At 39.4% G+C, this 71388-nt stretch overlaps 3 protein-coding genes across 7 annotated transcripts in view; 1 reads left to right on the top strand and 2 right to left on the bottom strand.

Moving 5' to 3' along the window:
- Window positions 1-7955: 7955 nt before the first annotated feature.
- Window positions 7956-50919, top strand: DCAF10 (DDB1 and CUL4 associated factor 10). Its single transcript, XM_080820820.1, has 7 exons — window positions 7956-8607; window positions 19892-20005; window positions 31898-32095; window positions 41220-41422; window positions 44663-44776; window positions 47681-47826; window positions 48809-50919. Exons 1-7 carry the CDS (start codon window positions 8057-8059, stop codon window positions 49175-49177), a joined length of 1695 nt encoding a protein of 564 aa, XP_080676946.1. The 5' UTR covers window positions 7956-8056; the 3' UTR covers window positions 49178-50919.
- On the bottom strand, window positions 47337-57830 carry LOC308353790 (uncharacterized protein). 2 transcript variants are annotated; one of them, XR_013967811.1, is made up of 5 exons: window positions 57480-57830; window positions 55682-55753; window positions 51794-51914; window positions 51101-51162; window positions 47337-49561 (listed from the first exon to the last, which is right to left on the bottom strand). XR_013967811.1 is itself a non-coding variant. In XM_080820821.1 (5 exons), exons 1-5 carry the CDS (start codon window positions 57728-57730, stop codon window positions 49464-49466), a joined length of 459 nt encoding a protein of 152 aa, XP_080676947.1. In that variant the 5' UTR covers window positions 57731-57830; the 3' UTR covers window positions 47337-49463. The 2 variants fall into 2 exon arrangements, 1 of the variants encoding a protein (XP_080676947.1); XM_080820821.1 differs by having other exon boundaries at window positions 57625-57830.
- Window positions 57831-68734: 10904 nt separating this feature from the next.
- The window catches only part of SLC25A51 (solute carrier family 25 member 51), an 18418-nt gene continuing 15764 nt past the window's right edge, over window positions 68735-71388 (bottom strand). For 2 of the 4 annotated variants that reach the window (XM_080819758.1, XM_080819757.1), the window contains exon 2: window positions 68735-71388. This exon is cut by the window's right edge and continues 1618 nt beyond it. The gene's annotated coding sequence lies outside the window, so the exon portion shown is untranslated. The other 2 variants (XR_013967749.1, XR_013967750.1) reach the window with 1 other exon arrangement.

The raw sequence follows: 71388 nt of genomic DNA on the forward strand, positions 1-71388 counted from the left end.
TGGGATCGAACCCAAGTCAGGCTCCCTGCTCAGCAGGGAGTCTGCTTCTCCTGCTCCCCCCCTCCCCCTGCTTGTGCTCTCGTGCTCTTTCTCTCTCTCTCAAATAAATAAAACCATATATATGTGTGTGTGTGTATATTTATATATATAATATATATATTTGATATATACATATTACATATATATATATAAAAAATAATACTCGGCATGTATACCAAGTATTATTTGAGTGTTTCTTTTTATTGTATTTTTTATTAAGTTTATATGGTAAGACCATTTCACTTCTGAATACATTGTTTTCTTTGAGTTACAGAAGGCTCCCTGACTGAAATGACACATTTACTTTCTTGGTTATTATCTCTGATTCTTCTTGTCAATGTTCTATCTCAGGTACTGGGAAACCAAGCAGTCATGCCATATGGAACTTCCTCCATACTTTTCAGCCTCCATACTTTTCAGGTAACTCACTTCTGATTTCTCAGTTCAACTCCCAAAGAGTATGAATCTATGTGGATAGAGCTTTTTGGCCTGGGAGTCTCATGGATCAGTGGCCCAATCCTAGTTAGGGGTAGGGGAAGCTGAAATTAAAAAGATACAAAGTTTGCAGCCTTTACCTTTCCTTTCAGTAGGATATAGAGGTGAGGTGTCAGATCTGAAGGTCAGACATGTGGGCTATGCAGTAGACAGGGCCCATCCAGGGTTCCTAGAGGGCGTGAGGGGGAGTTGTCCAAATCTTTTTTGTGGGTCCAGTATTGAATACGTAAGCAATGTCAATTGATAGATTTGTAGGTGTACCCCAAAATACTTTAATCACACCCTTATTTTAAATCTCTAACATCTCATTTAATATATAGTATATACTAAGGGCAGAGCTCTATTTTAAGAGCTTTATATGTATTAACTCATTAAATCTTCATAACAGCTCTGTGAATTTGATACTATTTATTATCCATACTTTATAGAGGAAGCTGAGGGACCTGCATCTTCTTACATACTTGCTAAGTCAGGGTTTGGATCCAGGGACCCAGGCTATCTGATTACACTATCTTTCATAAGTAACCTGACCACACTGACCTTTCAGAAAAGTACCCATCTTAGAGCTTTATGTGGCAAAAGACACAAAGGGGCTCCCCATTCAAATTTATGTGTTTGTTTCCTGTTCTTTAGAATATTGTTAGGTTTTGACATTTTTTAAGTTAGACTTTTTTTTCAAGAGACAGGACTACAAAGCAGGAAGAACATAGACTTTGAGTCAGTTCTGGACTTGAACCCAAGCTCAAACATTTATCTAACCTATGCAAATAATGTTACCTGGGCAACTATGCCCTCATATTGCTATCTATGTCTGACACTACTAACTGATTACAGGATTGTTTCTTATTGAGCCCAGAATCCTTTTCATGATTGGTCAAGTTAGGGGATTTATAATCAATGGGAGTTGTGAAACCTACTTGCCCTCTTTCCTTTAGGCCCAGGTATACAGACTAGCCATCCAAGCCAGTCCTTCAGTAGCCCACCAAACCTGTCTCTCTCTTCTAGTCTCATCTTCATCTTGTGACAGATAGCTTTACAGAAAAGTCGCCTGTGGTGATATTGAACTTGCGCCTTTATGAGAGCAGGAAGAGAAGTCCAAACCCATCAGCCGTTACCCCACTCCCTATAAAAAGGACCTGCCTTTTGGACATTGTAGAGCTCATAGAGGAGGTGGTAAAGAAGGTGAGATCCTCCCCTCCACAGAGAGTCGGCCCGTGCAGACTGTCAGCTGCTGTGGAAGCCCTGGAACTGGCTGCTCTGGTCTGCTCAAGTTTTCCTCTGGACAGAGAACCTTCCTTTGGACTCTAGTTGTATCCCAGTTAGGACATGGTTTATTTCCCTCTTAGGTATAGGCTTTTAGTTCTGGTACTCTTTTTTGTCACTCAGTCTTCTGCCCACTTGTGAGGTTTGTTTATAGTTTCCTTTAGCACTATAATGTGTGGAGATAGACCCACTGAGATACACACTAGCTGCTTAAACAAGTGTGAAAGGTACCTTTTTTCTTCCTATAATTACATGTTGAAAAAATAAAAATTAAGTGAGCAGGAAATTCAAAATTAATAAAAATTATCTGCTTCCACCCAGGTCAGCCACTGTTGGCATTTTGATGTGTTTTCTTCCTCATTTTCTTCGTGTGTATATATGTATGTAACTTTTTTTTTTAAGTTTATTTCCTTGTTTAAGTAATCTCTACATCCAGTGTGGGGTTTGAACTCACAATCCCAAAATCAAGAGTCACACACTCTGGTGACTGAGCCAGCCAGGCGCCCCATACATGTAACTTTTTTTAAATGAGATCATGTTAGCATAGACATGCTCCGGGTCAAAGCATCATTATAATTAATGGCTACATAATATAGTATTGTATAATAGAGCTATTTTAATTTATTTCAGCAATCTCTCAATCTTGGACATTTAGAACTTGTAACAGGTATTTATACATTTATATTTTTGAACATTCCTGAATTATTTCCTTAGGGTACTTTTTAAAGCTGGTGCTCTGTGTTGCCAAATTATAAGACCATTCTTTGAGCATAGACATTTGCTATAAGCTTCTGTTTTTCAAACTTGGTGGTAGAAACTTAGAGGATTTTTTCCCAAAGAAAATCTTGTATAGAAATCCATTACATAAAAAGGATAAAAACCCACCTGCTGTGGTGGGAAAGGTTTAGAGCCCTCAGCCTCTCCCTCAGTACCATTCTCACTTGTCCATACCTCTCCACTTCCTACCATTTCCCCAATTCCTTCCCCAGGCTGATAGATATGGTTCTTTATACTATGTCCTCTGGCCCAGTAATGAACTGTTAGCATCTGTTATCAGAGTGCTTTCAATTACCAGTAACAGAAAATCCAATCCAGTTCATGTAACAGTGTCTCACATAACAAGAGATCCAGAGACAGGGTGATTTCTGGGTTGTTTAATCCAGGGGCTAAGTGATATAACAGAATGAGGTTCTTAGCATTTTTTTGGTTCTGTCTTCCTTGGTGTGATGACTCTGGGCTCATACTTGTCCCTCCTGGTCACTAGATGGCTATAGCAGCAGGAAACATCACATCTTTCCACAACTCTGGAAGGGGTTAGGAGAGTGTACCTCTTCCTTATACTCTTTTTGGCGAGAAGAAAGCTCCCAGCTGATTTCCCCCTTGTTTCTTATTGGGCAGGATGGTGTCACGTGACCATTCCTAGATCAGTCACCGAGAATTGGAATAGAATAACCATAATTGGTTTAGACCAATCAGGATTCACCCACTAGGGCTAGAGAAGGACTTAACCTTCCCTGAAACTGGTGGCAGTTTGATATCTGAACAATATCCAGGTTCTGTTGTCAAGGGAGGAGGGAACAAATGGCTGTTGGGTAGCAGCCAGTAGTTGTCTGCCATAACATCTCATTAGGAAATACTGAAAACCCAAATCAAAATTCCAAGGCTGCCTCTTTTGGTATGGCCTTGGCCAAGTCACTCAACCTCTCTGGGCCTTAGTTTCCTTATTTGTAAACTGGAGATAGTGATATCTGCCTTACCTACCTTACAGAGTTGTGGAGAAGAATATATGAAAGAACTTAACAAAGTACTTTACTAATAGCAAGGCTTCTTAATTCTTAGAAATGAGCACCAGGCACCTGGGTGGCTTAGTTGGTTAAGTTTCTGACTCTTAGATTCTTAATCTCACCAAAAAAAACCTGAGGGTTACTGGGGTAAGGGGGTTAGGGAGAGGTGATTGGATTATGGACATTGGGAAGGGTGTATGCTATGGTGAGTGCTGTGAAGTGTGTAAACCTGGTGATTCACAGACCTGTACCCCTGGGGCTAATAATACATTATATGTTAATTAAAAAATTAAAAATAAAAAATAAATAAATAAACTTGGGGCGCCTGGGTGGCTCAGTCGGTTAAGCCTCTGCCTTCGGCTCAGGTCATGATCTCAGGGTCCTGGGATCGAGCCCCACGTCTGGCTCTCTGCTCAGTGGGGAGCCTGCTTCCACCCCCCACCCTGCCTCTGCCTGCCTCTCTGCCTACTGTGATCTCTGCCTGTCAAATAAATAAATAATCTTTAAAAAATAAATAAGTAAACTTCTTTAAAAAAACGTTTCTGATTCTTAATCTCAACTCAGTTCTTGATCTCAGGGTCATGAGTTCAAGCCCCACGTTGGGCTCCATGCTGGGTATGGAGCCTACTTTAAAAAAAAAAAAAAGAAGAAGAAGAAAGAAATGAGCATCACCAGGCCCTCTGTGTAAAGGTAGGAAATCAGTAAAACCTAAATTCTAAGAAATGTCTTTCAGTTTAGTTATTCTCTGAGCTTTGGTTTCTTTGCCAATAAAATGGGGACAATAATAAAAATAGTGCTTCCTAGGATTTTTATAAGAAGATAATGAATATGAAGCATTGAGCACATTCTTAGCAAATAGTAGTTGCTTAGTGTCAGCTATTAATTTTGCAAATATTGTGTCTTGTTTGGATTAATTGGGGACAAAGGGATAATTATCTGAGCTTCTCTTGACTCATAAGAAAAAGTATGGACTTGGGGTCCTTATGTACTTAAGAGTGTCTGAGTCTTGGGTCTGAGATTTTTGGTGCTGTAAGTATTTAGAGGAGCAAGACATGCTTGATATTGGAGTGAGCAAAGAAGACTTCTTGGCAGAGCTGGGCCTGAGCCAGAGTTTGAGGTTTGTATTCCACTGGAAAGTTTATTTTGTCCTGACTTTGCCCCTTTATTCTAACTTTGGGTTTTCTCATTTTGTTAGACCTTTTGTTTTATTGGCTATATTATGATGAACAGAAATTCTGCTTTTGCCTGTGTTCTCTTGCAGGTCTGTGTGAACGGGAGAAAGTCTGACCTCCCTGCTCGGGAAAAGGCAGTGCTGGAGTTGGCACTTGCTATTTCTCAAGCTGATGACATAACAGATGACCATTTCAAAAAGCTAGAGATGCATGGATTCAGTCAAGAAGATGCTTGGGATTATCATTGCCATTTCAGCTTTATTTGCCATGTCCAGCCGCCTTGCTCATTTTGTTGATCTTGTTCACAGCAAAGAATTGTGTTTGATGGGCAGAACCAACAATGTCAAAGATATCAAGAGTAAATCAGCTGCTGCTCCCAAAGTATAAAAGCCTAAACAGAAAGGTAATGTTTGTATTTCAGGCATACTACATTACTTGGGAAGTAATTGTTTAAAAACATCTAGTCGGGTGCCTGGGTGGCTCAGTGGGTTAAAGCCTCTGCCTTCAGCTCAGGTCATGATCCCAGGGTCCTGGGATCGAGCCCCAATTCGGGCTCTCTGCTCAGCGGGGAGCCTGCTTCCTCCTCTCTCTCTGCCTGCCTCTCTGCCTACTTGTGATCTCTGCCTGTCAAATAAAACAAACAAACAAAAAAACATCTAGGCAGTGGATAGGGAAGAAAGTAAATGAATTTGCTCCCTGCCTGCTCAGTGAGATAGATCCTGAAGTGTTGGGAGTATGCAGGGACATGTGATACCTGGGCCTACAGGAAATGTTTGCCAATTGTTTCTTTGTGTTGTGATCAAAAAGGAACATCAGGGCAAAGACATTTAGAGGATGCTTTCCTGATGAACTGGTATCTCTGAAGTTGAGCTGTTGAAGTTGAGAATTTTTTAATATTTGAAAATAGTGTTACATAGAAATTGGTCTATATGGACTATAATTTGCAGTCAGTTCCTTGTTAACACGACATAGTTGTATTTAAAGGCTCTCAAGGGGCGCCTGGGTGGCTCAGTGGATTAGGCCTCTGCCTTCGGCCCAGGTCATGATTTCAGGGTCCTGGGATCGAGCCCCACGTCAGGCTCTCCGCTCAGCGGGGAGCCTGCTTTCTCCTCTCTCTGCCTGTTGCTCTGCCTACTTGTGATCTCTCTCCCTGTCAAATAAATAAATAAAATCTTAAAAAAAATAAAGGCTCCCAAAGTCAGTGGGTAAATAGGAGCAGTCAGAGTTAATCCATCTTTAGTGCCTTCTCAGTTAACTTCCAGTAAATTTTTATTTTATTTGTTTATTTTGCTGATTGGTTGGGTTCTAAAGTCATGATCATCTCAATAGAATTTTAGTCCTTATGGTAATTTATTATTTTAGCTTTAACAAAAAATATTTGGTAAGTGAGGACTCACATTTTAAATAGAAGCATAAGGAAAAAAAAACCTTGGCATTACTGAATGTCTCATTCTGTGCTACAGCTGCGACTGTCTTTTTTGGTTATCTTCTTAAGAATCATTCTCATCTGATAGAGGTACATGCAAACCTACAAAATGTTTTCTTCCCATTTGGCTTCCAGATTCTCAATAAATTGTTAGTGAACATTTCTTAATCAGTTTTGGAACTATACTGTGTTAATTTCAAATTGCCTCAACTGTGAAGTCTGATTTTCTTGAGGCAGCACAAAATTTCATTGCAGAGCTTGTATTTTTCTGCTGGAATTATATCTTAAATACCTTGGAATATATAACCTTTAAAAATTTTTATTTTACCTATTAAAAATTAATAATATTGGTGAGTGGTCAGTGTTTTATAGAGCATAAAATTTTAGCCACTGGCCATAACTTCGGGGTCAAGCAGAGGACCTCTATTAAGTTTTTGTGGGGGCAACATGGAGAATATCTCCAGAGGAATGACTGCTATTCTGAACTCAAGATGCTTGCTTCTTGCCCTTTTTTCATTCAGCTCATGGACTAGAGAGATGAAGAACTACTAACTTTCCTGATGGGAAGACCTGCTGAATGTTCAGCCCTCTGAATCTCATTCCTTTACTGTAGAGATCCTTCAGATCTGTCCTCACAGGATAGCTCTTCCTTCAAAGATCCTCCAGCTTTATCCTCAGTCATCAGATTTGAGCTTTCTACAACATAGCTCTTGATCAAGGCCTAGAAGAATTGTCAGTTCTTGTACCTGCCTTTCCTTGTACCTCAAGCTTTCCTTTATTGAAGACTCCTTCCCTTCCCAAGAACCACCCCAGATCCTGTTAACTCTGTTTAAAACAAAACAAAACAAAACAAAAAAACACGCGTTCTATATACTGATCTTTACCAGCAGTGGTGAAAGGCCTTGCATCTGTCATGCCTCTGTGCCCTGCCTGGTATGTGTAAGCAGGATTTGACCTTGGGCTCTGTTGTTTGTAAGGTTGATTTGATTTAGGTCTCCAGCTCCACTCAGTGACTCCTCCTGCTGGATATATGCTCCTTCCTGAGGAGAGGATGACTTTGGGCTTATAAAATCTTGACCTACTGGCCAGTAGCTGGGAGTTGGACAGATATTCAGGGGGCACCAATAGACCCCATTTTCCAGGCCCTGTATAGACTTGGTGTTTATTTTTCCCTTTTTTTTTTTTAAGATTTTTTTATTTGAGAGAGAGCGAGCAAGGGGGAAAGGCAGAGAGAGAAACTAAAACCCACTCCCTGCTGAGCCCAGGGCCCAGGGAGGGGCTTGATCCCACCACCCTGAGACCATGACAGCTGAAATCGAGAGACCCACACCTAACTGAATCACCCAGGTGTCCCAGGCCTAGGCTTTTAGCACAGTAGTGAACCTGAGTCCTTAGACTCCCAGCCTGAGTAGGCAGTACACCCTGCCACTTACTATGTGGGCCCTGCACGTAGTATGGTAACTTCTAACCCCTTCTGACTTTAGCCTAAGTTGCGGATAACAACATAATCATAGTTCACCCCTTTAACTCTTCAGGCCCACTCGACCCCAGGCACACAGTTACGATGACTCACAACTACCGACTGTCCCAGGAGTGCCCTAATGGTGCTACCGCCCCGTGCAGCCCGAGCCCTGGGCATTCTCCGGGGCGCTCAAACACAGCTGGTCATTGCCGGTCAAGGTCCCTCCGGGATAAAGCATCAGTGGTGGGCGGTGTCCCCGCTTTCGCGGTCCCCAACGGATGGTAGCCAAGGGCGGCGCGTGTTTCCCAGCCGGCGGGGTTAGGCGGTCGCACGCCGGAAGTGGCGGCTGGAGCGGGAGAGCTGAGGTGTCGGCCGGCGGGGCTGTGGCCGGGAGCAGGGGGCGGGTGCGTTGGTCATGTTTACCTTCGGGCCCGGTAGTCCCGAAGAGGATGGGACGGCCGGAACGGGGGATGAGGAGCCGGCACCCCGTGCGGGGCAGGTGGCAGCCACCGGGCCGCTCCCCTCCCCGCCCGCGCCGCCGCAGCCCGGGACTGACGCAGCCCCTCCCCCGTCGCCCTCCCGGAGCCCTCGCCGCCCCGGCGCACCCTCGCTGCCCCTGCCCGCGCGCTCTGGGGAGCTCGGGCCGCCTGGAGCTCTAGACTCCTCAGCCGCTTCCGCCCAGGGAGAGCTGTCACCATCCTCCCCGCCTCGCCGGCGACCCGGGCCAGACTGCAGGGCCGGGAGCCGAGGCCGCCACGGCCTCGGCGCCGGCCTTGGTGGCCCCGGAGCCCGGCTGTTCGGGTGGCTGAGAGAGCGCAGCCTGGGCCGCGGGCTGTTCGTGGACCCGGCGCGGGACAATTTCCGCACCATGACTAACCTCTATGGTTCCATCCATCCCGCGGACTCGGTGTACCTCAGCACCCGCACCCACGGCGCGGTCTTCAACCTCGAGTACTCGCCCGACGGGTAAGCGCGGCCCCTCGGAGGGCAGGTACCCGCCTCCGCCTGCCTCTGCTGCCCGTGGGCGGCGGCCAGGGTTGGGGGCAGCCGGCCTGCAGGCACCCCAGCACTTTCTGAAGCGCTCTGTGGCTGTTGGAGGTCCCGGCCCGGCCCTTGGAGGTAGGCAGGCCCGAGACTCACTTGTGCGCCTCTGTGAAGCAGAAATGTCTAGGGCCTGCCACCCAGCAGGTCTGCCAGAGCCAGGCCAGAGCTAGGCTTCTTTGGTACACAGCACATGCCCAGCAAATGCATTCTGAGTAATTACTTATTCTTTCCCTGTCATCCCGGGATTGCGTTTTTCTCAGCGAGGCTGCTGGCAAGCGTAGGGAGCCTGCAGGTTCCATGTACTCTCTGCCTGACTTACCTTGAGGGTTGACAAGTGTGCGTTCCTCTGCCCCTGAAGGATACTGAGACGCGGCAGAGAGGTGTCTTATGATGTGGGGCATTTGTGAACACCCCAGGTTAGACTACATACTTCTGTTAGGGTGTCCAGCCTTTTTCCTGGCTGATGAAATAGTTATGTTTGGTCTCGGTTTACTTTGTGTTATGGGGAATTCCACAATAATGTGTATTTTTAAAACTTTGCTGAGTACACGAACAACAAAAACAAAGGAAAAAATTTATACACAGTGCTACCCTGAGAAGACAGTATAACTCTTACCTGATCAAGGATTTGGGATTGTAGTCATTTGCTTAGTTCATTTATTCATTCCCTCATTCAGCAAATATGTGTTGAGCACTTGCTGTGTTACAGATGTGGAGGTTGCAGTGGTGAGCAAAACCAATCAATGGCACCACTTTTATTAAGCTTGGGATTTATTGGTTCAACAAGATATTAATAACCATACTAAATATTTCATAATGTATATTTATAAACTGAGATAAAGGCTTGAAGGAACCGGTTGTACGCTAGGGTGTTTGAGGTTTCCCTGAAGAAATGGCATTTAACCAAGAACAGAAAAAATGAGTAGAAGATGAATTAACCAAGATAGGGTGGGGGAGGGGATAGAAGTATTTCAGATAGAGGAAATAATATGTCAAAGAACCTATGATTGAAGGGCCACTATGTCATGTTAGAGAAGCTGAAAAATGATGGCTTAACAAAGCAAAATATTTTGCTAAAGAAAAACCTGAAATATGCTGAGAAAGGAGAAAAGTAGCAGAATATGAAATCACGGTGAGAAGTTATATCATATTCCATCTCAGTGATGGATATGCATCTTCCTAATTACATTTGGTGCTGGGGTTTCTACTTACAGCAGTTGCGTGGAACCTGTAGCAATGAATGTGCATCTGAATACAGGTAAGGGAGGAGAAACTACTGCAGTTTATTCATGTAACATCCCCTCCCCAGTTCTCTCTCCAACAAAACCCTGTTCCTAAAGCTCCTCAAAGTACCAAGAATCTGATAAACATTTGGTTCCTTTCTTCTCCATACCCCAACTCCTCCTCCCACCCTACTACCTGTTCTGTCAGGCTTTCAGAAGTAGCTAGCTGTTTCTACCCTTTGAAAGTGAGATTTTAGGTACATGATGAGAGGGTTAGAATGAGTTCTAAAGAAAGGATTCCCATTGCCAGTGTTATTAGAACAAGGAATATATTACTGATAGTTCTGTTTGAATCTGGACAATTATTATCCCCTACAAACATTTTTGTAAAAAGTAGTTAGGTACTCTGGTACTTAAAATAGTTTAGTAATGTAAATAATAATAATAATTCAATATTGTTTAATTTGCAATTGATACATACTCTAGAAAACCTAGGCAATAAATGAGCAAAAAGAACCTAAACATCACTTATAATCCCAGAGATTTAATGGCTATCCAAGGAATTTTTTGTGTGTATATGTTTTTTCTTTATTTCTTTATATTTTAAAGGTTTTATTCATTTACTTAAGTAATCTCTACGCCCAGTGTAGGGCTCAAACTCATGACCCTGAGGTCCAGTAACATGCTCTTGCAATTGAGCCAGCCAGGCACCCCTGCGTGTGGTTTTTTTTTTTTTTTTTAAGATTTTATTTATTTATTTGACAGAGATCACAAGTAGGCAGAGAGGCGGGGGCTGGGGGGGGGAAGCAGGCTCCCCCACTGAGCAGAGAGCCCAATATGGGGCTGGATCCCAGGACCCTGGGATCACGACCTGAGCTGAAGGCAGAGGCTTTAACCCACTGAGCCACCGAGGCACCCTGTGTATGTTTATTTTAATGTATATGTGGAATCATATTATTTTGTTGCCTGCTTTTTTTATACAATATATTGTAAATTACCTACGTTAATGTATTTTTACATTATTTAACATTTTTCATTAGTTTAAATAAAACCTCTATAAACAAAATTTTTAGATTTATGTCCTCAATGATAAGTCTCTAGAATGAGTGAAAAGTTATGAAGATTTTGGATACCTATTATTAAATTGCCCTCTGTGAAGATTTTACTAGTTCTCATTCTTATCACACACATATGAAAGTGTCTGTTTCCCCATACTTTTGCCAACATTGCACATTGCCATTCTTTTCCATTTATGCCAAGGTGATACATGAAAATAGTTGTATTACAACTTTTTATTATTCTTACTACATCTACTGATATGCTCCAAATTCTTATGGGACTTAATTGTATGGAAAGAAAGACATCTGTGTTAAATGAGATAATTTCTTACATCCTTCAGTTATATAGGTTATATCTATCAGCTTACTGGGTACCATTATCACTGTGATTTATAAGGACTTCTCAGTACAGAGAAAGAGAAGTGACATAGAAGGTAAGAATTAAAATTATGAATTTAGTAGAGACCAGACTAGAAAAAATTTGGCACTAAAAAAGAAATGAAAGGATACATGAAGTAGAGGTAATTTCTAAGAATTCAAAAAATATTTTACAGAAACGGTTTTATCAAAATAAGTGTATCATCTCAAGATAACATTTTGAAAAATGAAATTCAGTGTTAATAGATTAGTTAATAATATATGGGACTTTTTCGAGGTATCCTTTATGAAAACACATTAGGCACTGCTGTAGAGGGAAGTAGTGTACTGGAAAATAGAAATGAAGAAATTACCTAGAATGGAGATAAGAAAGATACAGAGATTGAAAATATGAAGGAGGTTTAGTGACATGGAGCATAGAGAGAAAAGGCATACTATATGTTTGGTCAGCTCCTGAAGAAAATGAGATAGATAATGGGTAGAAAAAATTTTGAAGAGATAATAGCTGAGAACTTGACGAACTGAAGAAAGTCACCACACCATGATTTAAAAGGCCCAACAGATCTTAAGCAGGAATCCTTTCTAGACATACAGTGACTCCAGAACAACAAGTATTAAAATCTTAAAAGCTAGCCAAAAAAGACCTCAAAGGCATAATTATGAGAACAATAATCAGTTAGTCACCAATAATAGTGCAAATCAGAAGTGATTATTTTCAGTATGCTGGGAAGAGCACTGCCAATCTAGATGTCTATACCCATCAAAGATGGGTTCTTCATTTTTGTCAGAATTGAAGATGAAATAAATACATACACAAGCACAGCCCAGTGGGTTTGCCCCCAGACCTTCAATAATGGAATTCTACATTTAGAGGGAAGAGTTTTCAACTGGAAGGTCTGAGATGGTAGAAAGAATGAAGAACAAAGAAAGTGGGAAATAAGTATGTGAAACTAAATCTTATTTCAGTTTTGTCTTTTGCAATTAACAAAGCTAGAAAATAATTATGAAGGGATGTTCTAAATTTCTCGCTTTCTTCAGGGAGTATTTGACATATTAACTGTAGGTTTTATTTATTTATTTATTTTTAAAGATTTTATTTATTTATTTGACAGAGATCACAAGTAGGCAGAGAGAGGAGGACGCAGGCTCCATGCTGAGCAGAGAGCCCGATGCGGGGCTCGATCCCAGGATGCTAGGATCATGACCTGAGCCGAAGGCAGAGGCTTTAACCCACTGAGCCACCCAGGTGCCCCTAACTGTAGGTTTTAATGTTTGCATGCTAAAATTTGCAAGATTAAAAGATGAGAAAGAATATATTATCTCCAGCCTACTAGAGGAAAAAATAATGGAATGAGAAAAAAAAATTCCAAGAGCAAGCAAGAAAGGAAAGGAAAAAAGAAAAGGTATAATAAAAAAAAAAAGCACAAAGAATGGCTGAAAATAAGTCCAAATGTTACTAATTATAATAAATATAATAGTACTCAATGTTTAGTAGGATAGACAAAAATATATCAAATACATTCTAAACAAAAGCTGGTGAGCTATATTAACATACAAACTAGGCTTTAAGGCAAAAAATTTTACTAGAGGTAGGAGGTCACTGTATGCTGATAAAAGTTCAGTTCACATGGAAGATAAAACTGTTTTTAACTTGAATGAGTCTTTTAGATCTAAATATAGGTATCAAAAACTGGTAACTTCAAGGAGGAAACGAACAAACTTATCATAGAAGAAGATTTTGAGGTACAGTATAGTAGAACTCAGGCAGACACAAAACAAGATTAAGAACAGCATCACTTAAAATCTTGCTCTGAAGGGCAGTATACTGCATTCAGGCCTGATTCGCAGCTAGTACACATTGGTTCAGCTGTACCAGTTGTTAAAATATTGATATATGTCCATAGTGGATGAATAGTTACTGTCCGAAGCACATTGAGTGTCTTCCATGGAACCTCCCAGAGTAACCCATTACATAGCAGAGTTAAGAGCTGGCACTGCAAGTTGCCAAAAAAAATCTTACTTGAGGGCTACAGCATCAGTGCTAATTATTCCTTATCCCTCCCCACAACAAAAAACCAAAATCTATTGGCAAATGCCCAGTGACCATTTGGGTTCCCTCAGTGTGGGGCTGTCTGCCTTTCACAAGCACCCTCCTGGTCATTCTTACATAGTCATTTGTGAGAACTGCAGCCTCTGGGGAGATCCAGACAGATGAACAGGGCAGTCAGATGAAAGTAATACTACTACTGCTGGCACAAATTAACTCTCTTGGCATAATGTGCACTTCCATGACTGAAAAGAATCCACAGCAGATGAATGGGGCCTATAGGGATGATGTATGGATGTCATCACTACTGGGATAGAGATCCCTAATATTATTATTATTAATGAATTTCACCATTATTTAGTGGGATAAGTTTGCTAAAACCCACTAAATACCTGCCCATCATAGGTGTCAGTAACACTCATTTTATTTTTTTAAGGATTTTATTTGTCAGAGAAAGTACAAAGAGGGGGAGCAGCAGGCAGAGGGAGAGGCAGGCTCCCCACTGAGCAAGGAGACCAATGCAGGACTCGTTCCCAGAACCCTGGGATCATGACCTGAGCCAAAGGCAGACGCTTAACTGAGCCACCAGGGCGTCCTAACACTAGTTTTGTTAATGAAAATGACCGCCAACATAAATCTCAGTACCCAGCACATTTAGTTGAGGAAACAGAAGCAGAAAGGTCATTAAACATGAAGGATTTGTATCCTGGCTTGCTCTTAACTTTTATATTACATTACTTCTCATCTGAGCTGAAGGATTAGGTCTGATATAATAAAACATGATATATCAACAGATTATTTTTGTAGCTTAGTTATTAATATAATTGCATACATGTTTCATATACAAAATTAACCGCAAGCATTATAAATGCTAAAAAAAATTTTAATTCCGCTTGAGCAAAACCTAAAAAGAAGAGGATTTAGCTCCATGAACAATTCTGTTGATGCTGAATAATTTTTTTACTAATGAATACTCCAGGTTACTTACTGACTACCAATTAATGTGGACATTCTTGGAAGCGCTTTATGCAATTACCTATGTCTCTTCATGGTGCAGACATGGGCATCTGGGTCACAGAAAAGATTATGGCTACAGTTTCTAAAAATTAATAAATAATGGAAATTAAGTTGATGAGCAACTTAATTAGAACTATCACTTGGCATATATAATCTATAGGTTAGTTTACTTTGAAAATGTTTTAAAGTTTTTATTCATAATGTTAATTTTTATTACTATTGAATATTAAACTTTTTAAAATATCGTACTTCACTGTAACAGCTATCTCCTGCTTGCTTTTTTTTTTGCAAACAAAAAGGAAGATTTACAGATTTTCACTTAAAAGGCCACATTTCAAAATGTTATCATGGAAGTACAGTTTCTCAGTACAATGTGACCATTTGAAATGAATAACAAAAAGATAACTGGAAAAACCTCATGTGTTTTCAAGTTGAGAAACATTTATAAATAACATATGGGCCAAATAAGAAATGATAGCAGAGGTTAGAAATATTTAACATTAAATGATAATGAAAGTACCATCTGTCTCAAAACTTATAGGGTGTAAATAAAAAATACTTAACCAGGAAAATTATAGTCATTAATAAACTGGAAAAGGAAAACTTATGAGCTAAGTATCCATCTCAAGAAATAGAGAATAGTGTAGTTATCTATAATAGCAAAGTAAGTCTGAAGAAAGCAGAAGGAAGGAAATATAGTAACAAAGAGGAGAATTTCAATACAAATACTCAACAGAGAAAATTTTGTCTTTGAAAAGACAAAAATGAAAAACATACTGAGCAGGAGAATCTCCAGGGTACCTGGTTGGCTTAGTTGAGTGTCCCGACTCTTGATTTCCGTTTGGGTCGTGGTCTCCGGGTTGTGGGGAATCAAGTCCCACCTCTGGCTCTCTCAGTGCTGAATCTGCTTGTCCCTCCCCCTGTGCAGTGCTCCCCACTCACTTGTGCTATTTCTCTCAATACATAAAGTCTTAAAAAAAAAAAAATCCCCAAGTAAACAGTATTCAGAATTACTATTCTGAACAATATTCAGATAAATCCAACAATATTCAGATGCAAGAGGCAGAGATTGTAGCTTTCCAGAAGTCGTAAAGTAGATGGTTTGGACCAACCCTTCAACGGAGAATAATTAGAAAAGCTAGAAAAAATATAAAATATTTAATGTAAGATATAAAAAGCTTATGTTTGAAGGGATTGGAGAATTATGGCAGTTAGTAAATTGCTGGGCCAACATCTGCAAAAGAAGGCAAGCCAGAAATGTGAGCCCACGATTTTAGCCAACTGAATTAAGCAATTATGGTAGAAATGAAAAGTGTAGAATATAAAACAATGTAAGTAGCTACATTAACATATTGAAGGGAAAACATAGGGTAATCTCAATAAATGCTGGAAAACTGTTTTATGCAATTGAGAATACATTACTGAAAAAAACCAGCAAATTTGAAGTAGAACTTCCTTAATCCAATAATGGGAATCTCCCCCCACCCAAAAAAAGAAAAACAAACTGCACAGCAAACATTGTACTTAATGATGAAACGGTGAATGTATTCTTGAAAATCAGGCATGACAGGAGTGCCTGCTAATATTAACATTTCTATTTAACATTATACTGAAAGTTCTAACCCAGTGTAGTAACCAAAAAAGCATTAAAAAAGAAAAAAGCATTTGTTTGTAGATAATATGATCATCGACAGAGAAAACCTAAAATAGTGGTGCTTGGGTGACTCGGTTGTTGGACATCTACCTTCATGATTCTAGAGTCCTGGGGTTGAACCCCTCCTTAGGCTCCCTGCTCTTCGAGCCTGCTTCTCCCTCTCCTGCCAGCTGCTCCCCCTGCTGTGCTCGTGCTTTCTCTCTCTGTCAAATGAATGAATAAAATCTTAAAGACCTAAAATAACCTACTGATAAGGTATTAAAATAGCAAGATTGATGGATAAATAATTTTAAAACCAGTTTGCATTTTTGTACACCAACAGCAAAGAAAACAAAATTTTAAAAAGAACATTAATAAAAGCATTAAAGTGTCAGATACCCAGGAATAAATCTAAGAAGATAGGCATGACCCATATGGAGAAAATCTCCATGGTATATGGAAACACACCATGTACATAAACTGAAAGTCTTTTTATTGTAATGATCTCAATTCTATGCAAACTTTTTTTTTTTTTTTAAGATTTTTGTTTATTTGAGAGAGAGAGACCAAAGGAGCACAAGCAGGGGTATGGGCGGAGGGAAGAAGGAGAAGGACAGGGACAAACAGACTCCCCAGTGAGCAGGGAGCCTCAGTCGGGCTTGATCTCAGGGTCCTGGGATCACCACCTGAGCCAGAGTCAAGACACTTAACCCACCATGCCACCTAGGTGCTCTCTATGCAAACTCTTCTATAGATTTATCATAGTCTCAAAATCGTAGCTGGATTTGTATGTGAGTGTGTGTACATAACTTGATAAGTTGATTTGAAATGTATAAGGATGTTTAAAGGTCCAAGAATTGCTAAGATACTCATGCTATGAAATTCTCAAATATGTGGGAAGGTAGACATGTTACTGATGGGATGATTCAATATTAAATGATATAAATTCTACCAAATTTGTAAAGTCAGTGCATCCCAGTAAAAATAAGAACAAGATTTTTTTAAAAAGATTTTATTTATTTGTTTGAGAGAGAGAATGAGAGGGGAGAAGGTCAGAGGGAAAAGCAGACTCCCCATGGAGCTGGGAGCCCAATGTGGGACTCCATCCCGGGACTCCGGGAACATGACCTGAGCTGAAGGCAGTTGCTTAACCAACTGAGTCACTGAGGCAACCCCTGAACAAGATTTTTTGGTAGGATCTGACATGCCATATCTAAAATTCATTTAGAAGACAAAGCATACTATTAGCCCCCCACCCACCCCCAATGTTCAGAAAACATTAAGAAAGCATAATGTTAGCCATCCGACAAAATGTTCATAAAGCAATGTTCATCTTGCTTTACATATATAAAACCTTCTAGAAATTAAAATAGTATGGTGGTATTGCATAGAATAGGATATAGCATCCAAAAAAACAGCATATGTGATCAAGGTCACATTTCAAACCAATGAGAAAAGTACAGGATTGATATTGGGACAAATGATACTCATTTTAAAAAGTTACAAATCAGGCCATGTACAAAAATAGATTGTATTAAAACAAAGAAATGACTGTCAGTTTTATACATCTCTTACTTAACAAGACTCTCCCAGAATCACTAATTCATTTACTTTGTTTGTTTGTTTGATTGTTTTAGAAAGGGAGAGAGTGGAAGATGGTGAGGAGGAGGGAGAGAGAGAGAGAATCTTAAGCAGGCTCCATGCCCAGCACAGAGGACCCTGCTCCTCCTGCTGTGGGACTTAAATTTCACAACCCTGAGATTATGACCTGAGCCAAAAACAAGAGTTGGACACTTAACCGACTGAGCCAGCAGCACCCCTGATTCACTTTTATGCATAAAAAGGAGTAAAGTTCATTCCATAACTCTTGTGAGAAACAACAAGAGATGGCTGTTTATTATCTTCTAAAATTATGGATACTAATTTTTACTCATGCTGGTCCACTAGCACAAAAATCCTTCAGATACTCAACTTTTGAAGTCCAGATATTTCCAAAAAGGGCTTATGCAGAGCAGACACCTTTTAAGGGACAATTTCATGACTACTAAATATGGAAAATAATTTAGATTTTTCCCCTCTCACACTTTATCTAAAAAGTTTGTTCTGAATAGAAACTTCTGGCTTTTTAGAATTCTGTCTTGGGGGGGGTGGGGCGCCTGGGTGGCTCAGTCGTTAATGTCTGCCTTTGGCTCAGGTCATGATTCTAGGGTACTGGGATCGAGCCCCCCATCAGACTCCCTGCTCTATGGGGAACTTGCTTTTCCCTCTCCCACTCGCCCTGCTGTGTTTCCTGTCTCACTATCTCTCTTTGTCAAATAAATAAATAAATAACATCTTTTAAAAAAAGAAAAAAAAAATCTATCTTGGGGCACCTGGCTGGCTCAGTTGGTAGAGCATGTAGCCCTTGATCTTGGGGTTGTGAATTCGAGCCACACACTGGGTATAGAGGTTAGTTAAAAAAAAATTTTTTTTTAAAATCCTGTCTCACTATTTTCATCTTAAACATACAAATTCCGTTTGTTATTGGAACTATCAATTGGGAAGGCCTACAGTTTCAGGACTCAGGATTTCATTTGCTAGATATATGAATCCAAAAGAGCAGTGTCCACAAAAAACTAAGACTTAAAAGTAAATAAAAAACAGTTGATTTTCAGAAATCAAAATGCGGCTTATAAAAGGTTTATAATAATATAACTTTGTAATGGGAAAGTGCTGAAACAAGAGACAATACTAAAAAGCATAAAGGACAAGATAAATAAGTTTAATTGTATCTAACTGGTTTGATAGGATATATGCCAAACCCTTTTCAGTACATTTTAATAGATACTGATAAAGAAATATATAATTTGTCAAAAAATATATATATAATTTGTCATATATGACTTTTTCTCCTAAGTTGCCTCATCTGTGCATGTTTTTTACAACCAGCTTTCCTCATTTAAAAATATGTTTTGGGGGAGCCAGAGTGGCTCAGTTGGTTAGGCGTCTGACTCTTGCTTTTGCTTTCTTATGAGATCGAGCCCTGTATTGAGTTTCACGTTGAGCATGGAGCCTGCTTGGGACTCTCTCTCTCCCTCTTCCTCTGCTCCTCCCCACCCCCACTCCCCAGCTCTCTCTCATACACGCACTCTATTTCTCTCTCTCTGTCCAAAAAATAAAAAAAATTTAAAAATGTCTTGGAGTTCTTTCATATCCATATGAAACTATCCCTATCTTTTTAAACATTGCATGATATTGCAGAGTATTACATACCATGGCTTAAATGATCAATCATTCCTTCTTTCACGTACATTTAGGTCGCTTTCAATTTCTCATTATGGTGAGGTATATCTTTATATATGCTTCTTTGTATTTATAAATGATTATTTCTTTAGATTAAATTCCCCCCCAAAAATTGCTGAGTCAAAAGGTACACACATGATAGATACGGGTACTCTCCAAACCTGAGCTGTATCAGTTTATGCTCCACCATAATTTTAAGAGTCCATTTCCTATTGTTGTCAAGAACAGATAGCTTCGGGGCACCTGGGTGGCTCAGTCGGTTAAGTGACTGCCTTTGGCTCAGGTCATGATCCCAGGGTCCTGGGATGGAGTCCCGCATCAGGCTCCCTGCTCAGTGGAGAGCCTGCCTTTCCCTCTCTCTGTGTGCTGCTCTGCCTACTTGCGCTTTCTCTCTGTCAAATAAATAAATAAAATATTAAAGAAAAAAAAGAACAGATAGTTTCAATCTTACAAATATTTGCCTTTAACATGGGCGAAAAGAAGTTATGAGTTATAGTTTGTGTAATTATAAGTGTGCATATCAATAATAAGAGAATGCTAGAAAACTAAATGTGTCCTTTGCTTTCAGGTCGGTGCTGACTGTTGCTTGTGAACAGACTGAAGTTCTGCTTTTTGACCCTATATCTTCAAAGCACATAAAAACACTTTCTGAAGCTCATGAAGACTGTGTAAATAATATCAGGTTTGTATTTTAGTGAAATAGTGAAGTTTATTAGTGTGACACAAAATATTCTAATTTGGAAGTTAATGAAAATTTGTAATTTCTTGCCCAGCAGTGCTAGATATGGATTTATGATTTGTGAATTTTATCGCTTATGAATCTTATCCCTTTAATTACAAGACTTGCTATATTAACCATTTTGGATTAGGATCTTTCTGAAATGCATTTTTTTACTTACATATGATTTTACCTTTTCTCTTCATATATCAGGGTCATCATTATGAACTTCAGCCATGTATTATGATAGTCCTGCAATGTCTTTGGGCTAATGATCTGTGTAGAATTATGGCAGTCACATTGCTAAGCCTCTCTCACCTTCATCCCTCAAATCCAAACTGTTGAGGGGAAAGAACACATTTGCACAGAGAACTTTCTAAAAGCATGTTGGAAGCACCTTAAATTCTCAATAATGTGGGAAGTAAATAACAGTTGAACAGCTTGGTGGATTAATATGCAGTCATTAAAATGATGGTCACAGGGACTACATATCAACATGGACAAATGCTTGGGACAATATATGTTAAAATCATGATAAAAATTATTACAAATATGACATGCAGAAGATAAGGAAATATTTTTCAATGCTAACATGGGGTGGATTAGAATGAATGGATAATGAGTAATTTTGTTTTCTAAACATTATGTAGTAAGATTATATTCCTTTTATACTCATTACTTCTAATGTTAAAAAAAAAGATACTGGGAAATTACTTCTAGTTACAGCCAATAGACTGAATTTTGATGTAACCTCTATGCTCTAAACACATAGGACAATAAAACAAATAGCACAAAAGATATAGCCAGGCTTTGAAACAATGTATAAGTTTTTGTGGGCTAGAAATGGAACACAGACACAAGCTGTTACAGGGCTGAAACCAAAGGCCCACTGGGTTTTGAGTCTGGTACTGACGTGTAGTAATTTTAATTCCTGTCGAGAATACTAAAGTGCTTCAGTACTAAAGTGCTTCGTAAGAGGCAGGAATCAGAGTCAGAATTACTACACAGTGCACTGGCTAGAATGCCTGTCCCATTTGTGAAAGGCTGAAAAGAGGAAAAAGTTATTCACTACCTGAGGCCATGGGTTTTGGCTGATTAAGATACAACCTCATGGCCAGGAATTGAATGAAGCCATTACTGAGTCGTGATTGAATGCTTATGTCTGATAGCTCCAATATCATCATGAAACTGAAGGCCGTAAGGTCATTATAAGGCCTTACTATGGATTAGGGGTTCAGAAATCCAAGTTGGGGCAATGATAAAACCATTAAATAGGAAAGAGGAAAAAAATGATTAAAAACCTTTCTTAAAATAAGCACTATAACCAAAATTCTAAAACTCATGAAGACATCTAATATTCATATCATAACAAATTCAGCAACTAAAACAAGCATATTTTCTGGATGAAATTAATTTTATGGAGTAGTCCAACAAAGACTATTTTTAAAAATAAATTATTTATTTTTTTTTGACTAGGTAATACATGCACGTGGTACAAAATTCAAAGGTACAAAAGGGTAAACAGTGAAAAGTAAGTCTATCTCCCACCTCTGTCCCCTAGCCACCCAGTTCCCCTCCCCAGAGGCAACCACTATTACCAGTTTCTTGCTATCCTTTTTGAGATAGTCTATGCATGTACAAGCATACACACACACACACACACACACACACACACACACTTTTATATAAATGGTAGCATTCTCTACACACAATTATATACTTCGGCTTTTCTATTTAATAACATTTAGAGATCATTCCATATTAGTACCCATGGGATGATCTTATTCTTTTTAACGGCTGCATAGTATTCCATTGATTGGAAGAAACTTTAAAGCATTTTTAGGATGTTCAAAGAAATAAGTTAACTGATACTTTCCATTTAAAGAGAACTCAAAATTATGAAACAAAAGAGTTGAAACAAGAACAGATTACTGTGGAAAAGAACCAACTACAACTCTTAGAAATTAAAAACATACTAGTATATAAAAAACCTTAAAGATAGGATAAATTTTATCCTTTACTCCATTGATGAGAGAATTAATGGGTTCAAAAATAATAAGAGTACTTAAAATACATAGAGGACTAATTGAAGACTCCAGTGTGTATATAATAAGAATTACAAAAAAAGAAGATGCAAAGGTTGGTGGAGAACTAATTTTTGAAGACACAAAGGTAGAGAATTTTTAGCATTACTAGAAGGTCCTGAATCCTTGAACCAAAGTAAACTCTAGAATGTCAAGTAGGTTAAATAAAGATAAATCTACATTTTGACAGGTTGTAGTAAAACTTTAGAATATCAAAAGTAAAGAGAAAATCTTAAAAGCCCCCAAAGTTAGAAGTCAGATTACCTACAGAGGTATAATTCAACATTATAACAGAAGGTTTCTCATCAGCAACAGTTGATGCTAGGAATTCTGAAGTAGTATCTTAAATACTAATGGAAAATAATGTCCAATGCCATATCCTATCCAGGTAAACTATTATTTCATAATTAAGAATTTAATTAGTTGAAATGATAAATGTTATTGATTATTACTAGCAGAAAGATAATAATTTAGGTTTGGGGGAATACATTTAAAACAAAGTTAAAACTAAAGTCTTGATTTATTTTCTGGTAGTAACATTAAAAAGGAAAAAACATGAAATTAATTTTTAGTAATGTTTTATTTATCCCAATAGGACTAAAATGTTATCATTTCAACATGTCATCATTAAAAAAAATTATTGAGATATTTTAGTTTCATTTTCTGATGTTAAATTTTCAAAATCCAGTGTTTTACACTTAGAGCACAACCCAGTTCAGACTGGCCATATACCAAGGATTGGAAAGCCACATGTAGCTAATGGCTACCAAACTGGACAGTGTAGCTTTAGATAGTAACAACAAATAGGTTGTGTGTAATATGTTAGGATTCATGTCATGTTCAGGAAGAAGATAGAAATATGAAATAATTTCAGACTCTTTCAGAACAATATATAATTAAATATATACAATGAAAAAGTACTAAATTAAAGGTGACTAAAATAGTAGACATTCAGTGTATAGCTAGCTTCCAAAACAGTACGAGTGGGGGGAGAGGGAATATTGAAAACATGATCAGTTCAGTGGAAGATGGGACAGCTATAAATAAATAAAACAAAGGAAAGGAATGCTAAGTAGAAAACAAGAAGTAGAAATAGACCCAGTATATAAGTAGTTCACAGTAAGTATAAATGAATTGATACTCTTCACTAAAAGACATGGAGACAGCAATTTGAATAAAAAACAAAATCATTTATATATTCATTGTAGAGATACCAAAACTAAAACTGCCCAAAAATGGGAAAAGAAAACTAATGTAGATTATCATCATTGGACAGATGGAAGACTAAAGGCTTTAATAAAGATAAAGTGCAACAGTACATGTTAATGAAAGGAAAAATCAACTAAGAATATATAATAATGAAGAACTTTTGTATACATTTTGAAATTTGTATATTTAAAAAAACAACAACAGCAGCAACAAAAACGAGCACAAAACAGATACGGAATTACAAGCCTATAATTATAGTGAGAGATTTTAATACACTTCTGTCCCAAACTAGTAAATCAAGTAGATAAAAATTAAGCTACAGAAGATTTTAAACTATCTTGGACAATCTTTCACCTGAAAATAGAAATGCAGGATAAGATTTTTAAAATATTTTTAAAAATATACAGTTGAACTGATAAGAAAGAAAGGAATCCTAGGGCCAAAAATGAAGTAGATGCTAGAATGCAAAGAAGTAAGTAGGTATTCAGCTAGCTTTTACCCTGGAGGCATCTGCCAAGTGCAGGTGACCTTGAGCTTATGTTTTAGTATGCGTAAGGAGTTATAGTGGACAGGAGACTTAATTCTATGGCCAGTTGAAGATGAGGAGTCTAGTAGAAAACTCTCCATAAGGCTGGGACTCCAAAGAGCTATACTTATAGCATAAAGGTGATCTGGAAATATACCACCTTGTTCATGTAGACAATGACATTGGTAGAGGGGTGTCAGAAAATCTCCTCAGTGAGTGTCTAACCGCAAGTCAGTCTTCATGCATGTGTGGCGCCCAAATTCACACATTCGAAACCATGTAGCCAACAGTTTTAAAGTGGATCCAGGTTGATAGTACTGCCAGGTACCTGCAAAAACAAATGCAAATCTTCTCTGGGGGAGAAAACTTGGTATCATAAGTCAATTCTTTCTAAATTAGTCTATAAATTTAGTGCAGTTTTAATCAAAATACCAACAGGGTTTTTTTTTTTTAACTTGACTTAAAAATTAATATTTAATAGCAAAGTGCCAGGAATATCAGACAATTTTGAAGGAGACTAAGATGGTAGTCTTCAGATATCAAACACAGTCTTAGGACAGGAATAGATTAAGTGCCTAATGAAATGGAGTAGAACTTCCTGAAACAGACCCATGCATATATGGAAATTTGATCTATCTCTGCAGGGACATTATAGATCAGTGGTGGGGAAAATGGAAAAGAGAGAATTGGTTATATATATGAAATAACTGCGAGTTAGAGACCTAATTAGGAAAGCAAACCATTAAAGCTCTAGGAGAAATATAGAATATATTTATGTTCTAAGTATGAGAATGGATTTTTTAAGATATGAAAAGCACAGATCATTAAAGGATTGCTAAGTTGAACTGCATTAAAATTGAAAACTTCATTCTAACCACAGATATAACAGTGTGAGAAGATAAGCTATAGGTAGGTGGGAGAAGATGTTTTCAATGCACATAGCCAAAGAAAGATTAGTATGCAGAATATATAAAACATTTACCCTGGAGCAAAATAGGCAGAGAATTATATAAGAGAAGCTAAAATGAGCAATAAATATGGAAAATTTTTTAAGCTTTCTAGTTATGAAAATGCAAATAAAAATAAACAATGAAGAAATACTAAGAATTGGCAAAGATGTTGAGAAGTAGAAACTCTTGGACATTGATGGAGTATAATTGGTAAAATTATTTTGAAGAACATCTCAGCAATATCTGGTAAAATTGAAGATCAAACAGTTTTAAAGAAATTAAAGTACGTGTAAATAAGGAGATGTATAAAGAAGGTTTGTAATAGAATCATTATTAATTCAAGTTGGAAATAAATCTTCCGTCAAGAGGAAGATAAATTCCAGACTACTCATACAATGGAATACTATACATCAGTTAAAATAACTAGAAGCATCTGAGATACGTCTCAGAAATTCAAGGTTGAGCCAGAAAAGCAAATTGTAGAATGAGCTATACAGTGTGATACCATTTATATAAAGTCTGAAAATATGCAAACATAAGTTTAATAAGGGCATGTATTTGTCTATTTGTTCTCTGTTCTATTCCTAGCACCTAGAACTGTGCCTAGCACATAGCAGGTGCTAATTAAATATTTATGGAATAAATTGAATACAAAACAAAACCATACATTGTTATGGGTACATACTTAAGATCTCATGGTATTAAAAACTTGCGTGGGGAGTGACAAACAAATTTTGGATAGTGGTTCCCTCTGGAGAGGGAGGGAGGGGAATGGGATCGGGGAGGGATATTCAGGGTGCTTCAGTTGTATTTGTAATGTTCAAAAGAATATGAAAGATAACAAAGTGTTAAAATTTTTTAAAGCTGGGTGGTGGGTATCACAGGTTTTTGTTATATTCTTCATAGTTTTCTTTGTGTTTTTAATATTTTATGATCTAAAATTTTCTTACCTTAAAAAGAAGTGTTAAGTTGTTTGCCCCTTCTCAGAATGATCTCTGACTAATCTGCTGTTAGAATTTGTTCTTTATCAATGTTGGCTCTCATTTACTGTTAGCAGTGTATCTGCTTTAGTACCCCACACCTACAGATTTGAATTTGCTTATCTGTTGGCTAGAAAACCAGGTTTTGAAGCTTTTTAGAAGTACATATCACTTAAGAGTTTTGCATGAGGATCTGAGGGGTCCTCTGGCATGAGCTTAAGTGTGCATTACTTATTAATAATATTAGCTACCATTTTTTTGACTGCCTGCCATGTGCCAAACCTTTTGTGAAGCACTTTTCATACAATATTAATTCTCACAGTATCCTGATGTGAAACAGATATTGTACCCACTTAAGGAATAAAGAAATTGCAGCTCAGATAAAGAGATTTGCCCAGTATCTTTAATATGTATCAAGCGGTAGAGCTAGAATTCATGCTCAGTTCAATTAGACCACCTCACTTTCTTTTTCAGAGATGTGGGCATGCATTTTCTGGATAACGATTTTACACATACTTAGTAATGTCTTCTAGTTCATTTCTTAGTTTTTTAAGGTTTGCTTATCTTGTAAAATAAAAATATTGATAGTTGGGAAGAGTATTTTCTATTGTTTCATACTTTGGAAAAGTTAAGGGGAAAATACGATGTAATTTAAATTCTTAAACCCATTATACAGGTTTACTTCTCATTCATGAGGCTTCTGTATATGGATTTAAGAGCCCATTTAATAATCAAGGTCCCCCCAGGTTAGAGATTACAAGGACATTTGAGATTATCATAAGAATATTCACTTAGTGGCATGGCAGTTAAAAAATCAGTGACTATTTAAATATTCCAGGATCTACTTTTCCCTCCCACTGTCTTTGTTGGTCTTTTCCTGACTGATATACTTCGAACACTGTAATGTAAATGCAGTGCTTGCATCACGGGGAACATGAAATTTCTTACATTGCAAAGGATGCAGAATTTCACAAAACCCTGAGAGTGATAATAGAAAACTGGTCAATTACATATAAAATCATTGCCAAATAAGGATCTGATAGAGTTAGACTAGTTATCAGTTAAAGAAAAGGAAATGACAGAAACGGGGACATGATAGATAGTTCAGAGAATTATGTGAATATTTCATGGGACTAAGGAAAGGCCTTTGGGAAAATGAATAAAGCCCTTGAAGTTTATATAGAAATGACTCTCTTTCTAATTATAGTACAAAGCTCTAATATGAAGTAAGGGTGCTATATTTTGCTGTCATAATTTCAAGATTATGTAGGAAAACCTAAATACTTAATTTAGTCTTATTCTAAGAATTTGCATATAGTTATATAAATGTATATAAATGTAGTTATATAAATGTAAAATAAATGTTAAAAATTTTTATGACTTCTGGTTTTTAGATAAAGACAACACTTTCCCATGTACAATGAAATGTTGGTACCCATTTTAAGGAAATTCTATTTCAGTTGCTTTTATCTTTCACCAATTATCCTCTGATAATGAAGACTTCAATTTATCCAGGTGTCCACTTTCCAGAACTGTTAGAGTCATATGTTGGGATTTGATGGGAACATATGGAGCAGCTTTATAATTCATAAACTCATAGATTTCAGTGTGGATGGAGTGTCTCCGTTTATTAGAGACTATGGAGTTAAAAACATTTTACAATTATTAGCTTATTAGGCTAGACTGAGTTTTTTTATTTTAAATCTTTTTTTTTTTTTAAGATTTTATTTATTTATTTGTCAGAGAGAGTGAGCACAGGCAGACAGAGAGACAGGCAGAGGCAGAGGGAGAAGCAGGCTCCCTGCTGAGCAAGGAGCCCGATGTGGGACTCCATCCCAGGACGCTGGGATCATGACCTGAGCCAAAGGCAGCCGCTTAACCAACTGAGCCACTCAGGCGTCCCTAGACTGAGTTTTAATTTGAGAAGATTGAGCCAGATCTCAAAGGATTTGTCTAATACTTTACATTCTCTGCATCTGCTTGCTTTAGGATAACAGTTATGGGTACTTTAACTGATCTCCTAATCAACATTCTTAGTTTTCTATAATTTCCTATTCTCTTCACCAATGATTCTTCAATACCAAGATTTTTAACAGGTAAACTTTGAGGCAAAATGAGAAAACCAAATTCAAAGTGTTAAATTTTTCATTAAGGTAATTTATTCAATTCGAATTATTAGCTTTTATTCCAAGATTATATTCTTTGTACATTATTGACATTAAAATGGTAATTTTTCCATTTTCATGCAACAATGGTAATTTTTCAATGGCCTTATTGACAAAAATTTTAAAACTGATACCCCATTTCATTTTATTTTTTATGAAAATCCAGCAGTTTTAGAAACTAGCTACCTCAGAGATCTTTTTGAAACTCTTAGTCTAATCATATCATTCTCTTGCCTAAAGCCTTCAGGGTCAACCACTGTGGGTTAAGGTGGTATAATGCCACTGGGGTTTTGAATCCATATGTGCATTAAGTATTTTCTGTAAACTAAATAAAATATCTTATTTTTCCCTAAATTTTTTAAATGTAAGAAGATGCTGTATGATGATGATCAGTTTATTTTAAAAGTTTGACTTTCCAGTAGCCTTTGTCATTGTGTATTTTTTTTTTCAATCATTTAATTCCTGTCAGGAAGTCATTAAAATATGTTTACTTTAAAAACCTAATCAGTGGGAGCCCGGGTGGCTCAGTGGGTTAAGCCTCTGCCTTCAGCTCAGGTCATGATCTCAGAGTCCTGGGATCGAGCCCTGTGTCAGGCTCTCTGCTCAGCAGGGAGCCTGTTTCCTCCGCTCTCTCTCTCTCTCTCTGCCTGCCTCTCTGTCTGCTGGTGATCTCTCTGTCAAGTAAATAAATAGAATAAATAAAAAATAAAAATAAATAAAAACCTAATCAGTAAAGATAAAACCATAGGGGGGAAAATGGACTTGGCAATTTTGATTAGTAAAGATTTTGATATAGTAAGAAAATACATAAACCGCATAATATAAATAAAAGTGTGTATGGAAAATATATTCAACATACTGTCTTTGAAAAACTGAGGTATATTACCTTTAATATAAAGAGAATAACTGTAATAAAAATATAACAGAAGGAAAATCAGCAAGGAACATGAATAGCAATTCATAAGAGAAAATAATATGAAAAACTTTCAACTTGATTAAAAATAGAACTTTCAACTTAAGATTTTTTTTCTTCTGGGCACTTAGCAGAATTAAAAAATATCTGTGTGACAGGGCTTGGAGAAGTGGACACTCCTAACTGTTGGTGGTACTGCATATTGGTATGTTCTTTTGAGGATAGTTTGACTGTATATATCAAAAGCCTTAAAAATCCCTGTTTACTTAGCAATACATATTTCTGGGAATGTACTTAGAAAAGTAACAAGGGATGTGATTAATAGTTAGCTGTTAGGTTGTTCATCATAGTGTTTTTTAGTGTAAACTTTTTTACACTACATAAATTTTTACACTAAATAAAACCATTTTGTGGTTTTAGTATAAGCCATAAAAAATTGGAAGCAGGGGCGCCTGGGTGGCTCAGTGGGTTAAAGCCTCTGCCTTCGGCTCAGATCATGATCTCAGGGTCCTGGGATAGAGCCCCACATCGGGCTCTCTGCTCAGCAGGGAGCCTGCTTCCCTTCCTCTTTCTCTCGGCCTGCCTCTCTGCCTACTTGTGATCTCTGTCAAATAAATAAAATCTTTAAAAAAAAAAAATTGGAAGCAATATTAACTGCCAACAGTTGCTTATTAGTTTAAAACAGAAAAAAGATACAGTTCATTCATACAATGGCTAGCCATTAAGAATGATTTTAAGATAAATCTTTAATAACATGGCAAATTATTTATGACATGACATTATTGAAATATAAGAATTAGGCTAACTATCAATAACAGTGTTGGTTTTTTTTTTAAGATGTATTTATTTGACACAGCAAGAAAGGGAGCACAAGCAGGGGGAGTCGGAGAGGGAGAAGCAGGCTTCCCACTGAGCGGGGAGCCTGATGTGGGGCTTGATCCCAGGACCCTGGGATCATGACCTGAGTTGAAGGCAGACGCTTAATGACTGAGCTACCCAGGCGCCCAACAGTGGTTATTTTTTTTTTTTAAGATTTTATTTATTTATTTGAGAGAGAATGAGTGAGAGAGAGCATGAGAGAGGAGAAGGTCAGAGAGAGAAGCAGACTCCCCAAGGAGCTGGGAGCCCGATGCGGGACTCGATCCTGGAAGTCCGGGGTCATGACCTGAGCCGAAGGCAGTCGTTCAACCAACTGAGCCACCCAGGCGCCCCAACAGTGGTTATTTTTATGGTAGACTTCTTTCCGTTTGAAAAATATTTTCAGGATTGCCTGGGTCGCTCAGTTGTTTAAGTGGCTGCCTTCGGCTCAGTTCATGATCCCAGGGTTCTTGCATCAAGTCCCAAGTCAGGCTCTTTGCCAAGTAGGGAGTCTGCTTCACTCTCTCCCTGACTCTCGCCCAACTGTGCTCTTTCTCAAATAAAATCTTTTTTTTAAAATGCAAAGATGTTAAAAGAATTTTTAAAAGATATTGGGACTTAAAATAGAATAAATCCATGATATGTTCTTCTCTTATCTCTACTTTTCAGTACACAGTACTCCTAACTACTGTTGCCTCTCAGAGTATACCATCCCCTTACATGCCTCTGTACCTTTGCTTATCCCTTGGTCACTTAGGGAATGCCTGCCTCATCTTTTAAAATCAGTTCAAACGACCACCATAAAGTATTTCCTGACCACCCTTTTCTTTGCTAATTCCATGCAATTATTGTGTACAATTATGTATTTATAATTTCTTCTCCACTAGGCAGTGAACTCCTATCTCATTCACACATAGTAAATATTTGTGAGTATTTATTATATGCCTGGCACTGTGTATGTTGCGAACTACAGATCTAACAATGAACTATGCAGACGTTTCTCCTGTCTTAAGGAGTTTTTAGCCTTATGAAGTTATTCCTTACAGTGTACATTAAGTGTTATGACAGAAGTATAGAGTATAGAGTACCTTGGGAGATTGGTAAATCTACCCCAGGCTGGATAGGGAAGGAAGTCTTCCTGGAGCGGATGATAGCTGAATAATAATAAAAAGAAAGGAAGTGTGTCAGGTCAAGGGGTAGGGGGAAGGTGGTTTCAAGTAGTAGAAACCGCTTGTACAACAGCCTGGAATTTTAAAACTGTTAAGTTTAAAGAAGGTTGTTACGGTATTTATGGATACTGAGGTTGATTTCTGATAAAAAATAATTCAATATAATTTTATCTTGGAAGAAGTTCCAGAATTTCTTTTCTCTGCCAGAGATTAGGAAGTAATATATAACAGCATATGTTAGAGAAAGCATCCTAATGTTGAATTAGGCAGAAGTTCAAGTCTGGGAAAAGAAATAAAAGAAATTCAAGAGTGATTGGTAGGTCTGTTATCTTTTAATTATTTGTATAAAATGTATTCTCACTAAGGATTGAAAATTAGTGTAAAATAATTAAAAGTCTGAATTGTAGAGTATTTTATTGGTGTATTTTATAATCTTAACTGGTCCTAATAAAATATTGCTAAGTATGATTTTTTGAGGGAATGCCTTTGAATTAATAGATTAAAAATACAGCATTTTATTAGCAATTTTTATATGTAAATGTGTTCTAAATAGAAAGACATTACTTGTAGCAGAGTAACTAGTTCTCATAATTATGAACCCTTTATGCTTAACATATATCCCTCTGCAATTATGTCTTCAAAATCTCCTGTCTCTTATTAAATCGTTTCTTACCATTTATGTTTCCTATACAGATTCTAAAGTTCTTCTTTCTTTCTAGCACTATTCTTCAAACATCCACCCCATATCCAGTTCCAAATAAAAATCAGTAATACAAAGCGAATGGATAAAATTACATTGTGGTCCTCATTGAATCATACTGTCCTTCCCTGTGATTATGTGAATTAATGCTTACTTTTTATTGATATCCATATCACTGGGTTTATACAGGCAGTTTGTAGTCCTTTTTTGTTTGTTTTCTTGATTAGGTAATATAGAGATTGTTTCTTAAGTTTTTTTTAACAAGACATGAAATAAACCAATTTTTCTTTTCTGCTTTGTAGATTTCTTGATAACCGACTGTTTGCTACCTGCTCTGATGACACTACAATAGCACTATGGGATCTGAGAAAACTGAACACCAAAGTATGCACTTTACATGGTCACACTAGCTGGGTGAAGAACATCGAATATGATACTAATACAAGACTCTTAGTAACATCAGGATTTGATGGAAATGTCATTATTTGGGACACCAACAGGTTTGTGAATAGGAGACCATGTTAGGATTGTGAACAATAAAAAAAATTTTTTTAAGATTTCTTTATGTGACAGAGGGAGAGACAGCAAGCATGTGAGGGGTGGGGAGTGGCAGAGGGAGAGGGAGAGAGAGAATCTCAAGCAGATTCCCTGTTGAACCCAGAACCTGGTATGGGTCTCTGTCTCACAACCCTGAGATCATGACCTAAAAAATCAGGAGTTGGGCGCTTAACTGACTGAGCCACCCAGATGTCCCCCCAAAATATTTGTTAAAATGGTAAACAAATTCAGTGTTCTATCTTAGCTTTCATATCTCTTTAGGAGAAAAACCTGACTTTGGGAAAAATAAAAAATGATTCCATCTTTTGTTACTTCCTTTAGTCAACTAAAAAATTTGGAGAAAATTAAATGGAAAGGAAACAAAAGTTTATAGTTATAAACTTAGAGTTATATATATATATATATACTATATAGTTTATAGTTAATGATGAAAACTGGTTTATAAGATGAGTTTCCTAAACTTAAGGAATTTAAGGAAAGATTTTTTTATTTCCTCTGTGGAACAAGTGTTTTTCGTTCTTCAGTCCTTCAATTCTAAACCTATTTATTTTGTAATTTTTGTACTTTTTTTCATGCATTAAAATAGTTTCCCAGTGGGAATGTTTAGAAATAATGTGTGGTACAGTTTAGGTGTTACTATGGGAGGAGAAGAGAGGGTTTCTACTGGCATTTAGTCAATAGGGATCAGAGTTCCTAAACATCTTGCATGGAACATTTTGCACAGTAGACTAGTCCCATCTAAAGTGTCAGTGATTCCTCTGTTGTAAAACACTTCAGTGAAATGTCTCCTTATAGAGAAATTGATTATTTAAAGAGTTGGAGTTTGGGGCACCTGGATGGTTCAGTTGGTTAAGCATCTCTTGATCTCAGCTCAGGTCTTGATCTCAGGGTCGTTAGTTAAACCCTGCAGTAGGCTGCATGCTGGGTGTGGTGCCTACATTAAAAAAAAAAATAGTTAAGAAAAGGAGTTGAAATTCGAAAAATAATTAAAATATACCTGTTGCTAGCTATGGTGAAATAACAATACAGTGATACATCAGGACCATTTCTGAAATATTCTTTTCAGAGGTCATATATAAAAAGAGAAGAAGGGGATATGCTTAAAGATTTCTAACTATGCATATTGTTTGAGCAGAGGATGTACAGATTTCTTTAGATTAAGACAAGCGTATCTGTTAAAATTTAGGGTTTTTTTTAAATTTAGAAATAAAATTGGAATAGGAATATGAATGGTAAGTTCTAAATTAGTGGACAGAAGCTAGGAAAACATGATCAGTCCAATAGAGGCAGAGAAGGGGGAAAATCATTTTTTAAAAAGAGGCAAATTGGGAAGCAGAAAAATATGGTAGGTAGAAAAACCAAATATCAATAATTGCAATAAATATATATGGACTGAAGTAGCCAGTTAAAAAACGGATAAGGTTAGATTAAATTAAAAAGGAAAACCAAACTATGTTCTTTGTAAGGAACACACCCAAAACATGCAAGTGAGAAAGTCAAAGTAAAACCATGGGGAAGAAATAACAGGCAAATTGAAATCAGAGAAAAACTGTTATATCTACATTAATAGCAGAATTAGAATTTAGGCATAAAGCATTTTTAGTGGTAAAGAAAAAAGTACTAAAAGGTTTATTTCACTAGAACATAAAAGAAATCTTAAATGCATCTACACATTAAATGAAGCTAACACAGCTTCGAATCATAAAAAGCAAAACTGGACAGAATTATAAGAAAAAAGTAAGAATCCCCATCTCAGTGGAAAATATTAACACTATACTCTCATTTACTAGTAGATAAAATAGACTAAAAAGTTAGTAAGACCATAGGAGATCTTACTGTAATAAACCTGATTTATTAGGCATATTTTAGGATTCTCCCAAAAATTGTGAATACATCCTCTGAAGCAGACTTAGAATATGTACAAAAGTAGGGCATGTACTAGATTACAAAATAAGTTTCAACCGGTATCAAAGATTTGTTATCACACAAATGATTTTTCCTGACCTCAGTATGGTTTAATTAACACAGATAACTAAAAATTCCCCATGTTTGGAGATTTATAAGCTCACTTCCTAAGTAATTCATGGATTAAAGAAGAAGTCATAGGGAAATCAGTAGACTGAAAATTAGTGAACTAAGCATTTTACTCAGAAAAACTGGAAAAAGATAAAAAAGAGTAAACCCAATGAAAGATTATGGAAATAATAACAATAAAAGCAGAAATTAGTAAAATTGAAAATGAACGTGCAATAAAGTTTTTTTAAAAGCCTGCTTTTTGAAAAAGGCAATTGAATATGCAATTCTCTGATAAGATTCATCCAGAGAAATAAGACAAAAGACTAATCTTAACAATAAAGAGACAACAAAAAATATATAGTATGATACCACTTTTATGCGAGTATACTTGAAAACTTTGATGAAATAGTTTATTCAAAAAATACACCTTAGCAAAACTGATCAAGAGAGAAATAGAAAACCTAAAATACATCTGTTACATGGACTGATACTTAACCAATATGCAGTGATTTAGCTGAAATAGTTAAGATATTAAATTACTTCTGTAGTTAATACAGAAGTTAAATGTTGTAACTGTAGTTAAATGATAAATAGTCACTATCCTGAATCATCCCTGGGTGGTCATATCTTGGCACCCTCTGGTTACCCAGACCCTTCTTTTAGGGATACCTCCCTGAAGATCTTCCTATGATCTAGTAGCTAAAGTCCCCCATAAACTACCCTTCCACTCCCCCTTTTTTTTGGTTGTTCAACATCTCATTTAATTCTGAGAACAGCCTCATGAGTTAGATTACTATTATTATCCCATTTTAGAGCTAAAGAAACCAAGTTCAGAAAGGTTGGGTAATTTGCCCACATGACTGTGAATAAGATAGTAAGATACGAGCCAAGAGTCAAACCCTTGGTTTATAGACTCCTGAGGGGGCACCCTTTGCTGATAGGAGTTTTAAGATCTTCTAGTAGAGTAACTCCAGGACTCAGTTCCAACACCGCCAACTGCATCAATTTTGACTGGATCGTTTTCATGCATGCTGATTATTTAAATATTCTAAACATTGCTTCTGATATAGCCATTAAAGAAATGGAAAATATCAGTTAAAATTTATTTACTAGTAAAACAGCAGGCCTGTCAGTTTTACAGGTGACTTCTGTAAGATAGTGCAAGAAACAGAACTTCCAATTTTATTAAGTTCACATTCCAGAAAAAAGGGGAGTTCTCCTTACCTCATGTATGAAACTAGTATAACTTTAATATATAAACTCAATAAAGGTAATATTAGAAGAGAAAAATTGAAAGGTCAATCTGTAATGTGAATGTAGATACAAATATCCTAAAGAGAAGGAAACTGAAACTTGTAAGATATTAATTAAAATATCATAACCAAGTTGGGTTTGTTCAAGGAATGAAAAAATGATATATCTGGTGTGCCTGGCTGGCTCAGTCGGAAGAGCATGCAGCTGTTGGTCTCAGTGTTGTGAGTTCGAGCCCTATGTTGGGTGTAGAGGTCACTTAAAATCTTAAAATAGAAATTCTTTTTTTTTTTTTTTAATTTTATTTGACAGAAAGAGAGTGTGCACTAGCTAAGAGAGCAGCAGGCAGAGGGAAAGGGAGAAGCAGGCCCCTTTCTGAGTGGGGAGCCCAATGTGGGGCCCGATCCCAGGACCCTGGGATCATGACCTGAGCTGAAGGCAGACACTTAACCGACTGAGCCACCCAGGCACACCTGTCAGTAGAAATTATATTAATATAACTCATCACATTAACAGATTAAACAGAAAGTCCATATGATTGTTTTAATCAAGGAATAAAATTCAACATTCAATCATAATTAAAAGCAAAAGGGATAGTATCAGTCTTACAGAGATTAAAAGGATTATAGAGGGATACAATGAACAATTTTATCACAACAAATGAGACAACTTAGATAACAGATACCTGGAGAGTCACAAATTACTTAAACTGATTCCAGAACAAATAGAAAATCTATAGACCTACAGACCTAAAGGAAGTAAAAAAATCGAACTGGTAATTTAAAAATCTTTCCACAGTGAAAAACCCAGTTCCAAAAGTCTTCACTGGTGAATTTTTCCAAACATTTATAGAATAAGTAATACCAATCTTTTACAAACTCTTCCAAAAAATAGAGGAGGAGAGAACATTTCCAGACTCATTTTATGAGGCTGGTATTATTACTTTTGATACCAAAACAGACAAACATCATAAGAATAGAAAACTACAGGGGCACCTGAAGGCTCACTGCCTTCAGCTCAGGTCATCATCTTAAGGTCTTGGGATTGAGCCCCGCATCGGGCTCTCTGCTCAGCAGGGAGCCTGCTTCCCTCTCTCTCTCTGCCTGCCTCTCTGCCTGCCTCTTTGCCTACTTGTGATCTCTATCTGTCAAATAAATAAATAAAATCTTAAAAAAAAAACAAAAAACTACAGACCAGTATTTCTCAAAAACAAAAAGAAGAAGAAAAATAGATACAAAAATCCTCAACAAAATATTAACAAATCAAACCTAGCATCATGTATAAGGGATTATATGTCACAATAGAATTTACCGCAGGTGTAGAGGGTTGGTTTAATATCCAAAAATCAATTAATGTAATACATTGTATTAATAAAGATCAGAACCCATAAACAGGATCATTTCAAGAAAGCCAGAAAAGCACTTGACAGAAATCCAATGCCCATTTGTAATAAAACTGGGAATAATAGGGAACTTTTATTCCCTAGACATCTGATAAAGGACACCTATGAGAAATTTATGGTTAAGATCATTTTTGTAAATATTTTTTTTTATTAGAGCACACTAGCAAGGGTGGGTAGGGGCAGAGGAAGAGGAACAATTAGGCTTCCTGCTGAGCTGGGAGCCCAGAGACACAGGGCTTGATCCCAGGACCTTGAGATCATGACCTGAGCTGAAGATGGATGCTTAACCAATTGAGCCACCCAGGCGACCCTGGCTAAAATCGTGTCAATGCTGAAAGACTGAGTACATTCACCCTGAGACTGGGAACAAGGCAAGGATGTCTGCTCCCAACACTTTTATTCAATATTGTATTGGAGGTACAATTGCACTGGAAGTACAGTCAGACAAGAAAAAAATAGCAGGCATCCAGATTGAAAAGGAAGAAGTAATATTCTTGTCAAATATGATCTTATAGAAAATCTTAAGGATTCCACAAAAATACTAGAACTAATAAGTTCAGCAAGGTCACAAAATATTCAACATTAATATATACAAATAAACTGTATTTCTACTTACAAGCAATGAACAATCTAAAAATGAAGAAAATTCCATTCATAATAGCATCTAAAGAAATAAGACACTTAGGAATGTATTTAACAAAAGAAGTATAAGATTTGTAGACTGAAAACTATAAAAACATTTCTGAAAGAAATATAAGAAGATGTAAATGAATGGAGAGGCATTCCATCTTCATGGATTAAAAGACTTCAGCATCATTAAGATAGGTAACCTGGCTGGTTCAGGAGAGCATGTGACTCTTGATCTTGGGGCTATGAGTTCAAGCCCCACATTGGGTATAGAGCTTACTTAAAAAATTAATAAAATAAGATTACAGAGGATAAACAAATTTTTTTTTAAAGATGGCAACTGTCTACAAATTCATCTTAGGTTTGGTGCAATCCCAATCAAAATTCCAGCTGCCTTTTTTGGACCAATTGTCATGCTGATTCTAAAATTTATATGGAAATACAAAGGACCCAGAATAGCCAAAACAATCTTTGAAGAACAAAGTTGAAATTTTAGAACTTAGTACAGAGCCATAGTAATCAAGACAGTGTTTACTGGCATGGGATAGGCATATAAATCAAAGGAACAGAATTTTGAGAGTCCAGAAATAAACTGTTGCATGTGTGATCAGTTGATTTTCAACAGAGGTGCCAAGGTAGTTCACTGGTTCAGAAAAGGATAGTCTTTTCAATAAATGATATCTGAGCAACTGGGTATCCACATGCAAAAAGATTAATTTAGACCCTTATCTTATATCAAAAAAAGGAACTCAAAATGGATTTAAACCTGAAGGTAAGAGACAAAGTTACATAATTCATAGAAGAAAAAGTGGGATTAAATCTTCATGCAAACCAAGTACAAGTGATTCCAAAAAATAAATAAAATGGACTTCATTAAAATTAAAAACTTTTGTGTATCAGATGATACCATTACGAAAGTGAAAAGAAAAACTACAGCATGGGAGAAAATATTTGTAAATTATATCTGATAAAGGATTTGTGCCCAAAATATATAAAGAATTCTTGCAACTCACTTTGTATATACACAAATAACCCAATTTTTAAGTTTTTTAAAAAATGGGCAAAATAGGGACGCCTGGGTGGCTCAGTTGGTTAAGCGGCTGCCTTTGGCTCAGGTCATGATCCCAGCGCCCTGGGATCGAGTCCCACATCGGGCTCCTTGCTCGGCAGGGAGCCTGCTTCTCCCTCTGCCTCTGCCTACCACTCTGTCTGCCTGTGCTCGTTCGCTCTCTCTCTCTAACAAATAAATTTTTAAAAAAAAATTTTAAAAAAATGGGCAAAATATCTGCATAGACATTTCACCAAGGAGGATAATACAAATGATTAATAGGCATGTGAAAAGATGTTCAACGTCATTATTCATAAGGAAAAGGCAAGTCAAAACCAAATGAGGAACAATTTCATATCCACTGAGAAGGCTTTAATTTTAAAAAGACAGGTATTAGCAAGAATGTGGAGAAACTGCATCCTCATACATTGCTGGTAGGGATGTAAAATGCAGCCACTTTAGAAAAGTTTGGTAGTTTTTTAAAATGTTAAGCATAGAGTTGCCATCTGACCAGCCATTCTACTCCTAGGTATCTACCCAAGAGAAATGAACACCTATCACCACACAAAGATTTGTACATGAATGCTTATAACAGTATTCATAATATCCCCAAAAGGGAACCAGTACAAATACCTCTTCATTGGTCAATGAATAAACAAAATGTGGTATATCTATACAATAGAATAGTATTTGGTAATGAAAAGTAACAGAGTACTAATGTGCTACAGTATGGATGAAGCTCAAAAAACAGTATGCCAAAGTGAAAAAAGTCAAACCAAAAGACCACTTGCTGTATAATTTTTAAATGTCCACAATAAGCAGATCTATAGAAATAGAAATAGATTAGTGGCTGCCTGTGACTGGGAGTAGGAACAGAGAAAGATAGCTAGTGGGCAGGAGGGATCTTTTTAGGATGATGAAAATGTTCTAAAATTGAGTTGATGATTTCACAACTCCATAAATTTACTAAAAATCACTTGTTAACTTAAAATGAGTGAATTTATGATATGTAAATTATATCAGTAAAGCTATTAGACTAAATTAAAAATGGAAACTCATCAAAAGTATACACTGAAACCTATAGGATATTTTTAAATAGTGTAACTTTTAGAAGTTTCCTTTATAGGAGTACCTGGCTGGCTCAGCAGAACACGTGACTCTTGATCTCAAGGTTGTGAGTTGAAGCCCCACATTGAGTAAAGAGCTTACTCTAAAAAAAAAAAAAATTTTTTTTTCTATAAAATCAGGAAGGGAAGGGGCGCCTGAGTGGCTCACTGGGTTAAAGCCTCTGTCATCAGCTCAGGTCATGATCCCAGGGTCCTGGCATTGAGCCCTGCTTTGGGCTCTCTGCTCTCTGCCTGACTACTTGTGATATCTATCTATCTCTCTCTCTCTCTCTCTGTCAAATAATTAAATAAAATCCTAAAAAATCAGGAAGGGAGAGAACATGGCTGCTATTACTACTACTGTATACCACTATTTTGGGGTGGCAGAAGACAGGGTCCTAGTTGGTGCAGGAAAATAAGTATAAGGATTAGAAGGGGAAAAAATGAAAAAAATAGCATTCACAGATGATATGATTGTCTATATGAAGGGTTGGCAAATTTTCTGTAAAGGACTGTGTAATAAGTATTTTCAGCTTTGTGTGCTGTATAGTCTCTGAGCAGCCATTGACAATACATAAATGGATATTGCTGTGTTCCAACCAACCTTCTATATAAAAACAGGCAATAGGCCAGACTTGGCCCATAGACCCGTGTTCTGACTGATCTATGTGAAAAATCTTAGAAATTCTGCTGACAAATTATCAGAATTAATAAGAGTTAACCAAGATTGCTGACATAAGATCAAAATGTAAAAATCAGTAGTGTTCCTATTTATCACAAGAAACAATTTTAAAAAATTTAAGTACGTAGTTTTTAGTGATTAAAATTAAAAAAAAAAAACAAGGGTGGGTCAAGTAGCAGATTAGACACAACTTTAAAAAATAGATTGGAAGCTAGATATTAAAAATTATCCAGAGTATAACAAAAATGAGGAAATAGAATATAAGAAAGAGCGGCTATGAGGCAAGGAGAATAAAATGTGAATGTTTCAAACATCTATTTGGAGTTCCAAAAGAAGAGAGAAAATAAGTGACAGGCAATATTGGAATAATGATGGAGAATTTCCCAGAATATATGAATAATATGAATCTTATGATTTAGCAAGTTAAATGAATCCCAGTAAAATAGAAAGAAATCCAAATTTAAACATATATCAGAGTGAGACTGCAATACTCCAAAGACAAAGAGACCAAAGGAAAAAAAAAGATAAATTGTCCAAAGTAACAATTGCCTAATAGCAGACTTAAAAATAGCAACAATGGAAGCCAGGACTCAGTGGAATATTATCCCCAGTATTCAGAAAGACACAACTATTAACCTGAAGTTTACATGCTCAGCTTAATCTTTAATCAGAGTGGAATATTTTCAGAACAATATAAAGTGACAGTTTACCTCAACAAAATCTTACTTTAAAATGTATATTTCAGAAAGAAAGAATAAAATGGAAAGTTGGAGATGAAAGAAGGAATGGTGAGCCAAAAAAAAAAAAAAGTTTTATCATGTGTATAAGGCTAAGCATACACTGTAAATTCTAGTTTCAAGATTGAAAATATGACTGTTAACCAAATCCTTATATTTATGATAATTCTAGGTTTTGTTTTGATTTCTTCTGTTAGGTGTACAGAAGATGGGTGTCCACATAAGAAATTCTTTCACACACGTTTTCTTATGCGAATGAGATTAACACCAGATTGTTCCAAAATGTTGATCTCAACGTCCTCTGGATATCTCTTGATTTTGCATGATCTTGACTTAACCAAGTCTTTAGAAGTAGGCAGCTATCCCATTTTGAGAGCAAGAAGAACTACATCAAGTTCAGGTAAGCTTTTCCTTTTTGATTTCAGAAAGTTTTCCATAGAGTTTCACACAAATGGATGGTATATGTTTCCATTCTGAGAATGATACCAGGAAGGAGGGAAGGAAATTTGAAGACATTTTTGGAAAGCTCATTGAGAGCTTTTTTCCCAAGGAAGTATGACTATGAATTTCTCACATAGCATTAATTTGTGCTTCTGTATCACCAATGGTATAGGAAGGACTACTGACTATAAAAATATTTTCTTTTAGCTCTTTCTGCTATCCAGAAAATCTTTTATTTATTTTTTATTAACATATAATGTATTATTTGCCCCAGGGGTATAGGTCTGTGAATCATCAGGCTTACACATTTCACAGCACTCACCATAGCACATACCCTCCCCAGTGTCCATAACCCAGCCACCCTATCCCTACCCTTTCATTCCGCAGCAACCCTCAGTTTGTTTCCTGAGATTAAGAGTCTCATGGTTTGTTTCCCTCCTGATCCCATCTTGGTTTTTTTCCCTCCCTAGCCCCCAATATCCCCCGCCCTGCCTCTCAAATTCCTTGTATCAGAGAGATCATATGATAATTGCCTTTCTCTGATTGACTTATTTCGCTTAGCATAATACCTTCTAGTTCCATCTGCGTGATTGCAAATGGCAAGATTTCATTTCTTTTGATGGCTGCATAGTATTCCATTGTGTGTGTGTGTGTGTGTGTGTGTGTGTGTGTGTGTGTGTGTGTACCACATCTTTATCCATTCATCTGTTGATGGACATCTAGGTTCTTTCCATAGTTTCGCTATTGTGGACATTGCTGCTATAAACATTTTGGTGCATGTGCCCCTTCAGATCACTACATTTGTATCTTTAGGGTAAATACCCAGTAGTGTGATTTGCTGGGTCGTAGGGTAGCTCTATTTTCAACTTTTTGAGGAAACTCCAAGCTGTTTTCCAGAGTGGCTGCACCAGCTTGCATTCCTACCAATAGTGTAGGAGGGTTCCCCATTCTCTGCATCCTCTCCAACATCTGTCATTTCCTGACTTGTTAATTTTAGCCATTCTGACTGGTGTGAGGTGGTATCTCACTGTGGTTTTGATTTGTATTCCCCTGATGCCGAGTGATGTTGAGCATTTTTTCATGTATCTGTTGGCCATTTGGATATCTTCCAGGAAATCTTTTATCAGTATTTCTAAATCATCACTATCTCAAAAGTTAATGGTGGCCCAAGGTAGGATCTATCTTTTTAAGTGCTTCTGAAGCCCAACAGAGCTTTATTACTATTTTTATTTTATTTTATTTCATTTCATTTATATTTCACAACCCTGAGATCAAGACCTGAGCTGAGATCGAGAGCTAGACGCTGAACTCACTGAGCCACCCTGGCGCCCCACCTAGCAGAGCTTTTAAGATATATTCAGTATAGCATGGTTTCACTTATTTGTGGAGCATAACAAATAACATGGAGGACATGGGGAGATGGAGAGGAGAAGGGAGTTGAGGGAAATTGGAAGGGGAGGTGAACCATGAGAGACTATGGACTCTGAAAAACAACCTGAGGGTTTTGAAGGGGCGGGGGTGGGAGGTTGGGGGAACCAGGTGGTGGGTATTAGGGAGGGCACACATTGCATGGAGCACTGGGTGTGGTGCAAAAACAATGAATACTGTTACGCTGAAAATAAAAAAAATAAAATATATATTCAATATAGAGCTTTACTTTTAAGTCTGTATTACATCCCAGACTTCTAGATGTCTATACCCAGGTAGCTGGTGCCATCCTCTTTCACAACCCCTAAATATCCTCTTGCTAAAACTGTATTCTGGTTTGTTTGTTTGTTTTAGGATTTATTTATTTATTTTTCAGCGTGGCGGAGGTTGCAGAGGGAGAGAGAAGCCGACGCATACTCCCCACCAAGCAGGGAACACACTGGAGCGGGGAACCTCAATCCCAGGACCCCGAGATTATGACCCAAGTTGAAACCAAGAATCAGCTGCTTAACCAACTGAGCCACTTACATGCCCCTAAAGCTGTATTCCTTTTCCTGTTGCTGATTCCATTAGAATGCTTCAGTGAAATTGGGGGTCAGAAAAACTTATGTACTGTAATTTATCTACATTATTTGATAGAGTCTATACTTCATCACCTTTGGGGAAAATAGGGCTATTCCAGGAACATACCTATTTAAGAGTAGAAATTTAAGTTTTATCAACTTATTTGCAAAGCAAGGGATTTCCTAAGTATGTGAGTATAATCCTTTTACATTCAGAATTTATTTTTAGGTTAAACATTAATAATCAACTTTAGCTTAATAAGAGGTAGTGACTTAGAAGGTCTGGTTGGTATTTTTTTATTCAAAAACCAAGAACATTTTCTGTCTTCTAAGAGTAACTCTGATAATAACATCAAAAGGAATTAGATGAAGAAATCCTCATAAAAGTATGGGACCACCAGAAGAGTGAGATGAAACAGAGTAAACAGAGTTGCTGTTTGGAGTAATACATCAGATCCAACTATCTGATACTCAGTGTTTGTTTTTCAACAGATTTCAGTATGAAGTTTATATTGCATTTCAGAGATAGTATTCACATAATCCCATGAATGATAACAATTGTTTGGCATGCTTAAGAAGGCTCATTTATGGGATGCCTGGGTGGCTCAGTTGGTTAAGCGGCTGCCTTTGGCTCAGGTCATGATCCCAGCGTCCTGGAATTGAGTCCTGCATCGGGCTCCTTGCTCAGCAGGGAGCCTACTTCTCCCTCTGCCTCTGCCTGCCACTCTGTCTGCCTGTGCTCACTCTCTCTCTCTGACAAATAAATAAATAAATAAAATCTTTAAAAAAAAAAAAATAAGGCTCATTTACTGTTCTCAGTAATGAACCTGGTATTTGGACCCTATTCTAAGAGTAAATGGGCTGATGAACAGCTCAATTTTCATGTTTATTGAATTTTCTTGTTCGTCTTACTACAGAAGTGATGGGGAACCCAGAGATGCTCCTGTGTTTTTTTGGTTTGTCATTTTTATTTTACTTAAGCAAGTCTTGGTAGAAGAGATTTTAGAAAGGGCCCAGGCCTTAGATAGAACACTTCAAAGAGCTGCCTTACCTACCTTGGTCTTAGTTATAGGCCTGCTTTAAGTGGGCATGTACTTGCCATGTTTCAGATGGATTTTCACAGTATGCTTCAACTAGATGATTAAAAAGTTAAGAGATGCTATTAAAGTTCTGCTAAGTTTACTGTCAGAACTTTTTGTATTTTCAAGATCTGACTACTTCATCAAGTTCATCTGGTCCTCGAGTTTCTAGTTCACCTTGTCATCATAGTGATTCTAATTCATCTTCTGAGAAACACATGTCACGAGCCTCACAAAGAGAAGGTAGGTTAAAGGTGGAATTTTATAATCTTGTAACAACAGATTCTACCAAATAGCTTTCTTTGGTTTAGTTTTAATCCAGACAAAAGCCATTGACCCTCGGTCATTTTCAAAAGCTAACCAGTCTCTAGGGTTGGATATCTTGGGCTTACATCATTGTTGGAATTTGAGCTTTGGTTTTATTTACTGAATTTAGTTTGGTCTAGATTAGAGAAAAAGTAGTTTGGACATGTAGATTCCAATCGAGGTTGTTACGGAAATTAAATGAGATATGCATGTGAGGGTGCTGTATAAGGTAATGCGTTTGTCAGGTGCTTGTGAAAGTCGCCTAGTTCCAGCCTGGTAGGCATTTTGCTCTCCCATTTCTTTATCCAAGCAATGCCTGAAACCCTTAGAGGGATTATGGGATAAAGTGGGCTACGACCTGGCCCTACTGTGCTTTTGCCTGTTCCCCACCCCCCCAACCCACTGCTCTGGGAGAACTAGCTGTTTACCCTATTCTTTTCCACCCCCTAAATGAGATGCTTTTTACCTATGCAAATTTCAAACCAGTTCACATCTGAGCACTTTTTGTTTGTCCTCATCTTTGTGGACTGATGGCCAGATGTGGCTCTTTTTGTAATTCTGGGTCACCTTTTGGAGATGAGCATGGCTCCTACCTAGATCTTTAGGGGAGGGACTATCCATTAGACTTCTAATTTGTTTTTCCTAGGTGGCATCATCTGGTAAGTACTTGATAATTGCATACTTGATTATTTTGCATGACTATTTATGTTTGTAGAGTGGTTTGAGAGCCCTTCCTAAACCTACAGCCTATCTACTTTCCTTTGGGTATTCACGACTATGACATTTAAGGTTAAAACTTCCTCCTATTAAATTTAGAGATTTATGCCCAGATGTGTAACATTTTTTCTTTGATTTGTAGCAGAAACTTCTTTTCTAGATTCTACCTGTTCTACTTTGGCTACAGAACATAAGACAAGGCTCTCAATAATCATTGAGAAAAATCTTTATTGAGCTAAACCATCCATGAGGAAAAAAAACACACAAAACTTAAGAGTAGTTAGCTGCTTGTTACAGTGGTAAACCCAAAAACCAAACTGCACAGCAGTTTCATAATATGGAGAGTTGGGAATGGGAGAAGAGAGGATGTATGGAGAGCCTAGGCAGAGTATAGAGAAAAGTGGGACTCATACATAAGGTCGTTCTGAATGTTGGCACTTCTGGGTCTTCAGGATATCAGAATGTTAGCACCATACTTTGACAGGTATAGTAGCTGTATAGAGCTGAGGCTGTCAATCCCATTTCAGGATTAGAACTTTTTTTTTTTTAAGTGATCTCTACACCCAGTACAGGGCTCATACTCCAGACCCTGAGATCAAGAGTCAGATGCCCCTAAAACTATTTTTGACATGAAGTCTGCTGTGGATTGTAGCACAGATAAGTGCAAAAACTGGTTCAAGTGAAATTAGGGAGTTCCTTGACCAGTCTTCCCTATCCCATCGCCATGTGGTTCCCTCTCTGGAGGAACCTCCAAGAAGCACAGCTCAAAAGCCACTACTTACTTATTTAGATGGGTTTCTTTTCTGCTTTTGTTCAATTTTCAGAATTCTTGAAATAGTGGTTTTTCTCTAAAATTGTTATTAAATTTCAGTCACATGTGAAATCATGATTTAGGTATAGTTTGGTTATAACAATGTAATTTAGAGCTTCACAGGTTTCCATCAATGCTGTAGTATTCTAAAGGGAATCTTTTAAAGAAGATAACACATCTATTTGAGAAACAGTTCACAAAGGGTCTGACAGAGGGAGCTCATAATCTTCAAAGCAACTCCTTCTGCAGGTAGAGAAGTGTTGAAATATTTCTCTTGATATTAAAGTTCTAAACTGCTTCTTTATGATGTCTGTGAAAGTGGTTCTCCACATACCTGAGGGATAGGATGTAACTCCAGTAGTAACGGCTAGCTGTAGCAATTACTTCCGTCAGGCCTAGGAAGGAGGACAGGATGGGCCCTAACAGAGTACCAGGTGTATGTATGATTGGCAGTGTCTCAACCCCTCGTTTTGATATACTGGTATGTGAACTATCCTCCCTTGCCTCCAAAATTGTAGATGCTTATCATTTATAGTACTGTCCTTGGGGGGCCATAAGTCCTGTTCCTTGCACACATAATAGCCTTTTATTGATAATAAAGGCAGTCTCCATGGCTTCCAAGTATTTCCTTCTCTGGACTAGAGAGCACCAGGTCCTCTGAGATGAGAATTATCTTTTACTTCTTTTCCAGATTCCTTTCATGTCCTAGAATTTGATTTTTAGAGTTTTCTGAGATGTAAATCCTAATCAAAAGGATCCCTAGTCTACTTTAATGCCTTAGACTTAGGTTATGGATTCCTGCTGCAGGAACTTGGATTCTTTAGTTCTGGTCATAACCTTTCCCCATATTCCCACGCCAAAGACACGTACACCATACATTAAGGGGCACCATAGGTTTTTTTGTATATATGGTTTTTGGTGTTTAGTTGTTTTTTTGTTTGTGGGAGTTTTTTTGTTTTTGGTTTTTTTGGAGGGGGGAGATTTATTTTAGAGAGAGTGAGCATGAGTGGGAGGTGCAGGGGAAGAGAGAGAATCTGAAGCGGACTCCATGCTGAGCTTGGAGCCCGCTGCAGGGCTTGATCTCACAACCCTGAGATCATGACCTGAGCCAAAACCAAGAGTTGGCTGCTTAACTGATGGTGCCCCCCCAGTTGTGCCCAGTTTTTCTTTTTACATGTGGTAGCATGTAAAAAAGGGAGGGGCCGACAAAGGAATGAAGGTTAGGGGTGGGGGTGACTGCCAGAAATCAAAGCTTTGATGAGCTGCCTTAATCCTTTGATAATACAAATCTCACGTCCTAATTTTCGTATCAGGAGTTTCACCACGAAATAGTCTTGAAGTCTTAACCCCTGAAGTTCCTGGTGAGAGAGACCGTGGAAACTGCATCACGTCCTTACAGCTGCACCCAAAGGGCTGGGCCACTCTCCTTCGGTGCTCAAGCAACACTGATGATCAGGAGGTAGGAGCAGCAGCATTCCATTCTCAGCGGGGCTGACGGAATAGCCGCTGCTGTGCGTGCTCCTGGTCCCTTTATCCCTTGAACCCCTCCTTCCTCTCCAGCCTCCTCTCCGGGTTTAAATACTTTAAACCAGTATCAGCTCAGATTGTGTCCAGCTTCTTCATTCTTGCCCCCTTCATCTGCCACATGCCCTGTACATAGTGAACTTCAGATGGGAGATGCTGCAGCCAAGCTGGCTAAATGTAAGGTTTTGCTAAGCCAATTGAGTTTTAGAATTTGCTTTTTTTAAAAACCAAGGGAGGAGTTTCTGGTGTCTGGTCGGTTAAGTGTCCGCCTTCAGCTCAGGTCATGATTCCAGGATCCTGGGGTCGAGTCCCAATCAAGCTCCTTTCTCAGCAGGGAGTCTGCTTTTCCCTCTCCCTCTGCTCCTCCCCACTGCTCATGCTGACTCTCAAATAAATAAAATTAATTAATTAGTAAAACCACCAGCAGAACCTGGAGAAAGACTAAACTGATGACTAGGGGAAAGGGCCTTATATCACCTCATGCATGACTCATCACTCTGGAAAGCAGGAGTCTTTTGAGGATCTCACTGGCTCTAGAAGTCACAACTGAAAAGAGACAAGGACCTTTGAAGTGTGTAGGAGGAGAGCTATTTTAGGCTTAGATGTCTAAACTTCAGAATATTTTAAGTATCAAAATTGTTACTTTCACAAAAGGGAATTATTACCACAGACGTCACAGCAGCCTGAGGGAATAAAAGGCATTAGTCATAGTATGTCATAGCACACAGAATAACCTTGGCTTCTGAAGATAAGGTGTGGGGCCTACACATTTTAGTAGATGGGAGAGGGGTAGCAGTCATCTGATTTCTTGCAACAATTCTGTGGCTTTGGCAGTCTGTTGAGTTTTTTACAAAAGGAAATATTTAGCATTATTTGGGGCTCTGTAACTTTGGTTTCTCTCTCTTCTCTCCCCTTAGTGGACTTGTGTCTATGAATTCCAAGAAGGAGCTCCCGTGCGACCTGTCTCACCTCGCTGTTCTCTACGACTAACTCATTATATTGAAGAAGCCAATGTAGGCAGGGGTTATATCAAAGAACTTTGCTTCAGCCCTGATGGGCGAATGGTCTCTTCCCCACATGGCTACGGGATTCGCTTGTTGGGATTTGACAAACAGTGCAGTGAACTTATAGACTGTTTGCCCAAAGAAGCCAGTCCCCTGCGGGTGATCCGTTCTCTGTACTCTCATAATGACGTGGTACTGACGACGAAGTTCTCTCCAACACATTGTCAGATTGCCTCAGGGTGCCTTAGCGGACGGGTTTCTTTGTATCAGCCAAAGTTTTAGGCACAACTTACATCAAATAAGGAACTCTTCTGGTGTTTGACTCATAAATTACTTCAATTTAGGTGAAGTATTTCCTTTTTAGAAGATCTTAAAAGTTTGGGTCAAGATCCCGATTATTATGGGTCCACGAACACACCTGTGACCTGAGGACTTGGCTGTCCGGTATCGTAGGGGCCTCGCCAAGTTAGACTCTACGCAGCAGCAGCTTTTGCCGCATTCCTCTGCTCCTGCTCGTCTGTGCCACCTAAACTTCGGTTCTTCTGGTTATTTTGCATGGTAGCTCTTGTCAAATTTCTTCATTTCTTTCCTTGTTTTTTTGATTTCGGTGTGAATTTTGCGGGCATCTGGCAGGAGTTATGGCGGGGTTAGGAGAAACCCGTGACACTATATTGAATAAACCCAGAAGTCCCATGTCAGCATACTGGTCATTGAAAAAGAAATTCCATCTTAATCAGTATACTTGGCCTTTTAAAGTTGCTGTTATGTTTCTCTATAATGAGCACAGATAATGGCATTATTCTTGTAACTGTTAGTCTTACAACAAAAATGTCTTCTGAGTTTCCTGTTAAAATTATACATATTTTTTCCACCGTGAAGGGAATTTTATTGTAAAACTCTAGAAAAAATAACTGCCACCTCTCTTTGTAATTTCCTTATATGAATTTAAAAATCTCTAGCATGTGTCCTTATTTGGTATTTTGTTCCTCTCAACAGCATTTAGAAAGGAAAACAGGAGAAGGAGTGGGCTTTGGTCATTTCTGTTGTATACAGGAGGATTCACTGAGTTAGTATACTATCTGGTCAGAGTGATGAGAACCATGTGGCTTAGAATTTGTTTTCTCTGCCAGACTATTTGACTCACACAGGGTGACTTGTTATGGTATTAGGGTGGAGGGGAGATTGAGAGGAAAGAGGTGGTATTTTCTTCATCTTTACTCCTTGAGCCAGGGGCACAAGCTTGACCCTTAGCATTAGGGAGGGGTGAGCTGCAGTCCTCTGCAAGCCGCAACCTAACTACAGTAGTCAGCAACTTGGATGTCAAGACAAAGAGCTGACGTGAAGACCTCTTATATTCTGTTACGGAACACAGCAAGCTGGGTCAGTCATAGGGCTGACTGGCCTGCTGAAGTAAGCAGCTTTCTTCTAGTCTCCACTTGGAATGATATTATATTTAGAAAGGATCCACCAGAGGCTGGAGTAATTTAAGCCACATGCTAGCTCGTTCCCTCTCAGATCACATTCTCTTAGGCCGTGGTTCTCAGATAATAGGGTGTGTTACAGTTGTTCAGGAGCTTGTGGAAAACAGAAACCTGGCCCTCACCTTAGGTTCTGATTCAGTCAGGGAGATGACAGAATCTGGGGGTTTTTTGGGGTTTGGTTTTTTTTTGGAATCTGTTTTTAATAGGAACCTCTAGTAACCTTTATTCAGGTGGTTCCTAGATCAGAGTTTGAAAAACACTACCTTAAACATCAGTAAGTACTTCCGTACCTTTCAGGTGGTTAACTCCCAGAAGGTGTTTTAATTATTTAAAAAAAAAGTAAGCAAATGAAATCCATTAGAGGTAGAAAATGTAATCAATCTCATCATCAAATGAATGAGAAAAGTTAAGTGACTTGCCTAAAGTCATCTTACAAAATTAGTGGCAGAGCCAGAACTTGAATTCAAGTCTCCTAATTCCTTGCTCAGGGCAATTTCTACTGTATTATGCTGGCTGTTAAAACAATGATTTATGAACACTTTATCTTGTCTTTAAGTTGTATTATTGTGACTACCCTTAAACTGGCTGATAGATTGAAAAACGCAAGGGAGTAGATGCTAAGAATTCCGGCCCTAAGAAGAAAAGAATCCCAAATCTTATAGAAATATTTAAGCAACCCAAACATATGAATAAAAATGACATTTTTTTTTTTGGTAGAACCTACCAGACAGCCATTCACACACGTGTGCAGAGGTTGCATACATCTCCCTTGGAACAATCTTGGCTCTAGGACAAATTTTAACAATTAGATCATTTTACCATGGATGTTAAAAAGAATTTGAAATTTTTAGCCATCAAGAAAATTACTACAAAGTATAATGTAAACATTGGTTTGCCATAAATTTTTTTAAATGCCCACATATGTAAAGGAAAATAAAGTTTTGGAGGCAAAAGTACCCAATCTTAATACTCAAAACAAGCTACTGAGTACAGTGATTCTGTTGATGAAACAAAGATTCCGTATATTGCATCCCCTCTGGAGAGAGTTGCATGTCGGATGCTGGCCCCACGTGTCGCCCAACTCAGTTTCAGTCCATGATTCTTCAGCCATTATAGTTTCTATGGTGTCAGTCTACACACTTTACTACTAACCCTCACTCACAAATTACCTTGCAAGGTAGGTGACATGAGCACCAAATTACTTTGGAAGAAATGGAGGGTCTGAAAGGTTGAGTCAGAGCTGGCACTGGGCGGCAGGGGGCGGAGAGCAACACTGGGATTTAAACCCAGCTGCTTCAGTCCAGAGCCTGGGTGCTTATTACTCCACCACTTTGCCCTTTTGTTTATAAAGATGGGAAAATGGCCTGTTAATTTGTTTAGCATCCTCTGTAAATTCTTTATTACAGAGCTGACTTACCTTCTGCACCATGCAAGAGAACATTTATAAGAATGAAAATTTCCATTAGAATTAGTACCATAAACTGCAGGGCATACATAGAGTCCACTCCTAACTGAAAGACTTCGAGCAGGATATGCAGCTGTAAAGTAAAGAAAAATGTGGGATAAATAGCTTTGTTTAAAAATAGAGCCACACAGATGAGAATTAAAAATTAGCAAACTCGACAAAACCACCGTTGTCCTCTTCTTGAGGTCGGCTGTGATCAAAACATCATGAGGGGGATATTAATCCAGGAATCATAGGGCATTAGGAATGCTAGACTCTTGGAGGAACCTGCATCTTAAAATTTCAAGGTCTCATTTCACTTAAGAGCATAAAGTCTAATCTGGGGTTTTTTTACTCTAAATTTTATTTAGTCATTTTTATTCATGATAACTGGTAAATATATTATAAATGGTAATGTGGTATAGTTGTTGGTAAATGTAGTATAAATTATACTTGTTTTAAAAACCTTTCTACAGGGGCGCCTGGCTGGCTCAGTAGAGCACGCAACTCTTGACCTTGGGGTCATGAGTTTGAGCCCCTTCTTGAGGGGCAGACTCTACCTAAAAAAAATATCTCGAAAATAAGCTCTCTACAGAAATGCTATGTTAACTAAGTTTAGGAACATCAAATATTTAGTAGTTCCTTATCTTTAATTGTGAAAATGAAGTGGCTAAAGCAGACAAGACCTCTCTCAATCTGTTGAAAATGTATCTGATTTTTTTTCTCAGAAGCCCAAGGTACATGTATATTTTGTTATTTCTCCTTATTACATCCAAGATAAGGCTTTACCAAAAATTTTAGGAAAACAAGCAAGGATAAGGTTCCCAACTCCTATCTAGAACCAAGATCACATTATGTCATGGTTAAAGTTTTGTTTTCCAGGAAGTGCAATATAGGAAAAACACTGAGAATCTGTTAGAAGCCTGGTGTTTCCCATATCAGTCCGAATGTGGTACTGGCATCCACAAGCATCTGTTAAAGCTTCTGTTTAGCAGGAGAAAGAGTCCGGTAACACTGATGACAATCATCCCCATTTAAAATGACCAGCAACCACAGGCAGCTGTGAAAATTCACTCAGTAATAGCCAGTGCTGGTCATGAAAGAAAGCATATATATGAATTTTTGGATAACTAATGTATATATCTTAAGTGCCAAAATTTAAAACTTGTAAATTATTTTTGATGCAAGTCTTTCAGCTATGTTAGTATACCTCCCTGCCTTCTTGAACAGCATGCTCGGTATAATTCACTTTTTCATAACGAAAAGTAAAAGTTATATTCATGTGTTATTATAAATACCCAATGAGTTCTGATGTATGTAAAACACTTCATAAAATGTAAAGGGCTATAACAAGTATGAGTTTATATCAGTTATTATAAAGTGATTCCCTCGGCCCTGAGGTATATATAATCATTTGCTTCAGGTTGCTTGGATTTGGGGATTTTTTTTATTTAAAAATTTTTCTGTGTGCTAAGTGGCTTGTTCTGTCTCCTACCACAGTTTCCACATGCCTGCCTCTAACAGGCTGGCATATGTGCTGTGTTCTTCTGCTCCGAGCTGGGACAAGAGGTCACCAGGCCTGCTTAGCGTTTAAAGAGCTGCACAAGCCCTGCGTGCACAGTCTCTGGGACCACCAGCTCTCTGACAGGTTCACCATAACGGGGGGAAAGCCTAGGCTAGTGATCGTTTCAGCTGCCGCCAAGGAAAATACTATGGACAAAGGATGCTGCTAGATGAAGGAATGAACGGCAATGCACCAAAGTACAGCCAAGTAACAACAAAGGCTCTGTATTTGCACAAGGATCCTTCATATTTGTTTTTTAAAAAAGAAGAATGGGGGGGAGGGGAAACAGTGAAAATAAATCCAGATAGACTTGAGTATTTTTGATGCCATTAAACTTGGTCAATAACCATTAAAATACATGTTTAAATTACCACACACTGTTACAAAGGCAATTTTCATCTCATTACAGAATAAGATCATACCAAATTTATACCCCAAGAATTTCTCCTGTTCAAATGACAACAGAAATAATCAAAAGGAAAGTCTCAAATTTACCTGTATGCTGCTTTAGTTTTAAATGAATTAATAATGGAAATACCAGTTTTATCAAAAGCTCCAAGGAACACATCTCACATATGCACAACTTGTATATGTACGTGTATATAAATGTTAACTATAAATGAAATGTCATCCAGAGACAATAAAATAATTTTAAAATTTAAATCTTGTTCATAGTATTTAAAATCTAATTTTTTCAGCTTTCCTAAGTTTCTTCCTTATGTCAATTTCATGTTTTCTACATTAAACGTTGGCTATTCGATTTTCACTGCATCTTCCGTTTCTAAAACGTGCTTTCTGGTAAAGTCTAGATTCATATTTTTAGGAAAGTTGGCAATGTTCCAGATAATACCCTAGACACCAGGAAGTTTTCTCACTAGGTTCTGAGGTACTGTTAAGTTCTTCCGTTAGACTGTAAGCTCCTTGCGGGCAGGGACTGACTTTTCTTGCATCCCCAGTGCCCAGTACAGGAGCCAACATAGTAGTGCAATAAATTTCTTGTTGCAGGAATCAAATGAACCTTAGCCATATGTGGCCTTGAATTTCCGTGAAGCCAGAATGTGATGTGCAAATAGAGAAATCTTCATCAGAGTAAGATTTTGTTCTGACCACAGGTCAGAAAAACTAAGCATTTCTCATTGATTTGGAAAACTGCAAAACTCAATTTTTCATTCACCAAACATTGAATCCCTACTATATGCCTTGTCCAGTCTAACGAGGGACTCAAGGGACAAGGATAACAAAGACTGTAGCACGGGCTTCATGGTTTGTGACCAGTACAGGCATACAAGGCCCTGCAGTGAGAAAAGCCTCACGCTTGGTGTAAGGTTCTGTTCGATCCATCTTAAAATTCTTAATTTTTTGAGCAAGGGGCCCACATTTCTATTTTGCACTGGGCTTCCAAATTAGATAGCTGATCCTGCTCTGATATTACCATGCTGACATGGTGGGAACAATAAGAATTATAGTATCTTTTATCTCCTGTCCAGTAAAGATACTCACATTCATTGAAAACTAGCCATAAAGTGAATGATTTTGTAAAATAACTTCTAAATTCTAAAATTAAAACTCCCTCCCTCCCACAAATTTTTTCCACAGATCTTCATTTCACAATTAGGAAAGTTTTATAAACTGTACTAGGCTTTTACTGTTTCAGTTGAATTCTCTTGAGGTTTTCATGTGGATGAATGTAGAGTTGTAGGTGATTTTAGCTACATACATACATACCTAATGCAACTTTAAGGTTTCAGTAAAACTTTTATTAATATATGCACTGAATGTCTTGGTGTAAGTCTACCTCATAATATGCTTTTTAAAAAAATAAATGCTACTTTGAAACATTTGACACATTTTTTTCTGTAGTTAACCTGTTTGAAAGGTTGATGGCAAGTTTGCACTTAGCAGTAGTTTGAAATTTTTATTTAAATTGCCTAGGTGTTTATTTTTAGACCAGAATCAAACATAACGTTGTGACAGAGACAGTGACTTGGTAATTCTTGTTGAGGTCATTCTAAACTTTTAAATCCTAGAACCCCTATCTGAAAAAACTGAAGAGCATGTGCTTCAGATTTTCATGTCATCTATTTATTTATATATATATACACATACATATATATGTATGTACATAGTTATACATAAAAAATGTCATCTATTTATTTATATATATATATACACATACATATATATGTATGTACATAGTTATACATTGTATTGCTCTACTATGTAAATTATAAAACACGTACAGAGAGGAAGTACATTTTAAAAGGTTAGGAGCTGTAACAATCAAAGTTCTACATTACCTCCTGCACTTCCAGGGATCACCTTATGTTCCCACGGGTATATGCACATTTTGTTTTGTGAAGGCCACCGCTCTAAAACACAGAATTGGCATTTTACACTAAAAACACATTTACTAAGATCCGATTCATTCACATCTATTCACTAATGTTCTGGATATCTACATGAATAATGTTTATATTAGAGAATTTCATAAATTCTTTATTAAGTGAAATTATATTCATATCAATAAGTATAGTGGATAAATTTTTGTCAGGCTGCACACAGATTTGTTTTCATACAGGTACACTTAGAACATGCTATTTTTCACAGTGTTCCCCTGAATGACATTTACTTGTTATATTATTTAACAGTGTGATGGTTCATTTTACTGTTTTAATTCACTAGAAAAATGACAATCATATTTGGGACACATACTTTTTAAAATAAGTCACTGATGAGAAAAACAGAGTGACTCCTTTTCAATTCAGATCATTTTGTAAATTATTTAGATAAATTGATTTAGCTAACCATAGCATTAATTACCACTATTTCAGTTACTCCTCTGACAGACTTATTTTGGGCTATTTAAAAAGTGGGTTTTTTAAGGAAACAATTATTTGGCATGGTTTAATGCTAATAAATTACTGATTTATATTAGTTTCCTATTACTGATGTAACAAATTACCTACCACAAGTTCAGTGGTTAAAAGACATATTTGGGGCACCTGGGTGGCTCAGTCAGTTAAGCCTCTGCCTTCGGCTCAGGTCATGATCTCAGGGTCCTAGAATCGGGCCCTGCATGGGGTTCTCTGCTCAGCAGGGAGCCTGCTTCCCACCCCCCCCCTCTGCCTGCCTCTTTGCCTACTTGTGATCTCTGTCAAATAAATAAATAAAATCTTAAAAAAAAAAAAACCTGTAAATTTACAACAAAACAACACAAATTTGGGCTCTGTGGCTTAGTTCGTACAGCATGGGACTCTCCATCTCTGGGTCATAAGTCTCAAACCCCATGTTGGGCAGAGAGTTTACTTAAAAAATAACACATACACCCACAAACACAAATTCGTATCCACTGAGTTTCCCTCCAGGCCCTCCCCTTCTGGCACAATGCATGAAAAGTGGTGCTCTGACTCCAGCGCATGCCAGAGACCTTGTTAAAATACAGATTGCTGGTTCTATACTGAGTTTCTGATTTCAAAGGTCTGGAGTGGGAGGCCCCCATTTTGCACTTCTAACCAGTTCCTAGTTGATGCTGGATGTCTGGACACCACGATTTGAGACCTACGAATATAGAAATTGTAGTTAGGGGGGCACCTGGGTGGCTCAGTCGGTTGAGCAGCTGACTCTTGGTTTCTGCTCAGGTCAGTATCTCATGGTGGTGGGATGGAGCCTGGCTTGGCCTCCTGCACTGAATGTGGAACCCACTTGAGATTCTCTTTCTGCCCCTGCCTCTTCCCTGCCCCTGCCTCTTCCCTGCCCCCACATGTGTGTGCACACATTCTCTCACTTCAAAAAAAAAAAAAAAAAGAAAGAAAGAAAGAAAGAAAGAAAGAAAAGAAAACGCAGTTAGGGTTTAATTCTTCATGGAAGACAGATCCTAGGATCTCTGTGTAGATAAAGGAAGCCAATTTAGAGAACATTTCTTTTTTAAAGAGAACAGCTTAATTCTGGAGGCTACCAAAGACGGACAACGGTCTGTCCGTCGGTACACCATTCTCAGTACACTGTCGGGGGCACTCCATCGGTGAGAGCTGAGACTCCCCCAGTGTAATGCGATGCGTAGGTCAGCGGGCAGTAGGTTAAGTAAGACCACCGTACCTTCTCGGGGACAGACCTGGTGCTGCGTGGCTTCTCTTCTAACTCCGAGAGAGGAGCGCTGCCACAGAACACACGCGCTGCTGTGCTGTCGAGAGCTGTAACCGTTGCTCACAACAAATCCAGAAAACGAACACCTGAAACTTACCAGGGCGCGCACACCTTAGAACAGCTTTTAAAACCTTTTCTGGGGACACAGTGGTCTCCACTGAAAGCACCTGAACCACGGATACGCTGGACTGCTGCGCTGACATGAATTCACAAAAGCCCTTCACTATAATAAAAGTGTAAGGGCTTACTTAAGCAGAGGGACCCATATTGTTGCAGTGAACTTAGATTGACCCTGCCCCTCCCAAAGGAATTTCCTTGCAAAGCCTAGATACAAGGGCGGGTCAGGCCAGGTGAAGACATCCAATCAGAGGGGCATGCGTATATCCACTAGGGTGAATTGAAATTCAATTGGCTGCCCGTGTGTAACCTAGCAGTTTTTTTTATGTGTGGCAGATCTAGCATGACTGTGCAGTTTTCTCTGTGTATTGCAATCTCATTGGCTACCTGTGTATAGCCCGGCTGAAAGTGCCTCTATAAAAGCTGGTTTGCGAGGCTAACAGCTGGCAGTCTCGCCGGAGCAGTAAGAGCTGTCAGCAGGAAGAGTCGTCGGAGAGCGGCCACGTCCAGAGGAACCTCATCCAGAGCAGCGTCCTCGGGGGAGTGGCCTTGCCAGAGCAGCCTCCCTCCGGGGAATAAGAGCTGTCCCCTGCAGGAGTAGGAGCTGTGAGCCTCGTCGGGAGCGGTCTCACTGGAGAAGCAAGAGCTGTGAGAGCTGTCAGCTGTAGGAGTCATCGAGAGCAGTAAGAGCTGTCCGTAAGAGCTTTAGGAGTCGACGGGAGTGGCCTTGCCAGAGCAGCCTCCCTCTCGGAGGAGTGGCCTTGCCAGAGCAGCCTCCCTCCGGGGAGTGGCCTCATCTGGGAAGCAGCCTCGTCGGCAGCAGCCTCGTCTGGAGCAGTCTCGTCCAGAGCGGCCTCGCCGGGAGCAGCGTCATGGGGAGCAGAGTCTGCGTCATCGGGGCTGTCGTCCTCGTAGTCATCATTGCCTCTTCATCGTCGGGAGCAGCCTCGTCCAGGGAGCGGCCTCGTCTGGAGTGGCCTTGTCTGGAGAGCGGCCTCGTCCAGAGTGGCCTTGTCTGGGGAGCAGCCTCATCAGGGAAGCGGCCTCGTCAGGGAGCAGCCTCATCCAGAGCAGCTTTGTCTGGAGCGGCCCTGTCGCGGTCATCGTCGTCATCTCTTCGTAAGAGACAGCCCTTACCAGTCGGTTCGATTTTCGATGCTTGGCGCGAAATAAAGCTTTGCTTGACTTTCGCTTTGCATCAGTCTCGTTCCTTTGATCACGGACCCTAACAAAAAGATCAGTTTTCAGGTAAAATGAAGACTTTTCATTGTGATAGGATTTTTTTTTAAAAGTTAAACTATCTGATCTGAAAACGCTGTATTTACTCTGAAGCACTTGTTACCTAGTCTTCCGTGTGTGCACACACGTGTGCAAGCACTCAGTGTGTGTAATGAAAAGAAGGATTTCCTGCCATTTATTGAAATGTGTAGTTCACTGGCAGGAACATCAGAATCAGAATCGCTGCCCTTGTCCTGCAAGGGGCAGGGAGCCAGACCCCTCGCCTCTGGGGCAGTCTTAAGCAGAAAGCTGGTCAGCCTGTGGCAGTCTCCGGGTGGAGGAGGGCGCTGCCGTACTTGCTCATCGGCGGGAAACGCTGCGGGCTGGCATCCCCTTCCAGCGTGGATTGCAATAGCATCCATGATTGTGTTTAGTCTAAGAAGAACACACTAAAAGAATTAAACTGGGGGCACCTGGGTGGCTCAGTCAGTTAAGTATCTGCTTTTGGTTCAGGGTCATGATCCTGGGGTCCTCGGATGGAGCCCCACGTCAGGCTCCCTGCTCAGTGGGGAGTCTGCTTGTTCCTCTCCCTCTGCCGGCAGCTCCCCCTGCTTTTGCTGTCAAATACATAAAATCTTTTAAAAAAATTAAAAATAAAAGAATTAAACTGAATCGATACAATGCAGACAACAGATAATGTGATAAAGTCCCTAATGAGTTCTCTCAGCATTTTATTATGAAAATGTTCAACATACAGCAAAGTTGAAAGGATTTTATGGTGAACACCTATTGCCCAGGATTCTACCATTATCGTTTTCCTGTTTTATCACGTATCTAATACTCTATCCATCCATCAATCCACCTTAATTTTTGATATATTTTGAATAAGTTGCAGATAGCTATAGCCATCCTCCTAAAAATTCTCAGCAATACAAATCATTAAAGCTCAGTATCTTTTTGTTTTAAAATTTCCACATGATGAAGTATACCAGTATTAATGGTACATTTGCTAAATTAAGACAAATGTCTGCACCTGTGTTACCCAAACCCCTATTGAGATGTAAATTATACCATCACCCAGAAGTTCTTTCGTAGCTCTCCCAGAGGCAACCGTTTTTTCCCCCCAGCATAGATTTGCCTCTTCTGGAAACTCACATAAATGGAATCCCACAGTATGTATTCACCATGAAGATTTTTAAAAGACACTCCTAAGAAATTCAAAGTGTCTCTGAAACAGGGAGAGCAATAGTGATAAAGACAGCATCTGAGATCAGATTATGATTCCCTCACTGATGATATTCCTTAGGAGAACCTCTGGTCTAAGGAGTCAAGGGTTAGAGTCCGTCCTCCAGTGAGTTCACGTCCTCCTGAAGGCTCCAGCACGAACATCACGGAGCACGCGCGAGGGCTGAAACAGCCATCATATGCCACAGAAGCGGGCCTCATCCAGCCTGGGAGCCAGCAGGGAATCGAGGGAGGTTTACATTTTCACTTTGGCATTTGTCTCAGGCAGCCAATGCTCTGTATTTTCTACGAACCTAGAATCTTCTAATTTAAAACTACTGTCCTTAAATGGGCAGCCTTCCAGTACTGAGCAGCGGGATGTATGGCAAATTCACCGAACAAAATAAACCAGGAAAAAACTATAAAAGTCATGAGCTGAAATAAATTATTAGCCATTCTGTTTTTCTCTGGCCGGAATTCAGACAAACTCAGATGCACGCAGTACTGCCCTGAAACACATGGACATGTGTTTGTGTGGCCCACAAGCAGCAGCTTTGAAGCGCTCCCCACACAGCCAGCAAACCTCTGACCTTGGGCTTCCCCTCTGCTTTCTCAAGGCCCAGCAAACCGAGGCCCCCTGCCAGCTTTTTACCCTTCACCCTCATCATTTACACACAAACTACAAATGAAAATTACTTGGTTCTGTAAGGGCCTGGTTGGCCAGAGGGAGTCATTTTGTGTATATGTAGTGAACTTAGATTGACCCCGCCCCTCCCAGAGGAACTTACTTGCAAAGCCTAGATACAAGGGCGGGTCAGGCCAGGTGAAGACATCCAATCAGTGGGGTGTGAATATATCTACTAGGGTAAATTGAAATTCAATTGGCCACCCGTGTGTAACCTAGCAGTTTTCTCTATGTGTTGCAGACCTAGCATGACTGTGCAGTTTTCTCTGTGTATTGCAATCTCATTGGCCACCTGTGTATAGCCCGGCTAAACTACCTCTATAAAAGTTAGTCTGTGAGGCTGGGAGGGGTTGCCTCTTTGCAAGAGACGGCCCTGACCGGTCAGTTTGATTCTCGATGCTTGGCGCGAAATAAAGCTTTGCTTGACCTTCACTTTCTATCAGTCTCGATCCTTTGATTACGGACCCTAGCACTGGGGGCTCGTCCGGGATCAAACGACGAGAACTGAGCCTGCTTCAGAATTTCTGGGAAAAGTCTCCAGAGATAAGATCACGGGATCCTGTCTGTCTGGTTGTGGAGCTCCAGGGTATGGCCCACCGGGGAGAAGCTGGATGCATCCATGCTCCCCAGGGCTGGAGTGGATGCAGGGGATGCCCCATCCCTCTTCTGGGACCTGCCAGGGGGTTCGAGTCCCCCTAGCAGGTCAGGGGACCTGCCAGGGGGTTTGAGTCCCCCTAGGTGGTCAAGGGGCCGAGAAAACCCCCACCACCGGGTGGTTGCAGGAGACTGAGAAAATCTCCACTGGCCACTGGGTCTGGTTGTCTTTGTCTTGTCTTTTGTTGCCTGCTGTGTTGCTCATCCCTAGGGGACCGAGAAAATCCCCACGGGCGAGCGTCTCTAGGGGGGCGGAGAAAACCCCCACCAGCAGCAGGCTCTGGGTGAGGGCTGCTGGGTCTGCGGTGGTTTTGTTTTGTCTTTTTGTTGTCTGTTGCGTTGTTTGTTGTGTTTGAAGGAATGGGGAAAGCAAAGAGTAAGGAGACTCTGACTTTTGTCTCTCTGTTCCTCATAATAGATGTGGGGCTTCTCCCTCACTCATTTCGTGTGTTAAGGGCTATGATTGGAGTCAGCTGGCATTAGTCTAACTCGAGACAGAGACTTTAAGGAATATTCCCAAGCAGCTGCGGAAACTCCCTATGTTTGGGGGAATTCCTTGCCTTCTCTGGCCCAACGTGGATTGCCTAGCCCCTCTCCCTTGCTGGCGGGAGAGCATGGCATCTGAAGTGGAGATGGTTATTTGTCTGTCTCAAGGTTTTTTTTTTTTTTTTTTAATATTTTATTTATTTGACAGAGCGAGATCACAAGTAGGCAGAGAGGCAGGCAGAGAGAGAGAGGAGGAAGCAGGCTCCCTGCCAAACAGAGAGCCCGATGCAGGGCTCAATCCCAAGACCCTGAGATCATGACCTGAGCCGAAGGCACAGGCTTTAACCCACTGAGCCACCCAGGCGCCCCTGTCTCAAGGTTTTAATGGGTAATTGTTAAAGTGGCTTTCGAAGTCTTTGGTAACCTGAAACTATGAAGGGTTGCTTGAATGACAAATGGAATTAAATTTGTTGGACATCTAGGTCTTAACCAAATGGGATAAAATGCTAGAGTGTTGGTTGCTGAAACTGGGTTTGTGCTTTTGAAATCTGCTGGTGAACATGCTTTATGCTTAACTGATTCATAAATTTGCCTTCTAAGAATTCACTTGTAAAATGACTTCCACCTTAAAGGAAATTCATATGGAAAGATTTTCAGGACAAATACAGGTCTTTGATATGTTAAAATCCTGGAACTGTAGTGGGTAAGAATTTACAGAAGTAAATTCGGACTAAGCCAGAATTAGTAACATGGGACTAGGTTAACTGAAAGATTGTAATGTTGTATCTCTTGATGTTTTGTCTTATTTTAAACATTAATGGTTCTGTAATGATTGCTCTTCCAGACTAGGGAAACTTTTTCTTAAGTTATCTGTAACTTACAGAGATGTAAAAGTAGTCATTTGTAAACAAATCAAGTTATTCAACTCTTTCTATCTGAACCCTCTGAAATCAAAAGGTCTCAGCAAGTATTCTTTATTCCATGGCAATCAGTCATTTGCATAAGTTCAATAAGAATCTGTTCTCCTTGTAACAGGACACCATTGGAAACACTGGTTATTTTACCAAGGCTTTGGCTGGAATGTCATATTTGAAAAGACTCAGATATGACTAGACAGCTTAAAGGAACTAAGGTTGACTTTATAAAACCTGGAACCGTAAAGCCCTTTGGAACTGTTGGCCTGATCCCAGCAGCCTCACCAGGTGAGTAAAGGATGTTACTTCCTGGCAGGTTCAGGAACCTCAGGATACTTTGGCGACCTCAGGAAGAGGAATTCGCCCAAATCGACAGGTATTGCAGGCATGTCTGATGGCAAGTACGTAGCTTGGCTTCTAGCCTGGAGAGGCTACTATAAGTTCAACCTAGAGATTCCTTATGAGAAGTTCCAGCAAAGCAGATTCTAAAAGATTTATATGATCACTCACTGTTCTTGCTGAGCTTATGTAAATAATTAGGCCAAATTTGTTAAAACTGGACTTGTTTTTCAAATGAATTAGTCCTGATTTGGCTATCTCTGGAAATGAGGGTTATTTTAGAGAGAAAAATTATGTTTTAATAACACACCTTTATGGATGTTAAATTCTAGATTTGATTGTCTTTAAATGTTTGTTTACCTAAGCTAGACAACTTGAGGTAAACTTCAGGGAAGTTACATGATAGCTCATTTAGATGATCTTGCTTTGCCGGTGAGTCAGCCCCAGATATAGGAAACTTCAGAAAATTGAAGGATTTGAAGGGAAGAATCTGACTGAGTTAGTGGGAACAGCAGAAAAGGTGTTTAACAACAGGGATGCACAGGAGAAAGATTTTGGCATTACATGAGGCAGGTAGCGGATGGTAAAAGGAAGGAAAAGCCTAAGCACAGAAAAGGCAGGTGGGAAGACTTAGATTCAGATCAGTGTGCTTACTGTAAGGTAAAAGGACACTGGGCCAGGGAGTGCCCTGAAAGGAAGATGGCCATGCTGGCCTCCAGAGACTGAAGGGGCCGTGGTTCAGAGCCCCTCCCCAAACCTCAGGTAAAAATTGAAGTGGAGGGGAAATCAATTGAAACTTATGGGAAAACTATCTGGAGAGGAAGTCTGGGTACAAGGGGCGAATGGCATAGAAAGACATAAATGGACAACTGTGCAGATGTTTGTGGCAGCAGTAGACGAATACCTTCTTTACAAGCCAGTGTCAGAACCAGAGGAGACAAGAGAAGGGAGCCTTCTCCAAACCCTACAGGTCAAGTTTCCCGAAGTCTGGGCAGAAGGGAAGCCCCCTGGCTTGGCCAAGGGACAGCCTCCAGTGGTGGTACAATTAAAAGCAATGGCTACGGCTGTTCACGTCCGGCAGTACTCCCTCCCTCGGGAAGCAAAGGAAGGGATCGGAAAACACATTAACCTCCTCCAAGGAGACGGGATCCTAGTTCCTTGCAAATCTCCATGGAACACACCTTTGCTGCCCGTCAAAAAGGCCAAGACTGGGGAGTACCGACCCGTTCAGGAGTTGCGGGAAGTTAATAAATGGGTTAAAGATATCCACCCTCCTGGGCCCCAGAAGAACTGTATATACCATCTTAGATCTCAAGGATGCATTTTTCTGCATATCTTTAGCAAGGGAGTCTCAGCCCCTTTTTGCTTTTGAGTGGTCCGACCCACAGGAAGGATTCTAAGGCCAGCTCACCTGGACAAGACTTCCCCACGGATTCAAGAATTCACCCACTATCCTCGATGAGGCCCTACACGAGGATTTGCATAAGTACAGAACCTCCAACCCAGGAGTCACTCTGTTACAGTATGTTGATGACTTGCTAATATCCGCTGAGGACTATGAGTCATGTTTGTGGGGACGAGAGCTCTCTTACAAGCTCTGCAGGAAAAAGGGTATTGGGTGTCAGCAAAGAAAGCACAGCTCTGTCAGAGCCATGCCACTTATCTAGGCTTTGATCTCCACGAGGGAGTGCATTCACTGTCTGTGTCCAGGAAACAGGTGATCACCTGATACCCCCACCCCACCACGTCCCGACAAGTGAGGGAGTTTCTTGGGACAGTGGGCTACTATAGGCTGTGGACCCCGCGGTTTACGGAGATTGCCCGACCTCTCTACGAACTCGCAAAAGGGGGGCTTACAATGATAGAGTGGACAGAGGCAGAAGGAGCATTTTGGGAATTACGAACAGCCTTACTGAGTGCCCCAGCATTGGCCATCCCAGATGTTACCAAGCCCTTCCACTTGTATGTGGATGAAAAAGTAGGGGTGGCCAAAGGAGTTTTGACTCAGACTCTGGGGCCTTGGCAAAGGCCAGTAGCCTATCTTAGCAAGAAACTAGATCCAGTAGCAGCTGGCTTCCCCCGTGCCTCTGCATAATTGCTGCCACGGCCCTCCTGGTCAAGGATGCAAGTAAATTGACTTTGGGTCAAAATATCATCTTGACCACCACCCACGCTATCGAGGGCCTTCTCTGGACTCCACCCGACCGATGGATGATGAACGCCTGAGTGACAGGGTATCAGGCCCTCCTCCTTAACGAACCAAGAGTGACCTTCCAGCCCCCAGTGGTGCTAAATCCAGTCACGCTGCTGCCAGAGGAGCTGGAGGACCATCTACACAATTGCAGGGAGGTCCTAACCCAAGTCACAGGAGTAAGGCCGGACCTCAGAGACATTCCCCTTCCGGATGCGGAGATGACTCTGTTCACAGATGGGAGTAGCTACATGGTCGATGGAAAGAGGTATGCAGGGGCTGCGGTGGTTTCCCCTGAGCAGGAACTCTGAGCGGCAGCCCTGCCACACAGAACATCGGTGCAAAAAGCGGAGCAATTGCACTCACCAAGGCACTCCAGATGGCCAAAGGTAAAACCACCAACATCTGATCTGATTTCAAAAGGAAACCAATTAGCTAAGACTCAAAAGACTATGAGTTTATTGTTGCTCCTATTGTTACCTGTTTATGTAAAATATAGGTAGGAAATTAGATAAACGAAATTAGGAAAAATGGAAAAGGTTATACAAAGCGGCAAATGGCTAACTCATCAGCCGACTGTGCACTAGTGTCATTTGTACAAAAGAAAACTAAAGCGATTAAAATGTTAGACTTACATGCTCAATATAACCCCTTACAACCGGAGAACATAGAACTGGCTGAAAGTCAAGGATTTGACTAATCTCCAAAGAAAAAGGGGGAATGTAAGGGCCTGGTTGGCCAGAGGGAGTCATTTTGTGTTTATGTAGTGAACTTAGATTGACCCCGCCCCTCCCAGAGGAACTTACTTGCAAAGCCTAGATACAAGGGCGGGTCAGGCCAGGTGAAGACATCCAATCAGTGGGGTGTGAATATATCTACTAGGGTAAATTGAAATTCAATTGGCCACCCGTGTGTAACCTAGCAGTTTTCTCTATGTGTTGCAGACCTAGCATGACTGTGCAGTTTTCTCTGTGTATTGCAATCTCATTGGCCACCTGTGTATAGCCCGGCTAAACTACCTCTATAAAAGTTAGTCTGTGAGGCTGGGAGGGGTCGCCTCTTTGCAAGAGACGGCCCTGACTGGTCAGTTTGATTCTCGATGCTTGGCGCGAAATAAAGCTTTGCCTGACCTTCGCTTTGTTATCAGTCTCGCTCCTTTGATTACGGACCCTAACAGGTTCCCTTACATTTTCCTACTCTCTGCCCTTCTCAAAACTTCATGGCTATTTTTTTAGCAGGGAGTAAGGAACCCAAGGAAACCTGGAAATTTCCTGTTCAATTCCTCTTTTCCCAGAAGAGGATGAGAGGAGTAAGAAAGCTCCAAAGCAGCTCTTCGCCCACAGAAAGGGAGGAAGCTGTCAGGAGCCACGTTGCACCCGAAGATACGACGGCCCTCGGAAGAGAAGTTGGCTTCATTTTTCTAGTGTCATAGGAGACAAGAAGCCTCTCCACAGAACTAAATGCATTCCCCATTTTCTGGTGTGCTTCGAGATCAGGAGGTCACTGCCTTACCCACAAGGAACTGCTAATAACGACCGGGTCCCCAAACATTCCTGTCGGCGATGAAGGATGGAGCGACAGATGCAGTCTGCTCTTAACAACTAAAACTAGTCCTTGCTTTCATGACACTTCCACAGTTTACAAAGCAGCGGTCAATGACACTAACTATTTAAGGAAATAACCGTTAGGCTCTTTGATCATTTAGGCTCGTGCATGTTATGGACTGAATGTTTGTGTCCCCTCCAAAATGTATACGTTGAAGGCCTAACCCCCAATGTGAGGGGATGTGGAGGTGGGGCTTTTGGGAGGGGATGAGGTTTCGATGAGGTCCCCACTGCCGTGTGGGGACACGGTGTGAAGTCTGCACACCAAAAAGAGGCCTCTCACCAGGAACCAGATCTGCCGGCACCCTGATCTTGGTCTTCCTAGCTTCCAAAACTGTGTGAGAAATACAGGTTTGTCAGTTAAGTCACTTAGTCTTGGGTATCTCACTCTGACAGCCCAAGCAGTGTTAATGGCTTCTTCCTTACACAACCTCGATGGGGAATGGAGGTCTGACAGGATATTCCAGAATGCTACGATCCTGACTAGCCACGTGTCCTTTCACCCTCCCAACTCCTCACCAGGCCCCCATGGGGTATCAGGCACGGGGCCAGGCACTCGAAGGAGGGGAGGGCCCGGCAGAGTCCCTGCCTTACGGAGCTGGCATTCAAAAGAGGCAGGAAACACTGAATACTCACAGTTCGGCACAAACAGGGAAGTGCTCTGAAGAACAGGAATGTGGCGGCACAAGAATGTCCAAGGGTGGGGGGACCTGACTTAGTCCTGAAAGTGTGAGCTGGCTTCCCTGAGGTGACGCTCAAGACCTCCACAGAGGTGACTAAGTGAATGCAGGGCAGTGCTGTGCTTGGGCAGGGGACTAGGCAGGGGCAGGGTGGGAGGCCACGAGAGCAGAGGTTCCTGTGGCTTAGGGTGGAGACCGAGTAGGGCCCCGAGCGGGGGCTACAGAGAACTCTCACATCATTCCCACAATGGATCCAAGGGACAGAATTTAGAGAAATTCTATTTTATCCTCAATTTCGACTTCAAAATCAGCTCTGCTCACTGGAAAAATATTCCCCTTGGAAACTTCCGAAACTAAATGAGGCTGGGCGCCTGCCTCAGAGAGGCTCCCCTCCCACCCCGACAGCTCCGCAGGGCTCCCCCCCTGGAGAAACATCACCCACTCTTCCCGCACCCTGCCCCACCCTTTGGCGCTCCAGCGGTGGGCTACAATGACGCCGCAACAGAGGACACATACAACACAACACTTTCAACTAAAGTTCAGGATATTCACTTTTATGACTAATCCCAACCCCAAACTGTTGTTTTACAAGCCTGAAGTCAATCGCTCCCTTATCTGCTGGTCCTCATCAGACAGCCTCAACAGTCCCTTGAGTCCGGGAGCACCTTAAAATTTAACGTGTAAACAGCAGGCTGACCTAATGTCAGCCTTCTAACAGAAAGGAATAGTTATTAAGTTAAAAGTAGAAAAAAAAAAACTCAAAAAGCACAACATCCAGATCATTTAGCTTGGGGGTAAACGTGACCTGAAGGTACACTATACCACGGAAGTTATTCATAAACTGAATATACTAAGTTTATAGTCAGGAGAGAAAAGTTTATTTCATTTGAGAAAAATGAAAACATTCATTTGAGAAAAATCTGGAACTCCTCCTGACCAAGTAAGATGGATCAATGAGGGACTATTCTACCTGCAAAGTTACCAGGGGAAGGTGCTGAAGAGTCAGAAGTAGTATGCTAAATGTTTTCTCAACAAGACAAACCACAAAAAAGTGCTAGTAACCCTAACCCAACCACAAGAGAAGACCAAATAGAATGGACTGAAAATAAAAACAACTTTATTCCAAACAGAATTACCAAAAGAATGTTAACTGACACATTTAACAGGTTTCATTTAAAGTCAGTCACAAAACTCAAAAAATATTAAACATAAACAACTTTGTGTGCTTAACCACTTTTCATAATGAAACTTAAAAAAAATCCCCCCAAAACAAAGTGGAGACTCCCCCACAATCTGGGAGCCATTTAGGCAAGCAAATACTATCAAGCAAAAAGACGGCATTAAAAATATTAAAAATGAAAAATCCTCAAACTTAAGGAGAATGCCTGTTAGATCTTGGATATGCATTTATACATACAAGAAAACAAAGAGTATTTTAATTGAAAGGAGATCAAGTCTGAGCGCTCACCCTTCCTTCCCACGTGATCTCCTGCCTTGCCTTCACTTGGACCGCACACGTCTCGCTCTCGAACTTCATCCACTCGGACCTGCCGTTTCCCCACACGGCGCGATCAGCAGCCCCAGAAAGGCCTCCAGGTCCCATTCTGCACATGCTGTCTGCCGCCCATGATTCTATGTTCGCACAGCGTGAGAACAGAGCACTACCAATGTCATCGAGCTAGGAAATGTCACGTCTCCAAAAGTGATTCCAGATACACAATTCTGTTTTATTGCACAGCTTACAATATATAGCAGGCGATTACATAACCAACCATAAGGTAAGATGAATATTGACTACTGAGACAAAAACACTGTCTCCAGCCACAAATGAAACAAAGACACACAAATCTGCCGCCTCGGAGAGGTTGTATTTACTCTGTGATGCAGTCCTGAGGGCTCTTACCACCCTAAGTGTGTTAGATACAGAATCCGTAAGACATCTCTGGTGGTGTCAGAGATGAAGCATGGGAGGCAGGGCCGAGGGCCCCGAGCTCATAAGCCGTCTGTGCCACGTATGTAACAGAAAGGCCACTTTTAAAGCTCTTCAGGTAAAGTTATTCAGTCACGTTTGCCTTTTCAAAATTACTACTAGTTCACACTGAAGGTAAAAACAAGTGGTTAGGATCTCTTATATAACACATTTTGACTTCTTTTAAGGTTCAGACAAAGCTGTTGGCTACCACGAGCAAGTTCTGTTCAAATTTTTTGTCAAATTTAAGAAGTCTCTAGGACAACACAAAACCATCCCTGGTAATGTATTTATAGTTTGGTCTCCAAAAGCTGTAAAAAGTGACAAAGAAATCCAAGTATGAGTTAAAAACATTAAAAATATTTGTTTTTAAACGCCACAAGTTTGAGATTGCAGAAACCAAAGCATCCCCTTTCCAAATTCTCCTTGTATTTCACGAAAGTGCTTTAGAACTTAGGTTATCTGTCACCTCACAGGAGTGTATTAATAGACAAAAGGAAGCCCACCTCAGGGCATGACCCCAGGCTAAAACTCACCTGCCACAAGGTGTGGTGGGTAAGGGGCCAGGCACCACCAGACCTCAGGTGCCTTTGTCATTCATTTCTGTACCCCCCCCCCCCCAAACTCAACCCGCTTCAAAGCCAGACTATTCAACAAGCCAAATGATGCTACTCACGTTTATTTGGTGTCAAATCCTTGCTTTCTGAAATCCTCACCTCTGCATCTTGGTTTCCAAAGTAAACTGCCATTTCCAACACATTTTCAAAAGGGCTGTTGTAAAGCTACTGAGCCTCATTAGTGCCTGACAAGTGCTTGATAATGCTTCCCAATCCCTCATGGTTGGAAGGATGCTTATTTGACCACCATACTGCATTTAGAGGTAAACATTGCTTTTGGACTATCTGCCCAGAAACTGAGTAAACTACCAAGACCCTGATTTTATTTTGGTCATTGTGTGCACATATTCATATGCAATTACCCAGAATGATGAAAAACTGGTAATAAGAAACCAAACTACTTTGCCATGTCAGATGCTGGCAAGCAATCGTTAACTACATATTTACAGATGTGGATTTTTAAAAGACTGATAAACTACTTTTCTAGAATGTTTCAAGTTTTATTAATTATTCAGTTGGTAAAGAGAGGGACTTTGCTTTATCGATCTGGAAAAAATATTTTAAAATCTGATTCCTTTGACAAGTTTTTCTCTATCAAGTAAGGGATGAGTATGCTATCCAGCTATTTCGAACTAGTAGCATTTAAAATTAACCCAACAAATATCTTTATTTTGATCTTATCTCAAACTGTCTTACTGTTTTAATGATAAAATGATAAAACTGGGTTCCCAAATGTAAAAATCCTAATAGAAGTCTCTATTTCAAGACTCAAATAAAAAAGCTAATACTGGGGGGAAAGCTATCCTGAGATTTGTTTTCTCCCCTTCTGTAATGCTTAAAAACCAGGAGAGAGAAATCTAGAATCCCATTAATAGACTTCCAAAATACAATCTTATAGAAGTGGTTTTTTTTTTTTTAAAGAGTTTTAAGAAAACGGGATACTTCAATATGACAAACTACAACTCAAAGAAAAAACACTCCCCAATCTCCCAAATCTCTTCATGAAGTTGGCAACAATTAACCAAAGAAACTGAATTAACCAGAGTTTGCAATTAATATGAAATTTCTTCACAGGAAGAAATGCCTGTAACCAAACTTAAGTCTCCCTGTGTTTTGGCAATGAAGTAAGTGAAATTAACATAAGGGGATTTGAGAAGGGTTTA

The sequence above is a fragment of the Martes martes genome (assembly GCF_963455335.1).
Source record: "Martes martes genome assembly, chromosome: 12".
Lineage (NCBI taxonomy): Eukaryota > Metazoa > Chordata > Mammalia > Carnivora > Mustelidae > Martes > Martes martes.

What these genes read in the sequence shown, in the direction of transcription:
- DCAF10 (XM_080820820.1), top strand. Translation starts at nt 8,057, where the DNA reads ATGTTTACCTTCGGGCCCGGTAGTCCCGAAGAGGATGGGACGGCCGGA. An exon ending in ATTATTTGGGACACCAACAG is followed by an intron (nt 32,096 to 41,219) that starts GTTTGTGAATAG and finishes TTCTTCTGTTAG; the next exon opens with GTGTACAGAAGATGGGTGTC. An exon ending in GCAACACTGATGATCAGGAG is followed by an intron (nt 47,827 to 48,808) that starts GTAGGAGCAGCA and finishes CTCTCCCCTTAG; the next exon opens with TGGACTTGTGTCTATGAATT.
- LOC308353790 (XM_080820821.1), bottom strand. Translation starts at nt 57,730, where the DNA reads ATGTCAGCGCAGCAGTCCAGCGTATCCGTGGTTCAGGTGCTTTCAGTG. An exon ending in GATCCCTGGAAGTGCAGGAG is followed by an intron (nt 51,915 to 55,681) that starts GTAATGTAGAAC and finishes TTTACTTTACAG; the next exon opens with CTGCATATCCTGCTCGAAGT. An exon ending in TCTCTTGCATGGTGCAGAAG is followed by an intron (nt 51,163 to 51,793) that starts GTAAGTCAGCTC and finishes AATTTGTCCTAG; the next exon opens with AGCCAAGATTGTTCCAAGGG.